The sequence below is a fragment of the Tinamus guttatus genome, unplaced genomic scaffold (genome assembly GCF_059628265.1).
Source record: "Tinamus guttatus ecotype Peru unplaced genomic scaffold, ASM5962826v1 Tinamus_guttatus_pri_ptg000038l, whole genome shotgun sequence".
NCBI classification, from domain to species: Eukaryota; Metazoa; Chordata; class Aves; order Tinamiformes; family Tinamidae; genus Tinamus; species Tinamus guttatus.
Genome location: NW_028288572.1, coordinates 2,237,169 through 2,309,257, shown reverse-complemented (window position 1 = coordinate 2,309,257; position 72,089 = coordinate 2,237,169).

Here is a 72,089-nt window from a genome sequence, read left to right as displayed (position 1 = left end):
AGTACATTTTAGAGAGATGAGCTTTCAAATTCCTTTTGCTCCTACTACAGTCATCTGCTTTTCATCAGGTCAGTGCTCAAAAGGCTGTCTGCATGCATTGGGGTGTCTGTAGATGCTTTCTGACCTTGGTAGCACACCAACCTTCTGGTCAAATGACAGAACTGCATTTTCCTGTGTGAAGTCTGACAAGTGTCAGTGGCATAGATAAAGAGAAGGCACTCATTTAAAATTGATTTTTATGGATCTACTCCTTCCAGGAATAATACTTCACACTCTTTTGATTCACAACACCCATGAAATTAGTGGCATAACAAGTCCATTCTTCAGGGAGGGAAACTTGGATGCTGAATGTTTTTTAAATGCGTTTTGCAATTAACACTGTGGAAAGTGGAAAAAGTAGCTGGGAATCTTAACTTCAAGAGCTCTTCTTTGTCAGATTGTTAATTGTTGACTGGAAATAAAAGAGTGTTTCCATATCTCTCAAGAGCAATACTGGGCCATTGTTGCTGATACTCTGACAACAGACTATACAGAGCACTAAATCAGAAAGGCACCATCTCCTCCCTTCCTGTGCAGGGGCAGGTGTTCATCCTGCTGGAAGAAATAAAAAGGAGGTAAGGCACCATTCAAACCAGCTAAGCTCATAAATCTGCTTTAGCCTGCAAATCTGCCTCATTTCAGTGTGCAATCCTGTTGGTGGTGGAGAGAAGGAGATAGCAGAAGAGAGTAAGTCAGAGATACCAAGACTCTGCTGCGTTTTAATTCAGTGGCTGTGCTGAAGTACAGGAACATTTGATCTAAGTGTCTAAATGAATCAATGTCTTCAGGCTCAAGATCCCTGTTTCTCAAAGGGATTTGAAAGACCATTTAGTTCTTCATCTCGCCCTGAGGCACGATTACCTATATACCTGCCTCATTCCTGCCAGCAGCTTTTCCAATACTGCTTAAAGACCTCCAGTGACGGAGGCCTCTCAACTTTGAGGCAATACAGGTCAATGCTTGACTGGGGATTCATCTCAAAACTTCAGGTGCCTACATTTAGATGTTCATAGTACAGACAAGCCTACATCTGAGAGGGGTGCCTACGCTCCCTTGCAGCCAGGGCGAAACAGTCAATTTTCTCTTAATTAAACCAAAGTAACCACTCTTTCCCCAGCCATTACACCTTTTAGGTTTCTGTTCCTCTCTTCTGTAACTAATCTTTAACTACTGCACATTAGTTGGCCCAAAAGGTGGCACATCATTCCTTATACTTTATCAAAGCTGAAAGATGATAGAATTAATTCTCGTAATTTAGATGAATTTATGTATCTGATACTCAAAACAAAGTTTGCTTTTTTTCATCTGCAAAAAGTCTTGCTGACTTGTACTTAACTTACTATGCTGTTTGACTTCTACGTTCACTTTCTACACATCTGTTGACATTATTTCCCATTTCATAACTATTGATTGTTCTGGTCAATCTTACATCTTGCAGTTGTTTCTACTGACTAGACTCTTTTTTTATTTTCTTTCCAAGACTATTTCACTAATTTTCAAGACTACTTTTAGTTCAAATCCTGTCATCTAGGGTAAATGGCATCATTCTCAGTTTCATCTAATCTTCAGACAACATAAATTCACACTTTTATTTCACTGTTTATGTAGCTAATGAATCTCTTGATCAGATAGAAATACAGAGTTCCTCAAATATACTTGTGTATTTTTAAATTCATAACTATTTCTGGGAATGGTAATCCAATCCAGGCTATAAGGATTTCCTGTGTTCCGTATTTCTCTTCCTTGTTAATTAGAGTTTTCTGAAAGCTTTTATCAAAATCTCTTCAAAATTAAGCTTTCATTCTTTGCTACTAACTTTTACCCTCTTTAGCAGGAGGCCTGTTACTCCTAGAAGAAAATTACACTGGTTTGATGTAATGATGTAATTTGTTCTTGCAGATTGCTATGGGTTTAGTTCTTCAGTTTGAAAAGTAGAGATAATTGCAAAAAAATATACTTTAGGTACAGAGGTCTAGCTGATTAAAAAAAAAAAAAAAAAGCTCTCCTCATTCAGAGCAGAAATCTTATTCTTTTATCACTAGTATTAATGCTCCCAGACACCTGGTAGTCATGACTCTTTTTATGAGGAAATGTAGGAAAGACATTAACTTGAGTATCAGGTCAATATTTTACATGATTTTCCTTATATTATTCAAAGAATGATTTCTGGTTACTCTTGGAGCCTGGAACCTCAGATTGTACTTTGGTCTTTTTAATTATCTGCCTACATGTTCATGTTACTTTAGTTTTTACACTCATAATTTCTATTAATTTGATTTGATTTCTATTTCTTGTTTCTTTTTGTGTCTAAGTTCATGCTTTAACTGCCCTGCTGCTTTATTAAGTTTTCTGTGCTTTGTGTGCATTTGAATAATTTGCTTATTTTATCTTTCTTTGAGAACTGCTGAGTCTCTTTCAGTCATTTTCCTTTTAATTTGCCACTTCTGGAATTTAATCTAGAAGTTATCTAACATTATTAATGATAGATCTTCTCAGTCCACAATACTGAGTCTATTCTATTTTCTTTCTTCCTTTCTTGCTTGCTTGCTTGCTTGCTTTTTCTTGCTTTTTCTCTCTTTCTTGCTTGCTTTCTTGCTTGCTTTCTCTCTTGCTTGCTTGCTTTCTTTCTTTCTTGCTTTCCCCAAACCGTTTTCTATTAAGGCCAGCCATATGTAATTACTTCAAAGCTCTGTTAGGGCAATTAAATTGTAACCCTGATTATTCATTAAGGTTTTCAAATCTCTTTGTTTATCTCCACACTTCTTATATCAGTGTACAAACAGCTAGAGCGTTCAGCTGACTGATTATTTCCTTGTTGTCCTTGATATTATAACTCTCATATGAATATGCTTCATTTTAAATTCATTTTCCATGAGGTAAACTGCTCCCTATCTAAAGTGCTCTAAGAACAAGATCGCAATACGGAGACTTCTTTTTGTGATACCTCACACGCACCTTCTCATGACACATTCTTGCCTGAGTCAAGCCTTTGATGAGGTTTTCTGAAAAGGAGACACACAGGCTTTTTGCATACAGCATCCGGCAGTAATGTGCTACCCCCTAGCATTATTGCCACTCATGTCCATGTTTCTGACAGCCCAACAGTGCATTAAGTTTAAGGGAACTTCTTGTAATGTCTCAGGTTCAGGATCTTATCAAGTTCAAGGTCACACTGGCACACTATAAGCTATTCACCCTATAACGTCTTCTAAGTTAGACGCATAAATTTGGACCGGATGTAGGTGAAGGTTATTTGTCACATTAAAATGTCTGGTTTATTAACACTTACGAAGAATGACCATCACCGACTACAAATAAATAGCATGTTCGTAACTGAAATATTGACCAACTTCTTAAAAACAAATCATGCTTATACTAACAGATTTGGTTGCTCTTTATCAAAACTTATGAAAAATATACAGGTAATATGTGGACTGTTAGCCATAGTTTCTATGGTAGGCCAGTTGCTGGCCATTTCATTCCTTGGCCTGTTGCATATTTCTACCACATTCCTTGACAGAGTTTTTAAAAAGGTCTTATGGTACCTTAATGCAGCAGGAAATAAAAATAAAAAGAATACCTGAATGTATCCTGTAAGATTAATGTGCTGTAGGTGCTCAGAGAGTGGTTCAAATAGCACAAAAAATAAGATAGAGAAATGAGTTGGACCATGAAACAGGAACACGTTCCTGCTCCTTATGCTGCTACAGAAATGCGTATCTGGCATTTTGTGCCATTTGAGATGTTTCAACACATCCCACCTAACCTCCAGCTGTTGCTCCAGAAGATGTCAGATATCTCACAGGCCCAGCTGTTGGTCCATTGTTAATATCTTGGATACCCTAAGGCTTCTCATCCATATTCAACAGCTCAATCAGACACAAAATGTATAGATTACCCTTGTCACTCCTTAAATTCCTTTTGTGTTCTGCAAGCATCATGGAGGCAGTATTGCCTTCATGCCTGAAGAATATCAGTCTAGTCAAAGCGACTAAGCCAAATACGTATATAATTTTTAAAAATCCATAACATTTCTGGAGATCCTCCAGAATAGCATAATCTCAACTACACGCACTCAAAACTACTCAGCTGGTGTGAAGGACTTCAGGCAATCAGTGATAAGAAGAAATCTTCCACTGATGCTTTTGAAAGAAAAGTGTTTCTTTCCCATACTTTCAGTTCTTTCAATGAGAAATGTGACCCCAATCAGGCTACCTTCTTTTATATTGTAAGGGAAAATGGCACTATGTGGTTCATAGTCTAAACAGCAACATTTGCAGTGATCAGATCACGTTCATGTTGTCACTATACTTGAGAGTCGAAAGAGCTTCTGAGAAAAAAAAAAAAGGGATAATTAAATACTAAATGGAACATTCTTAAGAGTGAAAGTCATCAAAAGGCTTAAAATAGATCAATGACATAGCCTGTCTCTGGGAAATTTAGATCAGCTAGCATATTATTCCAAAGAAAATAAAGTAGATTTTGATGGATTTGCTCATTGCACCCAAATCATTATTAAATGCATATAGAATTTCATCACTCTAGTTCTCTACATTTGCAGTAGCTTGTACTGTGATCATGTTATATTTTGACTTCCAGTATATCTACACTACACTAATGTATCTTCCTAAAGGTATCTCTGCCTCTAAAGCATTTAAAGATAAAAAAAAAAAAAGTGAAAAACTATTATATTTGACATTTTTTTCCCAAGATACTACCTTCCCCTATATGTCTGATTTATAGCAGCTGTGTGCCCTGTTTCTTTATTTGAAGTATCAGGCTAAATATAGCTCAATTGTGTATCACTCTGTGAGAGTCCTTCACACTTTACCTGGCCTATAGCCTCACGAGCTTTTGTAGTACTTAATCCTCTGTCTGCCTAACCTGTGAGATCTGAGCCTTGATAGGAGGTCACTCCATAAGTAGAAGACCTCTAAAGAGCATTCGCATGTCAATAGAAACCTTTGCTGCCAGTTTTGGGTAACACTGTCCTTTTCTCCATCATTCGTGAAGAAGTTGATTGTGTGTGGCTCAAGGAATCTTCTTCCTCCACCACCCCTTGAGTTGCTCTGAAGCTTTCAGTAGAATATGTGAACTTTTCAGTGTCAGATCCCATAGTGTAGACCTGTGAGATCTCATGCACTGAGCACAAAATATGTACAAGTGATTTCCTTTTCATGATCCCTTATTATGCTACCAGTAGCTTATAGAGGTAGCAGCGTGGCCTCTTTCCTGTTCCATATGACTGTATCTTTTCTGCTGAGCCACAAAGCCAGATAAAGAGCATGGCACTGAACAACAGCTGGGGAGAAAAGTGCCATCTTGGGATGCCTCAGGTTTGAGGAAAGCTATTAAGTAAGGAGAATTAGTCCCCATGGAGCTTGTCCCTGCATGTGATTTGATATGCCAGACACAGCCAGAACCACACAATAGACCATAGCTTTATCTCACGTTAGGAAATAAGGTATGTGACCGATTTGATTATTAATTTTGCTGTGTCTGTTCAACTCCTTTCTAAGGCACTTTTAATATGCCAATATTGAATCGATGTTATCTGTCCGTAGGCTTCATGTGAGCTGAAACAGAGACCACAGGATACATATTTCATATGGAGCATGACCTGGAAAGGTGACAAAGGAAAAATGTGATGAGGAAATTGTCCTTGGTGTGCAATAAAAGGAGCAGGTAACTCGGGCTTTGTCATTAATGTAAATTAAAAGAGTGCAGGGAAAATTTCTGTGTATTTTTTGGCCGTGTAGCTAGCAGTTTCCCAGAAAGCAATTAGGTACACTGTCAGGACACTGTCAGTCAGGAATTATTATCATTAGAAGGCGTGAATAGCAGTACCTCTTTTTCTGTTAAACAAAATGTATAGAATTTGGTCAAGTGGACGTAAGCCATGCCTGCTGCATTCCCACAGAAGTAAAGAACAGGCCCTAGGCCCATGGGACCTAGGAAATGGGACAAATTATTTTTTTTTAAAAAAATATTATATTTAAATACTAAATATTTTTCAATGCTTGTGCCAAGCAGGGTATGAGAGCAGAAGACAATGTATAACCTTACATGTGGGAATGCTTGAGGGAAAAAGAAGTTGATATTATCAATACAGTAGGGCTGAAGAGAAGAACTGCAGAAAACACTGATCATTGCAGCTGAAAGAGGCAGATTATGTTTTCCAGGATATGAAAATTGACTATATCTAAACAAGGTTAGAGAAAATGGTGAGGAGCAAAAGGAAGAGACATCTGGCTGTAAATATCAAATTGTTATATGGGTGCCAAATAAGACAACTGAAATGTAAAACATTCTAGAACCAGTAAGAGGAAATGATTTTTTTCTCTGACATGAAAAAAGTAGTTTTTGCCTGTGATTCCCTGAAAGGAAAAATGGATAGGATTTCCATGACAAATGGAAGCATTCTTCACTTTCCAAAAGCAATAGTGAAGGCAATGTTATGAGAAGAAGAAGGAGTTGCAATTTGTAAGCAAACCCCATGTCAACAGCCACACAGCTCTAATGACACTTCAGTAGAAATCTTTGTATTGATTCAGGAAGGGTCCACGTGGGCAGGTGTAAGCAAAAATATCCACAGGATGTTCTTGCAGGTGTTTCCTATTTCTCAGTTAAAACTGCAAAAGAAGAATTGCTCAAAGAAGAATATTTTGTGGGTTTAAGAGAGACACGATGAAAAACTTTTGCTTTTCTCATACCTATGGTTCCTAGTTGTAGAGACACCAGTTTCTGGACCAGTGATAAAGAAAATAAATTTCCTAGAGCTGTCAGACTTTAAAACTCTGTGGAAGAGTGTGATAAAAGAAAGTTCTTTGCTGAAAATATGAAATACGTTAACCAGGTACTAAGTAGCACCCATAAGGTAATTCCTAAAATAATCCCAACTACTAAAAACAGGATGAAAGATGTTTTCTTTACCTTTACACCAGCACTAGCAACAGTGATAGCAAAGGGAAGGAAGACTTATTCTTGTGTGAGAATTATTATATGGTTGATATTATATGTGTTTGTTGGGATGTGTTTTATAATGAGAAAGTTACAGTTTAATAACTTTGCCACTTATCTATCAGGCTCAGGATTTCACCTCAGGATTCTGAGGTGAAATTTTCTCAATCCATCTTCTCTCATTTTTCTTGGGGCATTATGTACACATGAGAGGAAGACTTATGGGAAGTAATGAGAGAATGGCAAATACTTTTGACACTCAATATTCACATATTTTAAACAAAAGGACTGAGAGACACTCTTCAGAAGTATTTTCATATGTATATTACCTTGAAGTATTTGACTGCAATGAATGAAAATTTTCTAATGAGGAGTTATTTGATTAAGCAATTCTTGATTAGCCCTATTCACCAGAAATAATGCACAGTACCAAGCAAAAACAAAATTAAGCAGGCAAAGTTTAAAATCAGGTAGCCAGAGTCTTTGAAAGTCTTGCAATTCCAGCACTATTTATTTCAGCATTGCTGTTTCCTGCTACAAGTATTTGTCACCAGAGGAAGACCACACTTTGTAGTTATTAAGATAATTTTGAATTGTCCAGTATATAGCAATTCAAGAGGAGAATAATGCATTTTAGGAGGCTTAAGACTTATTTGAAAACCTGTCAAACTGCCTATATGAAGCATACATTTCGTACTGTTTTGGCCTTTTTTCAGGGGATTAGCTCATCAGCATCTTGACTTTTTCTTCATGGAAGCTATTCAGATCATGACCAAGTGATCCCACAACCACCTTGAGTAGTCCCTTGGACTTTTTTTTTTCTTTCTGTTTCTTTCTGAGCACCATTTAGTTCTATGCTGTATCTAGGTCTTTTGTTGTCAGGCTTTGAACAGTTTCTTTTCCCACTCTTCACCCTACCATGGCTGCCCAGAAGACAAGTGGCACATTTGTTATGTGATAAAAAATCAGCTTTAAATGCCTACAGATGTGAGCCAGCACGTTTCAAGGATACTTGTTCTCAAGAGTTCAGCATGAAGCCAGCCAGCTTGCTTCCCTTCTGATTCTTATTAAAATTTGCTGCACAGAGTGTATTTAATTAGCTGGATGATACCACGAGAGAGTGTTAAAATATACCTGGGCACTCATGGAAATGGATCCAAATGAGCCTCCCCTGTTGGCTTTTTGCTTACCTAGTCCATACACGTATTCCATTCCCGTCAGGCAGGGAACCAGCTAAGAAGCAATCATTGCCATCATGAGCATCCCTCAGCACAAAACCAGCATCAAACACAAGAGCTCACACTTCTTCCTAGTGAAGGTGAACACTGCACGATGAGGGGGGAAAAATCAACTAGACAAAAATCAAATATTGTATGGTTGTGCAGGAAACAATGTGCAATGTGAACAAAGGAGAGTTATCAGGAAGTGTTTAAGGCATCTCTAAAGAAAACATTCTCAGCTCTAAAGCTGTTTGTTAGAAACTTGGGAGAACAAAAGCTTTAAGCTAACCAAAGTCCAAGGTGAAAATATTTCTAACAAGGCCACATTTTGAAAAGTTCTTGATTAGTTTTCATCCAGACAATGTATTTTATAGTCTTTTTAAATTATTATTATCAAGTATTTTACAAGTTTTAATAAATGTGTCCTCCTCATAACAATATCGAAGGTAATCTCCATTTGAAAATCCCACTGAGTCTCTAAATTACTTTTAGAAAGAATGTCTCTATGAGACTAATCTAAGAATATATTGAAAGCAAACAGCAACAGAAGTTAGGGGGAAAAAAAAAGAAAAGAAGGAAAAAAAAGGTAAATAGGTCTCCCAGATGCTTTGAATATAAGTTTAGCTAATGGTAATATCTTTCCTCTTTGGAAATATGTTAGAAGAGAAAGAATCTTCCTCTTACTTGCTGTAGGATGAAATCTGATTTCTCAGTTGCACGCAATGCTAATCCATATACCATTTAAAAAATATATATATATATATATAACAGATGATACAGAAATGGAAAATTATTTTAAAAGTTGTCAAATCCATTTTCCTGCAAATAAATAAGTCCCTCTCTGCAAAGGGAAAACAAGACTATAAAGAATAAACACTTCTAAAGAAAATTTCTGTGACAGGTGAAAGAGCAGCATCTTTATACCAAACAAGCAGCCTCATAATTGTCTCTCTCTCTCTCTCCCTGAGTTCGCAAACTGGCTTTTAAAATCTCAAGCAGAACCCTATCAGGGCAGTAGTAAACTGCACCACCATGTAAGTGCAGTAAACTGCACTTCCACCCAATTAGTCCTGATATATTTCTTCATAAAAGGGGAATTACAACATTCTCACTTTTGGACGTTGGTGGATATTCACTTTGGTGTGGTAGTTGACCCATTTATATTATCTTAGAGTGTCTCAGAAAAACATATCAGCACTATGCATTATTTGTAGACTGCTTTCAGAGTTCTCCTCAAGCGCTGGAACACACCAGAGCTCTCTCCCACGATATTCTTTTACATAGCTTAGTACTTATGTAAATTTATCTTTGTATTCATTTGCAGAGAGGAATTCTTTGGCTAAATCAATCTGTGCGTTGTGCCTACTTCCTAGCCTCACAGGCTCTGTCATATTTTGGATGCAAACCTGCATGCCACCAAGTATGTGTTTTGTCCTTCGGTTTGCCTCAGCATCTACATGTCTTCTAACAAATAACACTCCCTAAGCTGTTCTACTAGCAACAAGGCTGCTTAGGAACCATCTTATGCTTGATATCATTTACAGGATCCTGCTTTCAGAAACACAATTTCCATGCTTGGAGCTTTTCAAAATCAGAGTGGATAAAGCTCTGGAAACCTGGTCTGACCTCATAGTTAACTGTGCTTGGAGCAAGAGGTGGACTGGAGCGCCTCCTGAGGTCTTTTCAAAACGATTTTTTTTTCTATGGTCCTATGAATAAGGAACAATAAACATGGAGGGAGAGGAGATTTGTATTTCCTTTGCTTGCCTCTGCCTTTATTCCATGAGGATAAAGTATTCCTTTCCATCTCACTTTTTTTTTTATTATTATTTTGAGGAATGCTCAATGGAAAAGCTACATTTTTCCCTTGGAGGCTGATGTACATCATAATTTGCTAGTGTCTGCCAAGTGCATATTTTTTGCCATTACCTGCCACAACATAAAACTCACACTGAAAAAAAATAATATAGGATGAGGCAAGACATGAAGATAGATGATGACATAGGAGATAAAGTACTATTTGAAGTGCGGGCTGGAGCTGAGAGGTCTAAGGTGAATTCCTGACTCTACTATAGCCATTAGGCATTGTAGAACTATAGATTCTTTTAAATGTCTCTACATTTCATATATCCAGCTGTAAAGCAGAAACTAAATGCATTTTTCTTAAGTTTAGCACAACTGAGACTTTTCCTACAGGCTGCCTCTTCCAGTTGTTTGATACAGCACGTATCCCGATAAAGTCTGTCCGACTCTTGTCTGGGGCTCTCCAGGTATTCCTACTACCACTCTCATCCAAGGCAGGGGCAGAAAGAAGTGTTTGGCTGATGTTATTAGAGCAGAGTTAATGTGTCCTTATAGCCTTTTGTTGTTATTAGCATATTTCTGATGGAGAACAGTTCAGAAAATCAAAATAGCAATGCAATTAATACTACCTGTAAATTATGTTTTATGATGAGTACAATAGAAAAAAAAGACAAATTAATAGCAGATAGAAGGTGAGATAACCTTTATCAGACTATTTTCTATCATCTAAAAATAACTAGAATCATTGTAAAATGTTCTTTAAAATCATTATAAAATGTCTTTTAAAATTTGGCAGAACCTTTAGTTTCCTATTTAATCAAGTAAGTATTAATGGGATTAACATAAAAGTCTGTTAATCACAGATTAATCAATATCACTAATTAACTATATCACTAAATTATCACTAAAAATCACTTAACTATATTAAAGAATTGTGATATAATGAGATTGCACCTAGAGACAATAAAAATAAAAAAACAAATAGAATAGAATAGAATAGAATAGAATAGAATAGAATAGAATAGAATAGAATAGAATAAAATAGGAACAATGATATTTTCTATTAACAGTTATCTGTGTGTTGTTGTTTTTGCTTTGTGTGTGTGTTTTTTTTTACACCAAGAAGAAGAATATAATTGATCTTCTGTATTCAGACTTGGAAGTGAGTCACAAATCTGTGTGACCTGGATGCAATATCAATTACCTTTAGAATTAGAAAAGTGCACTGACATGAAAAGGGATATTTTAATATAATATCAGACGCTGCATCTTTCTTAGATCTCTTTAGACCCCTTTAGCTATTTTTCTCCTGGCTCTCATTGTCTAAGCAATTCACTTCGTATTATGCATTGGAGCAAGCTACTTTTTCTTCCTCCCTTGATTGCTTCTGTCTCCATGGGCTAAGTCTTCTAGGAATTCCCACTTTTTTTTTTTTTTTTTTCACTAAGAAAGAGTGACCTTAGGCCAGCATTTCAATATAAGTGGAAATCTCTCAGGTTTGTTTGTTTGTTTGTTTGTTTGTTTGTTTGTTTTTTCATGATCTTAGTACAGAAGCCTTCTCTTCCTTTCCTGAAGTTAGCATGCATGTTTTTCCTTCTTAAAGTATTTTTTTCTGGAATCTTTCCTAGTAATTACCTCTTTACCTGATAATCTGTTCCTGTATGGATCCTGTTCATGGATATCAGGAACAGTAACAGAGGACCTAATGAGATTTTATTGGACGTTTGGAACCTCTCTTAAGCTTTTTCAGGGTAAAGTCCTTCCAGAACAGAATTCAGAAATTTAATGTCAGATATCTTTTCTGCACATGTTGGCAAATTAAATTGCAAAGTACTTGTTCGGTCCTTCGTCGATGACCTTACTGGCATGGCATTGAGGAGGCTACTAAGCCATTTGCTTCTTGATTGTGAGATTCCTGCAGTGTTTAATGAACCACATTAAACTTTCCAGGAATTGAGTTTATTTGAAAGATGAGCGCAAGCTGGAAAGGTGAATGTAACTTCTAACTGGGGGCCTGCATACCAGCTCTGGATATTTCCATCTTCCTGGCACAAAGAATTCAGTCTGTGCCTAGATTGCTAGAATATTGTTTACTACATTGTAACAGAGCCAGATTCTGTAGTTAGTACTTAATTAATATGCCTCTGTTATACCCTCATTTGCACTTCACTTAAAATCTCCAGATGCTGGAGATAAGTGAAACCATGAAAACAATTAGAGCTTATTCCTACCAGCACAAGAGTGGCATTTTTCTCATATGGAATATTGCAGAGTTAAAAGCTCTCATCATTCAGGACTTGAAAAATAAGTTTCACTTTTAAAGAGCTTTTATGGGTAATTACAGATAGAAAAAAAAAGGAAAGGGAAAAAAAGGTAGAAGGGGAGATGAAGTGAGTGGGGTAGGATTTAAGACTGTCAAAAGTCTGCCCCAAAAAAGTCAGAAGTTCTTTTGTTTTGTTTTGTTTTATTTTCCTAAACCTCCAAGTGCCAATAAAACATTTTCCATTAAGACTATTAATTCAGCAAAACAAGCCTAACCTTTGAGCTATTCAAAAGAACGCTACTAAGGATTTCTCCTCCACAACCTCCCCCAGCTTCAATCTACTTTGCAATGAAAGAATGAGTTTACCTGGAGAAAAATGAGAGTGTACAGATAAAAAAAAAATGCAACAAGTGTAAAAATATAGCGCTCAATACAAACAGGCACAGGAAAATATGGCAGTGATTCTAGCATAGCAGCTATCTATCTCTTCACTGAGCTTCATGACAAATACAATAATTATCAAGAACAACAAGAAGTGTTAGGTACTTAGCCATTCTCCAGACACCAAGTCTTATTTGAATATAAGTCATTATACAAATAACTTCGCTGAACTTCTGGAAGTAGGCTCTCTCAATGTTAGAATTTTTATTAGGACCGGGAGCATGATTTTGAAGGGAATCCCCAAATCCTGTGCACTTTGAGTGCTTACAAACTGTATTATTTTTGGAGAAAATGAGATGAGAAACTCTGCTCCAGGTTTGAATGAAATGTTCACCAATGCCTAATGGAGTCATAAGGGTCTGAAAGTTTTTCAGATGGCTTCTAAGCACATATATTGTAGAGATATTTAATTTAGAAGACCAATCAAAATTACTCCAAAGTGCTCAGAAGTGCCACTTCTGAACTGCACATGGTGCTAATATAGAAGTCTAATCACTAAATGCTTCCATTCAGTGACTGACTCAAATTACACCAAATTATCTGCCAACACAGCAAATCTTTACATAGCCTAGAAAACCAGTCACAGAGAAGGGCGTAGATCCACAATTTTCCTGCCCAGTTCCTCTAGGCTACATGTAAGTAAGAGCTCATTTTCTTGATAACCCCCTCAAAGGTTCTCAAAGGCTGCTGTTAGGTCATGTCTGAATCTGTATCTTCTCCAGGTTGCAAAAGCCTAGCTCTGTCAACCCAAGATAAATGCTCCAGACTCCAACCATCTTGGTGTCCCTTTCCTGGGCTCGATCAAGTTTATCAGCACTTGAAGGACTAACAAATCTCCAGGGTTCTTCTTTTCTTCTTGCTTCCCTACCCAGATAGATCTCACCTCACACACCTCAAAGACAATTTGGGACAAAGTTCTTCTAATATATCGAGCACAATTATTTTTCTATCCCACAGTCCCTTTCTATCCCTTGCCTCTTTTCTCTTCCCCTATTTAAAGCTATGTGCAAGACCTTTTTCTAACTCAGCCCTCACAAAGGAGACCGAGAAGACTCAAGTCAGTGTGCTAAGTACAGGCATAGTGCCATTTTGAATGTCTTAGAGGATCTTTGCTTTGTTTCCTGCTGCTCTTCCAGAACGGCATTGATGAGCCTTAGATCCCCTGCCATATCACACAGATGACATGGATCTCATGGATAACCTAAGATGTCTCAGAGAGAACAAAATGTCTTTATTTAGACAACTAAATTGAGGCCCAAGAGATCTAACTAACATTGTTTTTTTTTCATTTCAACTCTCTGTTATTTGTCCTATGAGACCACTGAACTGTTGGGTGCTACTGAAATAAAATGAGCTATTACTCCCTTGAGGTAGGATTAAGTAAACCTGGCTCGTTCCCAGAGATCTCTGCTACTTGTTTTCTCACAGCTTGCCAGGGCATCTGTGAGAAGGTATGATCCTTCCATAAAAAGCTTTTTCAGGTAGAAAGAGCAGTTAAAATCCTCAGTTTAACTATTGTAATAATATATCAAACAGACTTCTAATAATAGTTAAAAAGTCACTTCTCTCTATTTATTTATTACTCGTTATTTTAAGGGGCAGAAGGATGACATTTGAAGCTGTAGGACAGTACACGAGTCTCTTCACATTCCTACTAGTTTTTAAGCATTCAGAAGTCAAAGGTTAGTGGGAAAGACTCTAATAGGTAGAATAACCTTTTCTAAACCAAACTGTTTTCGTGACACAAAGAAGAAAAACAGTCCTGAAAGTCCACAGTAATTTGTTATTCAAAAGCAAAATAGCCTTCTGAAAGGCTTTGAGGAGATTTATAAATCTGGTCAAACATCTGTCCATCCCTTCAGATCACCTCTACGCTAGGTCCAACAGGTTGCATGCTGGAGATCGTGCTAAAATACTACAGGTCATTTTGAATATCCTATTCAAAAACAAGAACAGTAGAAGATGACTGAACAGAGTTTTGAGTGAGAGTGTAAAGGGCAACTGCATGATGTAAAAGATTCTTCATATCTACATTAAAAGTGAAAAAATGCATCAGAGGTATATCAGAATTTCTGGTAGCTTCTCAAATAAAGCTGTAAGTTTGATCTGTGCAAGCTTGATCCTCCTCCTACTCTTTTAGAAGTCTTTCTCCGTTGGGGTATTTCTGCGAGAGAGCTAACAAACAGACTTTTTTTTTTTTTTCCAGGAAAACCTATCTTTGTGTTCAATCCAGGATGTCAGGTGATTGACCAAACTACTGAAGGGAACTCTTTACTATCTGCTAACTCACCATTTATTTTTTTCACCTGTTATTTATTCTTGAAATAGATAGACAAACAAAATATTACCAATACAGAAAAACAAATTATTTATTAATTTGTATTTTCATTTTAATGACTTATGCATGCTCTCTTATTGTTTTTATAACTTACACTTACTAGGCAGACAAGACATCATACAGGCAGAATATTTATATATCTGGCAGTTTTGGTTTTCTTTGACATCTGTGAATTATTTGTGATGGAAAAAAAAAGGTATATAGACTAAGTAAAGGGAAATAAATAGAAAAAAAATACACAACTAGGTTTACTTGAAAAAGAAATAACAGCTTTAAAATTGCTCTTTCTGAAGTAGTTGTGTGGTCAAAGAAGTCACAGCCCTTCTGGGACTTACATTAAATCCCAAATAACACAAGCTAATCTCCAATTCAGGACTCCTTTTCAAGTTTATCTGCTTCCAGACCTCTTTTCCCTGATTACTGGTCTCAGGCAGCATTTTCAATTCCAAAGGCTGAATGATGCCCAGGGTAGGGTCCAGTGAGTGAAATCTCCTCCAGGTTATCAATAATTGACCTGCAGCTCCCCATTCCTTGGTGTGATAACACAAATCTCCCAGTGATGACTGCGGCAGGTTACAACCCAGGATCCAATGCAAGGAGTGGAGCTAGCTCCAGGCTGCAGGATCCCTAGTGCTTAAATTTCTGTGTGACAATGACATGAGTCATTTTGTGTGACAACGACATGACAATTGCACCCTGTTTCAAATCAGTATGAAAGAAGAATAGCACTAAACCCTCCCAGCACAGGTAACCAATAGTAGAATAACAGTACTGAATGAGTGCAGCAGGAATTTCTGACTTGTATCCTTCAAAGCAGACCTAGTTCTGCTTGTTAGTGTTGGCAACAGTTTCAGACATCATTTTTGAATCCTAGCAATGAGGTCTGCTGAGAAAGCTGCTGTTGTGTTTATCATTAGTACACAATTGCCTCTACCCTCCTTCACCTTCTGCCCAGGTTTGTACCACAACTTTTCAATATATGCATATTATATATAATTTTTATAAATACATTTATATATATATATAAATGTATATGCTTGTGCAGGTATTTGTGAAAGTGTGTGTATGCATGCACATATACATATACAAATATATGCATGTGTGTGTATATATATATATATATATAATAAATAAATAAATAAAAATAAAAATAATATATATTTTGGTATAAGAAGAAAAAAGACACATCCACTCTGTTCTCCTCTATAAGCCAGTCTGACTCACAAGAGAAATGACTGCAGAGAAAATGTATTGAAATTAGACATTAAAATGATGTTTGCACTTTTGGGATGGGAATTGACATATCTAGAGTTAAGATTCTTTGGAAAAGCTCTAATCTACACAGATACCCAGAAGCTGGGTATCTGGGACTGCTCATTAAAGCCAAGTATATGTGTAAGAGTATATGTATATATGTTTATTTAGTTTTTAAAAATAAATTTTCATTTAACTCCCTGATGCCATCAGATTTCTCCCTTCTGATATGCCCTTTAGCATCTCAAAAAGAATAAATTAATTAGCACTAAAATGTCTCCTGTTGGTAAGGACAGTCCCAGAAGCAGGCCTGAGCTTGATAAACCATCTCTGCTCCTTGATTTCTTGGGGAAAGAAACCAGCTCCTGCATGATGTGAACCTGAACGACTGGCTTTATTACCCGAATTTCCCTATTCTTCATAATCAGTGCTTGAGTACTGCAGGGGTTGTAAGGATGTAAAATCAAGGATCTAGGAGAGCTGCAATTGTGCAGTGTCTGGAACAGCCTCCTGTTTATCTTGCCTCATCATGGTGTGCTGGAGCATTAAGTCAGTGTTGCTCTCTGCAGCCTGATGGCAGAGGCATGTGACACTTCTTCTGTGTCCACTTATGTTAATTGGGATAAATGTGCTCTCACAAGATGCAGCTGGTGTTCAAGGAGGCCTGAAAGAGACATTCTCTGCTTTAGAGAGGCTGATTTTAGATGATTTTGCTTCACTTTCCAGGGGATGGGAATGACAGCTCTGGTTCTGTGTCAGTATCTGTAATTATGTCAGTATTCTTGCCCTCTGAAAACACGTTTTCTGACCCTGTGCTTGAACCACAATGCTCACCACTGCAGCTGTGTAGGTTGTACCAATCACATGCATTGAATTTGCTGCACAGAGGCCATTTCAGATGAGAGTTACGTTGAGGGTAAGCTTCATCAAGACAGATTGTGCCTTTCTCTAAAAAGTAATAGCTTATGCATGGTTTGATCCTTATTCGAATTAAATATTTATCAATGGACTTTAGAGATAGTTTCCTCTAGTGCTAGTGTTGTTTCTTCTTGAGGACAGAATATAGCAATCCATGGATTTCCTACTTGGTATCTGCCTGTCTCCTGCCTTCAGGCCTACAGTTTTCTGATGTTTCTTGGCCCAAAATGCAAGCAGTTCACATTTCTTTGTCAAAAGGAACCTATTTTGGATCTCATGATCAAACTGTCCCTGTTGCTTCCTCCAGTCGTTACAGAGCCTTTATACAGCAATTATCACAGTGCTTTCTGTCATGAATAGCCTTTCAACTAAGCGTGTTGTAAATCCAGTTCATGGAAAATGCCATCATCTGAAATTCATAAATAATTGGGAGGGTGAGGCAGGCAGGAATGGTCTGTCTAGCAGAAGAAGCAAAGAGATTTTTTTCCCTGTAATCTGATTTGGCATAAAAGATACAAGGAGTAGCAAGAAAAAAAAAAAGGCACAATCATTGAATTTCATTCAATGATTAGGTATAGGCTCATACAGCCACTTTTTTCACAGGGGGAAAAAAAGTGAAATAACAATATTTTTTCTGTAGTATTAATATATATCTGGAGTGGCTATATCAAAGCTATATATATGGTTGTGTATTCCCATATATGAAATAGGCTGTGCAGTGATTCACAGTGTGAGAAGATCCCATTAGATCCTTATCATGATTTCAACAGAAGAGTTGTTTTCCCATTTGATTACTTTCTTTTAAATTATATGAAGTCACCACTTATTCTTTACTAGTACACAGAAAATGAAATTCAACAGATGGTGTCACATCAAGCAGGTCCATCTTAGTTGAAACTACTTTAGCTAAAATTGCATTTGGCAGGCACAGTTACATCTGGGAGCATTGGTGGTTTTTTTTTTGTTGTTGTTGTTGGTAATAATGTTCTTTTCTTAAGGCTTCTTTGTAGATCAAATTACTATCTTAGTGTTAACGTATCTTCCATGACAATCTACCAGTGTTGCTGCTGTGCAGTTCTAATAGACAGAGCCTACAGGCTCTCTATATTAAAAAAGAGAGAGAGAGATCTAGATGATCTAGTAAGAGCATTATTTTAAAGGAGAGAATGTATTTCCCAGTACTTTGGATTGTCTAATTTGGCATCTAAGATGGCATGACTGGCATTTAGCCAAATGAAAACTTGGTCATTTACATGTCCAAAGAAAAATCTTCGCAGGTCTGCATAGCCTACGCATAAGTTGTTCCTGAGTAATAGAAAGCAAATTCCTCATGTTTCAGAGGCTCGGTATTGAGTAAGTCTGTGTGCTTTCACATTCTTTAGGAAATCAGCTTGTAAAATGTTGCAGTTTGAAAGCTATAGTGGTGGGCGGGGGAAAGGACACATCAAATCAGTATGGGATTCACAGTCTGTGGACCATACGTCCGATCGCCTTCCTAGGAGCGAATCAACTTCCCAAATAGTGGGATCAACTATAGGTTCGACTCTGGCAGTACCGGATTCACGAAGAGTCCATCAACTGTAGGTCCGATCACTCCCCCAAACAACTAGTCGAGTTCACAAACTGTCTGATTTATTCAAATGCAACATTTACAAAGCAGGTTTCAGATGTCAGTACTGGAAATTCTCTACTACAGCGTGAGCTGTCTCTGATGTACAAATATGCAATCATCACTCACCCCAGAAGATGGGAGGGGGCTCTCAGTCTCGAGTCTCCTCAGGCAGCATCCCAATCTGAGGGGAGGGAAGGGGGATCAGCCCGCCGACTGACCCAAGAGTTTCTTCCCCCCTCCTTTTCATCCTTAGTTCACCTTTTATACTTTTCTTTACATTCAGGTGGAGCTTGAGTGACTAGAGTCAGATTTAATATTGTTATTGATTGGTGAAAAAGTTTCTCGCTTTCATTTAAAGGCACAGTCAATCAAAAATCTAGAGCGCATGCTCAGTGAGGAGTGGTCTTACCTTGGAGGTGGGTAACTTTTGGGATGGAGGTGTGTTTTGACATTATAATGAGCTTATAATGAGCAAAGTTCATCTGAAAGGAGTGATTTGCCGCCTTTGCTGACTCAGCAGCAGACATGTTATCCTATATCTCCCATTAGGTAGCTACTGTGTGGCCTATCAGTGGCTCAGCACAGGGAGTGCAACAGAGTTTGACCGCGCCATCCTCCATTACTGCTCTTTGAAGCTGCGAGGAGGGCAGACTGTGCTGCCTAGGGAATCGTGGAGGAGCCGAGTCCGCGTGTACCAACCATCCTGGAAGTGGCAACTATGTATCACCCCAAGCAAGCTTCTGTAATGCCAAAACTTCTGTTAGGCCCTAGTCTTTCTCTAAGTTGCCCCTTTCAAGCAATTCTTCCACAGAGAGTTTGTATTGAACTTATTGAACTTATGATGAGAACATAGTACAAAATATTTTATTTTAGTTTGAGGTCTATTTGATTTGTTAGTCCTTAGTTTGCTCCTGAGATCCTCTTCACTGGAGGAGTCACTAATGCCAGTGGGGATGTTTCTCAATGCAGACCGCAAAGCCCGCAACATAATGAATCATATTGAGAAGAGAATGCCTGGAAATATGAGATCTAGCTTATCAGGAGCAGGGAAAAGCCAAGGATGAGGAATTAGGAAGATCTTCTTATATATTAAAAAAGGGAAGAGTCTTTTGAATGATGCTTATCAATTGGTGTTGTCAGATAGCTGCCAGATAAAATAAAAAACATAGATGATATCTTTTCTTGAATATAGATAAATCCATTTTTCCCCAATCCATGCCAATGGAAGAATGATCAGTACTGATTCTCTCTTTAAACTCTTGAAATTATAGTCAAAATGGGTATCAGGAGGGTGAACAAAGTTTCTATATTTTTCTGGGTGATTAGAGGGATACAGCGGTGGAGAATGAGGCACTCAGAATGCCCATCTGTCATTTATTCAGGCTCAGTCGAAGCTCAGTAACAAGCAGGATACAGATTCAAATGACATTCTTCAGTGTCCGTGTTCTCCTGACATTCATACAAACTGACAGAGTAAACAAGATCTCCTCTCAACCTATTAGTAAATTCTCTGCTTTATTTTTTTTTCCTCCCCTGAGACTGCAGTCATAGCTGATTCATTAATAGAAATGTGAATGTATTACCCAAATTAAGTCCTTCAGGAGAAGCAGAATTGTTCAGAACTCTCTGATTTTGACTACCTCTTATAGTTCAGTCCCAAGGAAGACCCAGGTTCCTTCACACATATGTGGTAAAACTAAAATTGTACTTAGAGACAGTGCAGGGAATGTTCCTGAGCACTGAAATCAATAATCTGTATTTTGTCTTAGTCTGAGGTCCATTTGATCTGTTAGTCCTCCATCTGCTTTTGCTTTATGGCAAAGTTTGCTTTATGACATAGTCTGGTCTGGATTAGTTACCAGCATCCCAAAGAATTCCCAGCCACAGTTCAGGATTTAGCACATTTTGGATGAAAGAGCACAATTCTGGAAAATAAGACAACCTAGGTAGGCCTGAAAGTTGTATGTCTGTGCACATCTCATTTTAGATCCCTGAGCAGTGCATTGTGCAAAACATAATCACTGCCGTTCTGTGATTAGTTTTCCTCTACTGTTTTTCCAGGCAGAGGAGGCAGCTCTGAATCAAATGAGCCTTCTGAAAAAAAAAAAAAAACACATAAACCAGTTAGCATATGTTTTCTGTCAACATGAATGGACATGAACTGCAGTTGCCCCTGTCTTTATTACTTTTTATTTCTAAATGATGCTATACAACATATTGTGCCTTTCCTTTTTTTACCACACATTCAGCTTTGCAAAGTTTTGTGGAAACTAAAGATATTTCAGCAGAGGAAGAAAAAAACATAGCACTATGTTTAATCAGCCTTCCATGTATATTTTCCGATTCTGTTAAACAAGTGATAGTGTTTTTCTTTAGGCTCTTGAATATTTATTTAAGGAGAATTTGTGTTAACATAAAAGGAAGAACAACTACATATCTGAGCAAGGTTATGGCAATGGATACTGTGAAAGCAGAATTCTTTATCTATCTGAACTAATCTAAATTGGAGGAAAGCTCTAAGTCAAATAACAAAGAATCCTGACATAGCTGTGATACACTTAATTTCTTTTCTCATTAAAGAATGATAGAGTCTCCTTAAGAGATAGTCATTTTATGAGTATCTCAGGGGATCAGATTAATATGGAACTAGTAGTAAAGTGGTGAAATGGACTCAATCAAGACCAAGTGAAATCCCTGCTAGGATTATTAGAAAGATATAAAGAGAAATTACAAAACTCTATTAGTGTAGAGTTCTTTTACACTGAAAAAAAAAAAAAAGAAGAGGAAGAAGAAGAAGAAGAAGAAGAAGAAAGAAGAGGGAACAGAAAAAGTGGGCTTCTTTTCTCCTTTTCAGTTCTTCACTATTTTCCTCAAAGACCTTGGACTCTGGAAGGATTTTTTTTTTATTTAAACAACTCCCGAAAAACTGTTTCTCTATTTACTCTCCTGACTAACATAGCCAAGTCACACAATGCCCTTGTACGAAAGGTTCTTCCCCTGCAAAACAGCATTAATGAAGTTTACCTATCGCTCATGAAGGGTCATGAAGCTCATGAAGACTTAAGTAGGATAATAAGGGGTGTACAGGCCTCACACCAGCTGTCTGACCATGCATAAATTTTACCTTATAGAGCAGCATGAGTCTGTTTGGGTGAAAGGCAGTATGCCAGCTATGATTATATTTGACACTCCGATTAGAAGATAGGACTTTGTCCTCATGAAGGGAAGGAATCTGCTCTTGTGAGAAGGTATCATATTCTCATACTTACTTTGCAGAACAGAACAGTACATTTTTACTGCAATGTAAACTATTGATGGTTATATTAGGAGAGACATACATACTGACAGTTTTATGGCCAGAACTGCAATAGGGTCCTGCTATTTTCTTTTTTATTTTTTCTCATTTTTTTTTTCTATGTCCATCCCCATTTTTACTGTTCTATAATGACAGAGGTTATTTTCCCTCCATCTCAAATTACTTTTGTGCCTCCTATTGTCCTTGGCTCCAGTGCAAGCCAGGGACAATACCACTGTAGAGTAAAATCATAATCAAATCCATAAAAAAACCTCAAGGCAATTCCAGAAAGCAAGACTGAGATGGGAAAGGTCTCATGAACCATCTACTTGTGAGCTGACTAGCAGACCATGGCTTTGCTACCAAATGCAAGTCTCTTGTGTTTCGCAATGCTTTCACCATTTATTTGCCTTTGTGCCCTTTAAATAACCCAGTACTTTCACATTAACTTAATTATTTAAGTGCTCTTCACTCCCATACTGTAACATGTACAGATGCTGTGTGTATAATACATTAAACCTGCATAATTGGCTTACTTTTAAGTGTCACCAGTTGTGTAATGTTCTGTGTTTGCTTTGTATTCATGACACCATGAAGAAATAAAATGCTTTATGTTAGTAAACAAAGGTCTGTTTATTGCTGCTCAGATTAGAAGCAAATTGGGGAAAAAAAGCACACTCTAACTATCAAAAACTATGAACCTAAGAAACAGAAGCATTGATAACTACCGGATCACCTACATCAGCATCATCTTAAATGGCACAAATGTTTTTCTCTTACCACCAAGGGAAAACAGCAGGAGGTTTTTCAAGACTGATTATTTTTCTATATCTATAACCACAAACGTAGTTAGAAAACCACACCTTTGAGGAAGGCTCAACAGGACTGAAACATTAGTGACTGAATTTTTCTTAATTACTTGAGGTCCCAGGTGGCCTGCTGAAAATAAAACCATGCCATAACACTTAAAAGGCAAAAGCCCCAAACCAATAACATCTGAATTGTTTTCTTGATGCTTGTCATTACCATCCAATTACCATAACCAAGAGCTGGGATTAAGTGTGAAGGCTCCAGTTGAGGCCAGAATCAATTGCAAGCCCTTCTGGTAGCCAAGATTCCAGGCGCCAAATATACCCCGCAACTTCACATTTCTTAACGTGAGTTTGTTAAGGCCAAAATGAGCTTCTAAGTCTGGTCATTGCTGTTCATTTCCCCTGGCTAAATTTGCTTTAAAGGCATTTTGATCAGTAAGGGTTGGGTAGCACAAGTATGGCACTGACATTTTTCTTCCACCCTTCAAAGATTAAGTCACTGCCTTCTGCAATGAGAGAGTTACTGCTCCTGCAAAAGGATATTTTAGATCAATGATGATTCAGGGAAACAACCAGTGTCTTCAGAAATGAAAGAAACATGGGTCAAACCACTGTGTTATCAGAACTTGTTGCGAGCAGGAGTTGAAAGAAATCACGGCATTGTCCACATTCTGTATCAAAATTCTGTGCCAAATAAGGGAATTATCAACCTTGTTTACTACATTTTTTTGTTTCCTGTCTACAACTGCAAATTTATAAAGCAGTGAGGGTAAGCCTATGTGGCAAAATGTACCTCTATAGTCTAACTGCTAATAACTGAGATGATAGTTGCCTGGGATCCCAAACTCAGTAGAGAGCTAGCTGAACAGAGCTGGTAAAGTTTTTCTTGTATTTTACCTGCCCTCAGATATCTCAGATACCTCAAACTGGTAGAAAAGATGTATTCTTGAGAAATGGAATCAAATCCTTGCATTGTAATTAAATTTCACCCATGGCAGTTTGAGTTGGAATACAACTTTAGTGAACAGTTTGCTTGAAGAAATAAAAGACAAATATTTAAAAATGAAGTACCTCATTTAATTCAAAACTTGCTAAAAAGGTTTAATTAACCATTTTTAAAAGATGTTAAAATTGGATATTGGAAATCAGTTTAAAAGTTTAAGATTTTACACTGATGTAAGTGAAATTTTATGCATTTTTATTCTGCATTTCTCCAGGAGTAAACACAGAAAAAGTAATGCAAGTGTTTGTTTTTTTATTTGTGGGTACGGTTGATGAGCAATTACACACTTGACTGTTGTTATTATGAATCTAAATTGCTCATCTCACTTAAATTCAACCATCTGGGGCTGCATCTATATTGGTAAATAAAACAGGACCAGGGCATAGGCACAGGATCTGGACCATGCGTATCCTGAAATGATTGTCCTGTGCCAGATAATATTTTCTCAGACAATGGCCAGATGTAGCTGAGAGGATAGCAGGCACCAGAGGTAAGTCCCAATAGGCCATTTGGACAAGAACGCACAAGGTTTGGGTTTTTATGCCCTACGCGGTCATCTGAAAGTGTTGTCTCAGGATATGTACTTTCAAACACCACCATCTGCCATGCCCTGTATGTCTGTAGCATACGCATTTAGCTTGATGGTGTGAAAACACCACTGTGAGAGGTTTCTATACAGTCATCACACTATGTCTGACACTTTGAACTGGGGAAAAAAGGAAAAAAAAAAAAAGCACACAAAATAATGATGTCTCTTTATGATCCCAAAGAGACTCTGCAGGGGATCTGGAGAAAAAAGAGTGCCAAATGCTATGTAGTATAGATATAACTAATTGTGCCAATTGGTCTCACAGCAAGAGAATGATTTCTGGACCTGTTTTATTTAGCAACAAATATAGAACACAGAAGTTGCTCATCTGTCCTCTTAAATAATCACCTAATGAATCATAAAAGAGGCACCTCTAAGAAGTAATCTTTTTCTACATATATCAGCAGTACATCTCAAATCTATCATCCTTTAGAGGTGTCTCTCTTCCACTGACTACAGAGATAGCTGGAATAGTTCTCTTACAATAGAGATCTGACTTTTAGAAGGATAAAGTTAACTAAGTTTCTAGGCATGTCCTCTAGGCATTAGCAATACCATAAAAATTGTGGAATTGTTTCCAGTTTTCATTTTGATAATGAAAGCTTTTTCCCTATGTATATGTTCCTGTTTTTCTCTGCATGAGCTACCTGCCAATTGCCATCATTAGATCACATTACCCTCTAAGCACAAAAGTTAGCAGAAGTCATCTGTGTCATATAAATCCCGAGCCTGCACCATTTTTGTCTTAAGTGGAGCTAGATGCCTGCCCTCTGTGGCATGAATCATACTCAAAGTAGCGTTTTCTATGCCCTTCTCTCCACTTGCATTTAAGAAAGTTAGACATTGTGAAGAATTACCAAAGTAAAACTGAGGACTCAAATCAATTGTTTGCAGAGTATTCCTTGTAACTCAAATGGTGTCTGTGTCTCCATATGTTCCTCACCTGTCTTGGAACATAAAATCTCTTCAAACAATTGTAGAGTAAAGCAACTGCTTTGCAGGCATGGTACTGGGCTGTTACACCTGGCTCATTTTCCTTCTAAACCGTGCCCCCACTATCTTACTATGGGAAATTTCCTTCTTTCTTCTGTAATTTTGTTGACTGCCATGTAATTACTCTGTCAGATAATTTATTACATTGTTTTCTGCTTATTCTTACACATGCTCTAGTTTGCAAGTGTTCATAGGAGCACGACAGCATTTGAATAACACTAAGAAAGCTGTGAGATAAAGAGATTGCAGTCACATCAAAATACTGCATCAAGAGCCTGCACAATAGGTAGTAAAATTAACTTTTTTTTTACTCCACTTTTTGAGTTTGGAAGCATATCCATATTAATGAAATCAGGAGAAATAATCCCATTCATAAGGTTTTATTTATGGGACCACCATGAAAACATCACATTGTTACTACTGTGTGGATAGACTTGACTGCAGCCCTAACTTCATAAACTTCTTTGGCATGATCTACTCAGTTCACAGTCTTAATTATTTTTCACAGCAGAGCGTGTAATAGTCCACATATAGAAAAGTCTATGAGTAGCAATCAGTAAAAAAAAAGAAAGAAAACAGAAATAGCTTCCTACACTGTCAGTATCCCACTTTGTTAGTGTATGTTCTTTCAGTAGATCATTTATGTATGTAATATAGAGAGTATAATAATAATAACTAATATGCCATATACATGTATGTAGATATAAATGTGTATGTATTTATAAAGGGAGAGGTAGAGGAGATGGCAGTCTAATGACAGGTCAGATGGGAGTCTAAATCAGAGGCTTCTCTATATGAGTTTTTATTTTTTAAAAATCCCTCCCTCCAGAGGCTGAGTTGATTCAAAATTTTGCTAGCTTCCACAGTATGATAAATACATGATTTTTTGGGGAAAAAGGTATTTATTGGTGAATGGCATCTTAGCACTGTAGTTTAAAGAAACCACTCAATGGAAGAGTTAGTATTTGTACTTGACTGCATCATTTTAAGTAGCTACTCTGAATCTGGGGAAGAGTATCTAAACTGTTTCAAATTGAAATATTTTAATAGAGATATAATTATCAGAATTGCTTATTGAAAAGTTATTTCTGTTCTGAAACTTGGAGCTGCTTCCTCTTCAACTATAAGCAGCTTTCTTTCCTGCCAATAATTCCCAAGTTTGAGCTAAGCCATTTTGCCATGTCCTGTGTTCATGCAGCAGTCGCCCTGGGGAAAAATGACATTTTTATACAATAACACAGTCAGGGATATGTGGGTGGCAATGACAATGGCAGAACCATGTCTTGAAATAGGAGACAGACTTTGAATTTTAGATGGCTGATGGTGCTTTAAAAATATCCTAAAATATGCAGCTGAATTTATGAATGTATTCATGGTTACTTTATAATAAACTTGTTGCATGCATTTTTATATCCCTAGGTCATTTTAATGTTTGTGCAGTTCTTTGTGAATCCATGCAGTGACAAGGTGGAATGTGCCTGCTTTCCAGCTCCTGAGATTTGGGACGTCTGTATAAACTCTTGAGAATACCTGTTTCTCTCCTGAATTCTATATCCAAACTTACACATAATTACAAAGGCTTTTGCTATGGAAATCGGGACCAGGGACTAGGCTGGAATTTAGTTCACTACCAAAATAGTGAAATAGTGCAAAATTGACTGCTTGGACATTTTAATTGTTGTAATTATTTCTTAATTTATATTTTATTTTCAAACTGTCAAGGCCTTGCCTTCACTACTGAATCCTGGAGCCTTCATGCTATCTAGAAGCAAAGACACGCATACTCTGTCTTTCAGGGAGATTCTTTTTATATTTATTTTTTAAAAGGAAGGATGAAAGAGGGAAGAATGAAGAATAAAAGTAAAACTACAGTGTGAGAGAATTACATGCTTTTCTGTGTGGGAAGCAGAATCAAGAATGTAAGAAAGAAATATGGAAACAAGTTTAAAAAACATCCAACACACACACACACAAAAAAAATTGCTACAAAAATAGCTACATTTGCCACAGAAATTTATAGACTTTTTTTTTTTAATGTTTTTGATGAGTCATAAGACAGAACAAGTCTGTATTATCATCAGAAAAAAAAAGCAAACAGAATCTAGAAGTGCATAAGCAGAAGTGCTATCTTGAGGACATATGACATGAGTCTTCTGCTCTGCATAGTAGTCAAAATTTTGTCTATGTTGAGGGTAACAAAATTTAAAAAAAGAAGCCCGGACAAGTATGAAATAAGAATAAGAGTGATTCAGAATTCAGAATTCACTACTACTAAGAAAATAATTAAGGAAACGAGTGTATTTAATCTAAGGAAATAGGAGAAATCTTCAGTGGATAAAAATGTCTCTGAGAATTAGATAGGAAATAAATTATTTCTCGTCCACAGATAGAAAAAGAAGAAATGGCTAAAATTAGAGGAGGAGAGATTAATGTTGGCCGTTAAGCAAAATATCCTATCAGTGGAACAGGGACACAGGAGACTATTACCTATAGTTGTTACAGGGTTTTTCTATGGTTAGAAACTTCTAATTAAAAGCTGAATGATTTCTATATAGAGTACCGTAGAGGCAGCTGGTGTCTCCTTAGTTACGGAGATGGACAGAAAACTATTTTTTTCTATCATTCCCTCATGTGTCTAAATACTTCTATAAAGAGTCAGCTGTTTCCTACAGCCGAGATAGAGGAAAGAAAAATGTGTAGTGTTAGTCCATTACAATAAAGCTGAATCCTACTAAACAGTAAATAATAACTAAATTTAACTAAATCCATTAATTTTCAACAGTGTGAAGCATTGGAATCAAAATATTAAATACACCTGCTCAGCGAGCTCTTAAACACATATGAAACATCTGAGTTCCTTCAAGTGATTCAGTGCATGTTTGTCCAGGAGACAGAAATTGAAATTATCCACAGAGATGTGGCCATGGCTGACAATAAAAAATTGCCAAAAGACAAAAAAAACCCCTATTTCCTTAGAAAATATTTACACTTACATCTCATTTTGCAGCTCTTTATAGCTCTTCACTGAAACATATTTTGCTTCCCCAATGAATTATACCGAAAGAATAGTAAGATAGAGATGTAAATAGATATGGATTTGATAGGACTCATATTTATGGGGAAGATAGATAGTAACTAAATCACCTCAAAAAGTAAAGAAAACATGATTATGCTAATTATTAAATATTATTGATAAAGACTCAAGATAGTATTACGTAACTATCTTAAAATATAAAGATTCCATTAATTAAAAGATCAAAACTGTTCAGAAATGCTTTTTAAATTATTTGTTTATCAAAAAATCAACAAAAAATAAGGAAAGTAGTTGCTATAAAAGTCTAAAAACCTGTTTAAAATACATAAATAAGATGTTTTAAAGTACACGATTTTACTGATAAGTTATAAATATGTATAAATAAAATGTATTAAATGAATCTAACAGAACAGAGATCTAAAATAAATCTCCTGGATCACTAAAATTACTCTTGATAATAGCACAGACAACCATAACAACTAATCTTAACCACATTCTTTCAGTGCATTTATCAATATCCATTTTAAGATGCAGGAAAGCTTTTTATTTTCACCTGTCCTGCTGGAAAGCTCTATAGGACATCACATCTGTGATAGTTAGAAAACCTCTCATTTCCATTCCAAATTTATTCATTACCAATAATAAAGAATCATCTCACATTTTATCGTTGAGATAATAAATGTCATTTCTCAGTAACAGGATGAAAGTCAGCAGAACAGATTGTGAATCCCTTAAGAAAAGAGTGTAAAAAATGCCCAGACTAAATACAAATGAAATTTACCATCAAGCTATAAAAAAAACCACTGTTTTTTTAAGGATATTCTTATTTTCTTTTCACCTTAAAGGCTAACCTTTATCCGTTTATTTTTTACAGAATGAAATACTTAGTTTGTATGGAAGGGATGTTGTTTTTAACTGTTTCTAAGGAAAAGACATATACTCCTGAGAGGAAGAAATTAAACCATCTTCTTATCCCGGGAATATTTTTTTCTGGTTAGCAATGTATCTGAATATTTATTGCAGATTTTGGGACCAGCTCTTTCCTGTTCTGATAAGCTGCCCATCACATTGCTCATGAGCTGCCTACAGCTACAGCACTAAAGTCTGTGCGAGACGAAAATTAAATTCACAGTGAAAATGTGAGTAGAGCAATTGCGAGTCAGTGTTAAGCCTTCGGTTCCCAAAGGTTTGCATGGGCTCATATCAGTTAAAACCTTGTCCTATAGTTTTTCTGCACATTTTCATCTTTCTGCATAATGTATTTATCATCCTGACTTTTTGGTGTCATATAGCCAATGAAGAGTGACAATTCTCTATAACCCTGGATACATCTTATTGTCCACCTAATAATGATCTGTCTTCTCAAAAGGATTTCAAGTGATTGAGCATTTTCCACAAGGAAATTGGCTGGATCATTCACATAGTTTCATTACTAAGGAAACACTCACGTAATACTGTGGCTCCTGCATTTCCTGCCAGATCTATTTGTTCATGTGGGCAAAACAAAGGCCCAAGACTCAGGAGTCACAGATTTATTCCCTGCCTTGTGTTAGCTTCTTTATCTTTAGAAGAGAGTGAAAAGCATTTTTCCTACATCACCTATGCATTTCTTTAATGTTATCATGAATATTTATGCCAGAATTGTGCTGTATTGTAAAAAAAAAAAAAAAACATGTTTTTCCATTGTTGCTCTAGGAAAACAGACCATGGCAATTAGAATAATGGAAAAACAAAACAATTATGTCCCAAATTAGACAGGAGAGATTTGAGTCTTTAGTTTTAGATTCTCCATTGATGCTGCATAAGGCAATAGCACCGTACCAGGTGCTCTCCATATTATGTCATACTTCTGTTAAGAGCAGCAGCTGCCAGATGAAACTTTATTCAGGTGGTTGAATTTGTAAAACAGTCAGGTAATGAACTACATCTTCATGGTGATTTTAAAACTTTGCAACCTTGAAAATTCCCAGCATACTCAGTTCCTGTGCCAGATTCCTTTACCTTCTCTCATGCTGTTCGGCTCCTGACCCCTTATAACATTTTACTGATTTCAGTGAGATTCCTAAGCAGCAATTATTATTTCATTATCCAAGCAGTGATTTGAAAATCTATTTTTTTACTCCTTCACGGTGCAATACATTGTTCCTTTTTTTGTCTTTGAGGAAGGTTATATATGAGGCAAGAATTTGTTATGAGTGGTTATTATAAGTCTATCCTGTTATGTGAGTAATTACATGTTATATATATATATGAAGAATATCCAATATGAAGAATACCAACCTTTCCTGGTTTCAGAGGCTTTTTTATTTGTCCGTGTTTTTTTAAATGTTCCTTATTTAGGACTTAGAAAAAATAATTAATATACAGGCATTTTTATTTAGATTAGTGACAGACATCGCAGGAAGAAGCAGTATCAGGAACAGCAGGAACAGCCCCATTTCGGCATCCTCAAAGAAAAGCTCCATTCTGACTCCCAAATTCACCCCAAAAATATCTACCGAACAGATGCTGATGGAGCCAGCAGTCTCCAATTTTAACCTGCGCCATTGACAGTGAATGTTGGTGTGAGCAAACAGCCGGACACCTTGAATGAGAGGCTGAGGATAGTCAAACTGGACATCATCCAATACATATGATTCAGATGGATGGAGGTGTGAAGTTCACATCTGCCTTGCGAGTCTTATGCTTGCCAAAATGTCCAGGAACTCATCTTCCTGCTATACCAGAAGCCACTCGAGGACATTATTATAAGTAGATTTAAATAAGCTAGAACTTCTTTCTGCAGGTACTCTTTCAGACATCTATTGTCAGCCTCCAAATTGAAAGAAAATGTCTCAGTTTTTACAGGAAAACTTCAGATTTTGGGGCCACAGAAGCAAATGGAGGGTGGGATAAATAGGGGCACTACCACTTTTTCTATGATTTATTATCGTGGATTATTTCACAAACATATTTTTTCAGATGATATTCTTTAAATATTGATATTTTTGTTTGTTTGATTTTTTTCTCTCCTTTTCTCCAGGCTTTCTCTGCTAGGGCTGATTCTCCCTAGGGAGAGTTGGTAGTTAAACAGTTTTTCTAGTATGAGCTCTGCCAAAACAAGGGACTGAGTATTATTGTATTATTTCTTTCTATGCATTTTTTTAACGCTTTTTGGAAGGAAAATCCACTTCCCCTGGTCAGGGAGAACCCAGAATGATCTCTTGTCACAGCTTTCTTTGGACTCTCGTTTCCCTGTTATTTCACATCGCGTATCACTAGTATATGCGGTGGCCCTTATATAAGGCAAGGTTTCAGGTGTCCTTTCCTCAGAAAACACAAACTAGTGATGGACCAATAATTTCATACAGCTACATACAAAACAACAGCAAACTATCATTGCACTCTATTTTCATCTACTAATGTACATGATATGACTTAATTTCTTTGTTAAGACTATAATGTCTCTTTGAAATAAAACATATATTAAATTTAAAAAATAAAAATAGAATAAACAATCTTGATTTAAAGCTTTCAAGTCAGGGAAATATTCTCTGTCCTGAAATAAACCTTTCAGTGTAAAAGACAGATATTTTGTGTCACTCTAATTTCATCTTTCATCTCATCCACTCATTCATTTTTTTTCGTCTTATGAAAACTCATGTCCTTGCAACCTTCTTGTGGGTGAGAAATAGAGATCAAGACACAGACTGTTTGCCTCTAACTAATTTTTCCTAAACAGCAGTAAAATTTAATAGTTCTTTCTAATCCTCTTTTAATGAGTCTTTCTTTTTTTTTCAAATATGTTTATTAAATCAATTCCATAATGAACTTTTTACTACTTCTCTACTCTTACCTCACAACATAGCCCAAGTTCAAGTCTATCTTCTTTGGTATCATAATGATTTTAAAGCTTTATTCATTTGTCATATTTCTTAAATTATTTCTAAACTTTCTTCATCCCAAAATCTTGTTCCTCAGCTTGTAAATTTGAAAATTATTCTGCAACACAGTGCAGAATTCATCTGTATTCAAAATAATCCACTTTGGTCATACGTATTTGTCAAACATTGTATCATTGACAAATTTTATAAGAAATAAAGTGATGTCAATATCCAATCTGAACAAAACCTCATTAGTAGTAATTAATTTGGAGACTATTGTACAACTGCAATAGCCCTACTTCCCCCATTAGATTTCAGTGCAGGTAATGAGGGCAACACTTGCTTTAACATTAATGGGTTCTTCAGAAGGTCATGAACTAGAAGCATGCAATACTGGAGCCAACTGGAGAGAAGACACCAGCTGGATCTGACTGAGTGCAACAATTTTCTCATTTCCAACTCTACCAGCAATTACCCTGCAATGCATAGAACACAGTTGTAAATACACCCTGGAAAGCATTTATTATATTTTCTTTCAACTGTATTGAATTGAATGAAAATATAAGTATTTTCAAAATGCATTCATGTACAAGAATGTGTTCAGAGTCCCTCTGAGCTTTTTTATTCTCAATTCCTATTGGTTTCTCTGTGTGGCATAATTCGGTCAGGAGAAGCGAAGGAAATATAATTCTTCAGGAAATTTATAGCATGGGTGTTTTCTTACCACAAATGCTGCCTTTGTGCTCAGCTTGGCTTCTCAGAAGTCAATTCGGTTGAAAAAGGAAAATGAATGACCATAGACTCCATCTGGATATCGTCTGCAGGACTCATGTTCTCTGAATTTAATACAAGTAATGGGGGCAAATTTTGTGAGGATTCCTCATTCATGCAATGATGGCAAATCACTGAGAAGTGAAATCCCCTCTCCTTTCCCCAGCCGCCTGCCATTCGTCAGCTAAGCTGTCTCGGCATTTTCTGACATTTCCTGCTTTCTGCTTTAATGTGATTAAACTTGTAATACATTGTCAGTAGGTTTAGCCAATGGCAGGATCACAAAATGCCAGATACATCACTGCTAGCTCTGCTCAAGGTCTCTTAGAATATGCTCCTTTTTGATACAAATTCCTCATGATCTATGGGTGGCAAACCGGATGCCAAGGATTCCAGCAACTTCAGTTAAAGCTGAGAGGTTAATAGTTCATTCAGAGCTTGACGAAAAAGTAAACTTTTCACTTAATATTTGCACTGGTTAAAATGAGGGGCGTATGTTCCCATATTTAATCTTTAGAGACACACCTATGAAGTCAGCAAATGGTTAAGCTCATGAAGTCGATAAATATTTCCAGGAAAAAAAAAATCCTGCTTTGAAGATTTCCTTCTTTAAATAGAATTTAATCATATACACATTTGTGTGCAAGCACATTTCATTCAAATTGATTGACTTGTCATTTAGGGATGGAAGGTGGCATGAGCTTCATCACTGAAGGGAGTTTGACGTGTAGGTTGCTCTCTCCCACGAGTGATTAACAGGCTACACCAAAGTAATGGTGATTTACCCTCTTTCTCCTATGCCTCCACAGTTGGCAGTGGGAAGCTGAGTAGAGTCTCCTGCCCACCTCCTTCAGGCATAGCAAATCACACAGTGCTTGCTGTGTTGTCTTTTCCATGATGTGTTGCCAAGCAAACCAGACACATCTCTGCATTGCTTTCATATTTTGCTTAAGAGACAACATAAGTTTATATTATAACTCCATAGAATCTCGCACAGAAATAGAAAACATGAAGGGAAGAGGACCCCAAACAGCTCTGTGGGACAGGTGGTTATGAGAACCGCCATCTGAAAAGCTGTTCCTAGTGCATGTGGAGGTGGCAAAGGACCTCAGGATTTTAGGCTAAGCATCCTTCCAGCAGAAAAAAAAAAAATGGTTGGTAAACCTGAATTCTGCACCTATTTGGTACAGGAAGGAAATCCATCTCACTGCCATGATAGAAATAATAATTGAATCAAAAAAAAAAAAAGTGTTACTGATATATGTTCATCAATTTCCATTGCTTATAATGAAGAGAAAATGCAAGCTCCTTTGCTAACACTTCATTTCTATCATCCTGCTCTTGCTGCTTGCCAGTTATATCCACCAGTTCTTGTGACATATATCAGAGTGAACTTTCTCTCCCACACCCTGGGGTTTCTCATGGGATAGACAAGGCAGTGTGTCAGAGTGATCTTATATAATGGGTAGTGATTGGTATGAAATTACTTTACCCCACACACTGTTTGCCCATTATGTGTGATTAATCAAGAGCATATGACTGCTGGAAGACATGCCCCTCCTGCCAAAATAATAGTTAATTTAGCTGGAATATAAGCAAACAAAAAAGCAACAACATAGACCCACAGTGCTTATTTGCATAATGATGAGCTGTGTTTAGGAAGACCAAAAATGCATCTGTTAAAAAAAAAAAAAACCTATCATGTTTCTCATAGTTAATCACACATGCTGGCCTGGTGATAATTGAAAATTGATACAAGGTTAATTATTGCATGGCATTTATTTTGTTTCTATTGTCTTCTTTTTATATATAGTCCATCAAGAATGTGGAGCCCCCTTAGTCAATGAAAATCATCCAGCTAGCTTGGAGAATTTATTTATTGCATATGATTATTGATTTTTTTCTTTTAATATATTTGTAGATACATTAGCCAACAGGCTTTTAGGGAGTGGGATGAAAGGAAATAACAAAAAAAAAAAAAGGAAAAAAAGGCAGAGCTTCATTAAGTTTATGCAGCTATTTATGGCACTGATTTCTTTTAAGTGCCAGATGCACTTAACAGCAGCATGTAAAACGGGTTGGGTTGTGCTGAAAGACAGTGACACAAGAAGTGGATATATAAAAATCCACTGAAGGGGCCCTCTTCCAAGAGAGGCTGGGTCCATCACGGCTTCTTCTTGCTTCTGAGCTGAGCTATTTGTCCCAGAAGGCAGCAAGGTGGACAAGGTCTCTGCCAAGTCCTTACCCTTTGTATGTCCTCATCCAGCATACTACTAAAGTCTTGACTGTTGACCAAAGATGAACAAATGATCATGATAGCTCCCCTCCCTTGTCCTGTTCCCTGTCTTTTGCTCCCTTTGTCCATTTGCCGTTGCCCTTGGATCTGTGACTCATTAGACAAGCTGGAAAGAAATTGAACTGAAGAAGGAATGAGTAATAATAGTAATAATAATAATAAAATATGAGCTTTTAAGTTTGTATGAATTATAAATAAATAAGAAACAAGAGAGCTCTGAAGACAAGGCAACAGCCTTGATTATGGGACTCACACTAGAATGTTAATGGTTAATAGGAGAAAATACAAGCCAATATGTAGGTGTGAAAATGATCTGCTCTTCTCTTCCTCCAGTATTTCTGAAAGGCTCCATCATCACTATGTCACAAACCTCCCTCCCCACTCTAGCTTTACATGCTTGCTTTTTTTGCCTACTCTGGCTTGTCTAATATATTCAAATTTCCAAAATGATGCTCTTTCTAATAGTGATGCCTCCCTCTAGCTTATCTTAGACTGTCAAATTTCCTTAAATAAAGTCTGTCTAAGCCTGTTTGCAAAGGAAAAATATACTACAAATAGCTGGGGAAAAATGTCCCATATATAAAAAAATGATCTGGTAAATTGCAGCTATTGAAGAAAATATCCTATGACAACATTAAGATGTCACTGCTTGTTATGATCCTCTCTTCCCAACCAAACCCTTAGCTTAAATTAACAGATCTTCATCACAACATTCTAGATATGGTATAGATGATGAGATCATTTCATGATAAGATCCATAATATAAAGAATAGATGTTGCAAAGCTATACTTATTACATATACAAAAGCATCTGAAATAATCATAAATGTAGATAACAAGGATTATATGCATCAGCTTTCAAATACTTCCCATCTAAAAAAAGAAAGCAAAATCTATCTGCTGTTCATACAGTGATGGTTTTAGAGAACATCTACTTATTTGGTTGAATGAGTGAAAGAACAGAAAAAAAACAAAATTGAAGCTTTCATGCTAAGCTGAAGATGACTTCTTTGTGTACAATTCATTGCATGCTCTCTAATTGCTTGGTCATGCACTATTTTGTAAATTATTTCATACATCAAAACATTTCTGAAAAGACTTTTTTAGACTTTTTTCAAAAGCTGACTTTTTAATATTTGTTTGCTTGGTTTTTTGTTGTTGTTTTTATAATTTTTACATTGAGAAATCAGCAAACGATTCTGGCTTCCTGTGCAAATAAGGCAATAGGAAGAGAAAATATAGGTGAAAGGGAAAGAGAGGAAGAAAAAAAAAGAAAAATATGAAAAGATAGAGATCACAATTTGCTTCTTAATATTTTTTAATGACAAGATTTTATTTTAGCAACCAAATAAAGAACTAAGTTACAATTAATGACTATGTTTTAGCGTGCCCTTTTTCATTCCCTGTGATGTAAATGTGGCTTTCAGGTTACCATTACAAGCCAATGTGATTATGCTCACTGGAAATAGCTGTCACTACTAATGGTATCATACTTCTTTCAGCTGATTTACCTTTCCTGTTCAATATGTTCAAAAAGCATCAACATCCTCTCTGATTATAATTCTATTTCTCTTTCTCAAGCTCCATCATCTTTTTGTTACATGGTTTAGAGGAGGAGTAAAACTGTAGCTGATTGTGAAAACTGAGCGTGGAGATTAACCTACCTCTTGCTCCAGAATCCTATGGAACTTCAGCTCCCTTTGTTGTTTTAGTTTTTTATTTGTGCATTTGTTTGTTTGTTTCTTTTTCCTAGCATCTTTGTATTTTGATTGTTGGTATGTCAGTTTGCAGCAGTAGAAGCTGCTGAAATTTATTCTTTTCTTTTCCAGGTCTGCAGACAAGCTCTTCCTCAACTCTCTGGGCTGTCCAAATGCAAGCTGCTTACAAATTAGAAACTAGTCAGCCATTTTATTGTGCACTAAAAGGCACTTTAGATTAATTTTCATGTGCATGATGACATTGTAAGATAGAGTCAGAACTCCTCTCAGTTAACTTGCTCAAGAAGTATGGACCAACATCTCAGCTCTAAGCACAACAATGAAGTCATGAGTTTACATCAGAGATTTATCTGCACTTACAACTAAATGGCCATATGATGTGTACTTGGCCCCCATATTGGGAGGTATTAGCATCCTTCCTTACCCTGTGGAAAGAGGAAGACGCCTCTAGAGGGAGTTTTGGCCCAGACCTGTTACACTAATTTAGGAATTCCTTCCTAAAGGTAGATGTTAGGAAAGTGTTAGGAATCAATCACAATGCAAAAGAGCTATGGTGAGGCAACAAGCAGCATGCAAAACCAACTGTTAGAGAAATTAAATGCATATTAATGTATTATGTATGCTGAGAGTTATACATACTACAACCAAGCTGGACAGAGAATTCAAATGGGGAAACTGAAAACAAAAATGTGTATTAGGCCACTTTGTATAGCCAAATATGATGGCTATGTTGGATTTATTATCCAATAATTCGATCCTTAAAGCTACTGATAAGTTTTTGTTGACTTGGATAAAATTTCTAGTATAAATTATCATAGTTTAAAAGCACTTCATTTAGCACAATCTTCCTAATATTATAGATGGTAGCACTCATCATTTTCTTTTCCTGGAGCAAGGAAGCTATTGCCAGAAAGGATAATCGTTCTATAACGAACCTTCTTAGAGGTGAATTAATAGGAATCAGTCAGTATTCATAAATGTAATACTCGAGAACTTAAAAGTTGCATTTTACAGCTTTCTAAATGCTAAAGTATCTGTTGTTTAAAGCATAAAATAATATACTCATTTTCTCTTTAGCTAGTAAAAAATGGAAGGAAAACAGTTCTTTGAAACTGGGGGGTAGGACAGGAAAGGCAAAAAACAAAATAACCCTTTTCATGTAAGCAGATCTTTGTCACAGTCATACTTTTGGTGAATATGAATCAGCTCGCAAGTATTTGTTGATGCCCTTATCCCCAGATGTCACATCAGCTCTAAATTGTGTTTGGACACCATATTTGCATCTCTGTCTGTCTAGATGTCAGAATGTCAAAATACTATCAAGTTTTTTATGTTTTTCTTTTGTCAAAAGGTGCTGGCAGCTACAATGAAGAAGTATCTGATCTATAAATACTCCCACATTTCATGAGAGATAACAAACGTTTCCCTTTAGACAAATTGGAAGCAGTAGTCAAATCCTGTTATGCCTCATGAACTCCAGAGATGGAAGGAAGCTATTGCTGAAGGAACATGGGGCTTATCCAGATTGTCCCTAGGGAGCTTAAATGTCTTCCTCTGGCTTCCAGCCTAAAGGAATTGCATTCCTTTATGAGGAGTAAGTAAGACAAAGCTTCTTATTGAGGTTAGAATGTGAAACACATAGTGATTTTCAAAAAGGAATTTCCATTTCATGGAGGTTTGTTTATTCACTTTTTCCTCACATGATGCAATAAACATTTATTTTTATATACATAAGCATATATTTATTTAAATAAGCATATATTTATTTATCGGCCATGCAAATGAAGGAACACCAAGATGAGTTTCATTTCAGTTGAACTGAAGGTGGAAGACAGCGATAACTGCTGCAGTGAAAGTGCAAAAAACCTGCTGCACTAGAATGCAGGATAACTCCTTGAGGTAAAAATGAAACAGGGAATACAAGATTTAAAGCTTTAACTTCATTTGTGTTTTTGTTATCTGTAGACTATATGTAACCTTCTATGATCAGTCTGCCTCTAGTTGTTTCAAAGCTAGTGATGTTGGCCCCATTTCAGTTTAATATGCCACATGCTGACCCAGAAGGTATTTATGTCAGTGTTTTGATAAGTTCAAACTGCCAGACCTATCCTACATATCAAGGATCTGCAAACATTACTATTTAAGATTTGTATATAACCCTGAAATTATCTGATGTATTGTCTAATATAAAAATACCTTGGACTCCATGAAACTCAATGGTTAGTTCCCATACTTTTCCTCTTTCTTTTTTCCTCACCATCTCTCACTGGGGACAAGATTATTTCCTGCTGGCTTCCCCACGCAGTTAATAATCAAAATCCCTTGATAGTTAACATGATACATGTGGCCTCATCAAAAACAAAACCAGGGCTGCAAGTGCCTGTACTAGCATAAGAACAGCTTAAAAATGTTTAAAGATCAAATATGACCCTATGAGAGACAGAAATGAACAATCAGAGACTGAAAAAAGGCAGTGAACACAGTGATGAGACAGCTCAATGGCCGTGTCTCTGTCACCAGCAAGTGGTCTTCTTGTTTAGACCTCTCCATATTACTTGCTCAACTGGAACAAGAATTTCAGTGTTTGGAGGTGCTGGGAAATGTTTTGAACTTCTTAATGTTGACTTAGGGAAGCAATCTGGGACTGAACACTTTTGGGGTCACACTGAAAACAATTTTTGCTCCAAGAGTTCTCTCAGTGATTACCATGGGTTGGAGAAATACATTAACATCAGTAGAACTAACTCAGTTAAACCATTGGGTATTAGTGAATTAAAGAAATGCAATTCATAGCTGATTCTTTACAGCTTTAAATTTAGGAGAAGGTTACAAAGGTTGATATAAGGCAGTAGGGATTTTGAAATGAAGAGTTTGGTGATTAAAAAAAAATCAGAAATCCCTTCTCCATAGTATTAATTTTGCAGAAATTCTTAACAGTTTTGATGATTGCTCTCAGGAGATCTGGTATGAAGCAAAGGAAACTAATTCTAATCACGGGAAATTTATGTTGCTTAATTTTGTCCTTGCTCAGATAGCAGAGGATTGCATGTTGGGGCTTGTGACCCATGTAGGCAAGGCTTTGAAAGTGGAAACTGTGAGGGCAACGAAAGACAATATTATTCTAAGACTTAGGAAAAAAAATGAGGAAAAATAAAAATGGAGCAGAGGAAAACGGTATGAAAGAGGCATGAGAGGTATGCCTCGGTATGAGAGGGCATTGTTTTGAGCAAATCTAGGGAGGCAAACATGAATTAATATTCTTAGTAATATACTGTACAAGCCCTTCCTTAAGAGTCTTTCCACATTACTGTCTAGTCAGTGTAGATATTTCTATTCCTTATTATTATCATTATTATTATTATTTTATTACAAAGCACCAAGAGTTGACAAAGTCCTTGTCTATAGAATATATGATTACATATCAACAATGTCACTATAATTGCTCCTTTGGGGCATTGAACTCCCTTCTCAACTGCTAGTTTTGGGGCTGGAGCAATGTCATTTCAACTTAATGTCACATAAAACATTGTGACAAAATAGTTATTAAAATATTCTGTTATCTTTTTGATAACTATGAAATCATTACACTGGGAATTTAAATTCATTTTCAATATATCCCTTTATGATTTAGTAAAATACTTGGACATCTTAGATGACTTCAGCAAGAAGATAAGCATTCAGTGTGCCAACTACAAAACCATCCCTTTCTAAGTCTGCTCATCATGCCTGAGTTTAGAGTAGGAAAGTACTTAAATCCCTGTTGATTCAATGTCTATTGTGTAATGTGTCCAAAAAGCCTAAATCCAACAGTATCAAACATGCTGAATGAAAAGATATATGATTTTTAACAATATAGAAACTTTTAAATGAAAATTGAAGGCAATGGTTTTGCTCTGGGATTTTTTTTTTTTTTTTGGTCGAGATGGAGAGCTAGGTGGGTAAGGATTTCCAGTTATTTATTTGACATTTTTCTACTTGCATTAAAAAATAAAATGTTCTGAAAAATTCTGATTTCAAGGAACACTTTATCTCCCAGGGATATCTTTATCAAAGTCTTTGATCTCTGCCTTTCATGTTTCTTCAGTAGTTAGCTGGAATATCACAGCTGGAATACTCACACATCTGAGCAAATTCAATTGGATGGGTATTCTGTGAGGATTTTTTCAAGTATATCAGTGTAAATGAGATTAGACTGCACAATTCAAGTGCCTGAACAAGTACCAAATGTTGTTTGCTTCTTAACTGAAGCAGACACTTATTATATGGCACACAGTGTTCATAAAGGCTGAAAATAGCTTCTCAAAGTTGGTATCTGTGGAATATTTTCTTCTATTGTAGTGAAATTGGTGATCAGAAAGACTGATGCACTGACTCTCCTGTACTGTTCAGCTTGGTCTCTGTTAAGGATCTTTGAGCATACTACTTTATAGTATACTATAAATATATTTTTTTTCTCTGTACTTTTATACCAACAACCAAATGTCATAAAAGCCTTGTAGACTTAATTAGACTTTTTTTTTTTCCCCACAAAAACATAGAATCATTGAACTTGGAAGATCTTTAGAGATCATCTGGTTCAAACCCCTAGCTCAAGCAGGGTCAGCTATAACAGGTTGTCCAGAACTATGTTCAGTCTGGTTTTGACTGTCTCCAAGGAACCAAGACTCCACGACCACTCTGGGCAACCTGTTCCAGTGCTCTGTCACGCTCACAGAGAAGAAATGCTTTATGGTCTTCATATACAATTTCCTCTGCTTCAATATGTGGCTCTTCAGAGCAAACGCCTGAGGCATATATTTTTTTTTCTATCAGTTATGTATAAATCAATTAATTTGTTAATATTTTTTTTCTGGAATTTTCCAACAAATGTCAATCAAGATTTCAGTTGTTGGCAAGAAGATTTTCATTTAATTTAGGAAGCAGGAGGCACCAGTCTGTACCATATTGTGGACCAAGAATTTGAGCTGTTAAAACTTTGATTAAATTAGGTTTCTAAGAGGAAAAACTCTCAGAGCAACTTTTTTATTATTATTATTTTTTAAGCACTAAGTCATTAATTGTTTCAGAAATGTATTAGCTATTTTATATATTGAGGAGTAAAACTAATGGAAACTCAGAAGACAAAAAGCTGTTTATGGCAGACATCCCACTTGTAATGGGAGACTGAAATGGTGTGGAGGGTGCCATTCACCTCTATATGATAAGAAGGGACGATACATAACTTTGCAGTGAAATGTTATGGTTCAAGCTGTGAAGCACTCTGGGAAAATGACCGATTTCAGGGACATCTGTTGTGTACCAACTTTCTGAAAAGGAGCCCAGGCGATGAGAGACACAGAGTCTGATCAGTAACAACTGATATGACAGCCACTTTCAGTGTGAATATTAGCCACCAAACTTATATGTTGTGACTTAGCAGTTTAATCGCTAGACTCTTTGTACTCCTCACACTGCCATTTCTGTCAGAGCTGAGAATAATTATCAAAATTTTCAGTGTTTACTTTGCTTGAAACTCTAAAAGCTGGCTTAGCCAAAAACTACAGGATAACTAACCGCTGTAATTAATATTTTAACTAATACAGCATTAGATCTTTTGAAGAAATTAGGTTGGAGTCCTTTTTATGATGTGTTTTTAGAGGAGACAGAAAGACTGTATTTATTAGATTAGATAGCTACATAACATTGTGTTTTCCAGAGCAAGTACTGTAGATTAAGCAAATGTCTTCCTACAACACTTGCAATGGGGGAAAGCAGAGTAGAACAAGTACCCATTTCTTTCACAGGCAGTAACAAAGGTGTGATCACCAATATGATCATCCCAAATGCAATATCTGTTTAAAAGATGATTAGAGATGGGATAGCACCTTAAATTTGGAAATTAGGTGCCTGAGCAGTAGTTAGACACTACTCTTAGACAACCCACATATAAAATATCTGTCTCTGAGTCAGCTTGGCCTGATATAGTCACTATTTTCCTCTCCTCTTGGCAGTAACTGGGTACCAAGTAAATTGTTTCACATAAAAATATATATTTTCGGGTTGTTTTCTTACACATATATACATAACTGCAAGCAGGCACACATATGTCTTGGAGAGAACAATATGCACATGATTAGTACATTTAATTAGTTAATTAGAGGAAGCTTGAAGGAAAGTGCAGATGGTCTTGCAGAAGCATACTGTGGGACAGCCAGTTCTCTGTCTTCTAATTTTTTTTTTTTTTTTTTTTTTGTAGCATGCCTTCTAGATATCATTTTAAAATGACTTGCCAACTCTCTCAAATCACTTTGAGTCACGAGTGTTATCACTGATGCAGCTCCTATTCTATTACACTTGTCAGCAATTGGTGCACCAGTGGTTGGTCTGCTTTCCAATCACATCTTTTTATTTGTCTACAGTTGTGACACGATTTTTCTTTTTTTTTTTCCCCTACAGTTTTCATACCCAGAGATCTTGGGCACAAAGAATTCTAAAAAAATAGTGTAGTAGATGAAATAGAGTAAATGGACAGAGATGTTTCCATTCTGAGTGCACTGCTGATTCTCTGTCTGAAACAAGGGAAATTGAGACAGAGTTGTCTTTGTGTGTGTATGTTGCAATTCAAATGTAAAATTTTAGAAAATGAATTTCTGGATTTAAGCCCAGTCAGTTGAATGACAAAACTTTCTTTTACTGCAAAAGAATGGTAAATTTTCCTATCTTTTTGTTGTCTTCCCTGCCTTTCTCTGTCTTTAAGTCTCTGAGACACAATTCCAGATGCAGCATTGCTGCCAGGTGTCCCATTTTCTGGTATTCTCATTCTTCTGGAAAGACAGATTGCCCAGAATTAAAGTCACCAAATAAGAAATGCAGCAGGAATTCAATTTCTTGAACCAAATCTCCAAAGCATCATGATGTCATGCTCATGATAACTAGGAAAAATGTTTCATGAACTATTATTTTTTCTCAATCTTTCCTCCAAACTGGGCATACTAAGAGCACTTTCACTAGAAATGGAAAATTTAACCTTCAAGAACTGTCTTCAAGACATCAACTCTAGGTAATAATTTACTGATTTCTGGCAAACGTTTTGATTAAGAAGTTTGCTGTTACGGTTATTGCTTTGTGTGTGCATTTTTCTCTATTTATTTTTTTCTTAGAATACAAAATGTAGACACATCCTGGACCTGGAATCTTGGAAGCCATTTACAGAAGATTCTATTATATCTATAGAAATTTTATTCAATTTTCTCCTGAATCACAAATGATCCTAGCCAGGAAATATAATTCCCCTTATTATGCAACCAAACCTGACTGCACATGTTTCTGTGCTGATGCTGCTAAACTGCTGGTGAAGGAGCATCTCCATTTCCGTGATGCACATGCTGCCATAAGCCAACTCTGCATTCATTTTGCTTCCTGCCCCAACTGCAACATACAGTGATTTGCAGAGCGCTACAGGAACAAAAGGTTTGTTGCTACCATGGATCAGGCAGCCAAGTGCAGGGAACCCAGTAGTGAATCTGAGGGAAGTCATCCTGGCTCCAGGTCACAGCCAATCCTCAGATACCTGTGCACTGCAAGAAAAACCTGGATAAAATATGTAAAATTACAAGTAATTTTAAAGCTTTTTCTTTCTTTCTTTTTTATTTTTAATAAGTGATGGTTTTGGGAAGTGAGTCATTTTAAAATGGTCTTTTAACCTTATAAAAGTGAACAGCAAAATTTTATGCACTGGAATATTCCCGTATGCCTGGTGAGTACTCAGCATAAGCACATGGATTTACATCCATAGAAAAATGAGCCAAGTAGACACTGATAATCAGGATAATTATGCCAATAATACACACACCAGAGAACTCTAAAAGCCCAGCTAGCACTGGAACTATCCTGATTCATAATAGGATCCTTTCTGAAGTTTCGTTCTTTTAACAGCTGAGGTATTTTTTAGCTAGTTAAAGGCACCATCACTCTAACAGATGCTGAAGTCATTCCAGTGAGCAGCAAACAGCCTCAAGCCAAACGCCAGCGATGCTGCCATGTGACTGTGCCAGCCTGGTCCTCACTGAGATCAGTTTGTGCCTTTAAATTGTGCCTCTTGCTTCGTATCAGGGAAGGCATGAGGGCATTGAATTTTGCAGGAGGTTTTTCATCTCTGAATTTGGTTTTACTGCCATCTTCCATAGTCTGCAAGGCTCCATCATGAGTTGGATTTGTATCATTGTTGGGTCATGTAAGCGTCAAACTGTACAGAGGCGTCTCCAAATGTAAATTGTATGTTTCTCCTGAAGAGGGTCAAGGGCTCTGGTTCATTCAACAGTAGTTGAATGCTACATCACAGAATCACAGAACCACAGAATGGGTGAGCTTGGAATGGACCTCTAGGGATCGTCTAGTCTAACCACCCTGCTCAAGCAGGGACATCTAGAGCATGTGGCATGGGTCACATCCAGGTGGGTTTTGAAGATCTCTAGAGAAGGAGACTCCACAGCCTCTCTGGGCAGCCTGTGCCAGGGCTCTGTCACCCTCACAGGAAAGAAATTATTTCTTATGTCTTCTCATGTAGATTATCTTTCCATTTTTCCAACAGATGATCATCTCTGTTGGTCGTACATACAAATATTTATATATACATATATATATACATATGTATACTATATATAGCACATTTTTTTAACAGTTGATATTTTCTAAGCAAAAGTAGACAATGGACCCTCACTTGGGTGAGGCCTGAGTTCCATAACCCACTCATGATGCTACAGTCTGTATGAAACTTGGACAGGTTGCTTGGCAGGTGCTTGATGAGCTGCGCTGATCAGTCCTTGCAAACTAAACAGGACTGATAATTTGTAGAATTTACTAGTCTTTGGGAAACTTCCACATATCAGGGAACTTCCTTGGCATGTATTGTTTCAGCAGCTATTTCTCCACACAGACCTATGTGTATCTACAGAATGGATTTGCACCAACTCAAACAGAAAGGGCATTCAAGACAGAGTCATGTTCTATGGCATAAAATGTATATACTTGTTAAATTAATCTAGGATCAGTCTTGCTGTGCTCTTACAAATCTAACAAATCTTTTTTTCTTTTTTTTTTTCTCTCTGTCCTCACTTCAGACTTCACATTTCAGGGAGAGTGCAATGACAAGAGTTAAGAAAATTTATGATAATTTTAAATTCCCTGTAGGCATTTAATCCCTTATAACATGCATTGGGAGAAAAAAGAAAAAAAAAGAAAAAAAAAAAAAAACCCTGCTGTGACACAATAACCAAAGGATGTTCTGTGTTAAATAAAGGACATTAATACATTCTCCTTCCATTTGCTCACCCTTGCAAGACAATATAGAACAGATTTGTTCAGGTGTTTTGGGAACAAGTCCAAATTTTAAAAAGGATATTGACCTTGTCTTAATAAAAGCCTGAAATTTGCAGATACTGTTATACTCAGCCTAAAACTCATAGTATTTCAGCACAGACATTTGCTTAAAAGTCCATCTTTAAATTACAACTAAGAAGTACACTGTGTGTTTTTCTCCCTTGAACACAGGAGTGCATAGACTGGGTCATATTAATTTGATGGTGAGAAATAGTGTGGGTTTACATAACTGTAAGCGCAAAATGATACTTTGATCATTGTGCTGGTTTGTCTACTTTAGAATTGCTCCCTAGTTGCAATGCATTCAATAAATTAAACAAAGACAGCAGTCAACTTACTTGCAGAATGAAAAATCTTAAATAAGGCAGCCTCCTGCATGTTTAGCCTTAGGAATCATCCTGTCTAGGAGAAAGAAGAAAAGCTGCTGAATTACGTTGCAGAGAGGAATACATAGTGACTGCGCATATGCTCATTTCCATGGGCTCAGTGATCAACACTTTCAAGCTGAAAGCCCTTTGTTTTATAAATCATGCATACTGAAAAGCGCAGATTATGGGAAAAAAAATGTCTACAGAAAAAAAAAGGTAAATTAAAATTGAGTTTAATGCTGTTGGTAATCACAGAATTTCCACAGCAGTTTGGAAGAGTAGACCACATGGGATTTCTGGTAGCAATATGCACATTGAAAATAATATTAATACGGATTCTCTATCTTTGTTTGAGTCTTTGTGATTTGTACAGTGTCCTGTGACAGCATCTATCAATATGGAAAAATTTTGCAATGATTGCAACATTGAACCTGGACTTACTTAGGATTTACATGTTAAGTAAGTGAATCATTCAAATGGAGATTTGTATTGCTATCTTAGGGATTTTTTTATATGCAAGTTGAAAAAAAAAAAAAAAACCCTAGACAATTACATTCAAATAAATGAAATTCATTCTTTCCTGCTCATATACCGCCTAAATTTAATTATGCATTTCTATTACATTGTTTTCTATATTCACATTAGGAAGAACTATCCAACTTCCACTAGATAGCATCTATCTATCAATCTACCTTTGTGCCTGACACTTTTCTTCATATCCATAACCTCTATCAAGTTTAGGAACTACAAATATCTATTTTCTTCTATTCTTGGTCAAAATCAGAAACTATATAATAATGAAAGCAAAAATACGGAATGCAGAGTCCAGAATGCAGTACCATATTCAGCTAACATGACTGACAGAGTAAGACATGAAACAAACACACACACACATATATATATATATATTGTTTTTTTGTCATTCTGCTGCTTTAATGGCAAATAACATTATGAACAATTTTAAAAATGAATTAGTTGTCCTCTTTGTGTTTCTTCCATGTTACCCTCTTCCTCCCCTTACATATATATATATTTTTTTATTAGCCTATTTTCCTAAACCTCTGAGCTTAGCTGGATATGAATATTGTAATAGACTATCTAAATACCTTAGAGATACCCTGATTTGGGGATCAGTTCAGAAGATCATGCAACCAGTTTTCTTTATTTTTAATGGAGCCAACAAGCTCCTCGGGTGTGTAAATTACCCTATTCAGTGTAACAGTGATTTACTGCAGACAGTGGCAGATCACCTTCTAAAATTTGTCTATCTTCACTGATTGTAAGGAAACTGAAGCAACCTGTTCATATCCGCACATAGAGACAAACAGACTTCATACTGCATTGTAGCTTCCTAAAATTTTGGCCCAAGTTGAGTGGAGTACATAAATGAGTAAGCTGTGCTGGATCTCCAGGCCTTGTCCAGGCCATAATGTTCTATCATTATATTTTTCCATTAAAAAACATAATGTAGCTACTGTGAGTGACTGCAGTGTGGCAACAAGGTAACCCTTCAAATTTACTGCTATAGATGGCCAACTGGTACACTAAAATTCCTCAATTTGATTCCCCAGTTCAAGGAACAGAGGGTCTGATATGTAGGTGCAACCCTCCTCAAAGAGAGGTCTGCTGCCTTCCTGGGGGCCAGGTTAAGGATGTCACCCAGAAACTTCCCAGCCTCGTTAGACCCACTGGCTGTTATGCATTGCTGGTCCTACATGTGGGAGGAGAAGTGGCAACATGCAGCCTGAGAGCAATCAAAAGGAACTTTAGGGAATTGGGGCAGACGATTAGGAACACAGGCATGCAGGTCATATCCTCTTCCACTCTTCTTAGTGCTGGCAGCAAGATAGAAAGAAATAGGAGGACATGCTCCATTAACACTTGGCTCCGTGCCTGATGTCATCTCCACAACTTTGTTTTTTTCAGTAACAGGAAGTCTTACATACCGGTAGGCATGACAGAATCAAATGGGATCCATCTTTCTCAAAGGTGGAAGACAGCCCAGGGACATGAGCTAGCAGGGCTCATCGAGAGGGCTTTAAACTAGATTGGAGGGAGTAGGGGGGGTGTCATGGGGGAAGCAGGTTATGGGGTAGGCGATAGCCTGTCGTGCCACGTGCAGCTAGAATGAGAGGCACATTGGGTGTCCAACTCAAATGCCTCTATGTAAACACACACAGCATGGGGAATTAACAAGCTGAACTGGAGATGTGTGTGCAATTGCAGGCCCATGATCTCATTGCAATTACTGAGACATGATGGAACAGCTCTCATGATTTTCAGGAAGGACAGGCCAGGAAGGTGAGGTGGCGGAGTTGCTCTTTACGTGAGAGAGCAACTGGAATGCACGGAGCTCAGCGTAAGGGAGGAGGAAGCGTGGTCAAGAGCCTGTGGGTGAGGATTAAAGGGCAAGACAACACGGGTGACACTGCGGTGGGAGTTTACTACAGGCCTCCTGACCAGGGAGAGGAAGTGGATGAGGCCTTCTACAGGCAGCTGCAAGAAGCGTTATGATCCCAGGCTCTGTTCCTTACAGGGAATTTCAACCATCCTGATGTCTGCTGGGATAATCACACAGCTAGGAGCAGACAGTCCAGGAGATTCCTGCAGAGCATTATAGATAACTTCCTGATGCAGGTGGTTGATGAGCCAAAAAGGAGAGGGGCACTGCTAGACCTGATACTAACAAACAGAGATGGTCTAGTGGGAAATGTGAAGGTTGGGAGCAGTCTTGGCTGAAGTGACCATGAGATGTTGGAATTCACGATCCAGCAAGGAGGAAGCTAGTTAAGAAGTAGGATTGCAACTCTGGACTTTAAGAGAGCCAACTGTGACCTCTTCAGGGAGTTCCTTGGAGGAGTCCCCTGGGCAAGGGTCCTAGAAGGAAAGGGGATCCAGGAGAGTTGACTAATATTTAAACACCACTTTCTTCAAGCTCAGGATCGGTGCATTCCTATAAGAAAGAAGTCGAGCAAGGCGGGCAGGAGATCTGTGTGGATGGGCAGGGAGCTGCTGGGTAAAATTAATGAGAAAAAGAGCGCATACAGAATGTGGAAGAAGGGCTAGGCCCCTCGGGAAGAATATAGGAACATTGTCAGAGAATGCAGGGATGCAACAAGGAAGGCCAAGGCCTGTCTGGAGTTAGAGTTAGCGAGAGATGTCAGGGACAACAGGAAGGGCTTCTACAAATACATCAGCAGCAAGAGGAAGGTTAGGGAAAATGTTAATCCCCTGCTGAATGGGGAGGGTGCCTTGGTGGCAGATGATTCAGAGAAGGCAGAGTTACTAAACGTCTTCTTTGCTTCTGTCTTTCCTGCAAAGTCTCGTCCCAATGAGCTACAGAGCCCAGAGTCAAGAGAGAGAACCAGGAGAGAGGAAGACTTTTTGATGGTCGAGAAGGATTAGGTTAGGGATTATTTAGGCAAACTGGACACCTATAAATCTATGGGCCCAGGTGGAATGCACCCAAGAGTGCTGGGGGAATTGGCAGAGGTCATTGCTCAGACGCTCTCCATCATCTTTGAGAGGTCATGGAGAGTGGGGGAGGTGCCTGAGGCCTGGAAGAAAGCCAAAGTCCCTCCAGTCTTCAAAAAAAGCAAGAGGGAGGAGCCAGGAAACTACAGGCCAGTCAGCCTCACCTCCATGCCTTGAAAGGTGATGGAGCAGCTCATCCTAGAGACCATCTGTAGGTATGTGAAGGAAAAGAAGGTGATCAGGAGTAGTCAGCATGGATTCACCAGGGGAAAGTCATGTTTAACGAACCTGATAGCCTTCTACGATGAGGTGACTGGCTGGATGGACAACGGGAGAGCCGTGGATGTTGCCTACATTGATTTCAGCTAGGCTTTCGACACAGTCTCCCATAACATCCTTACAGGAAAGTTCGGGAAGTGTGGACTGGACAAGTGGACAGTGAAGTGGATTGTGGACTGGCTGAATGGCAGAGCCCAGAGGGTGGCGATAAATGGAGCCGAGCCTGGTTGGAGGCCAGTGGCCCCCCACAGGGGTCAGTACTGGGCCCAGTGCTGTTCAGCTTGTTCATCAATAACTTGAATGAGGGCACAGAATGCACCCTCAGCAAGTTTGCAGATGATACCAAGCTGGGAGGAGTGGCTGACACTCCCGAGGGCTGTGCTGCCATCCAGAGGGACCTGGACAGGTTGGAGAGTTGGGCAGAGAGGAACCTCATGAGGTTCAACAAGGACAAGTGCAGGGTCCTGCACCTCAGGAGGAATAATCACAGGTGCCAGTACAGATTAGGGGTTGACCTGCTGGCAAGCAGCTCCACAGAGAGTGATGTGGGAGTCCTGGTTGACAGCAGGTTAACCATGAGTCAGCAGTGTGCCCTCATGGCCAAGAAGGCCAATGGGATCCTAGCTGCATCAAGAGGAGTGTTGCCAGCAGGTCGAGGGAGGGGATCCTGATCCTCCCCCTCTACTCAGCTCTGGGGAAGCTGCACCTTGAGTATTGTGTGCTATTCTGGTCTCCCCAGGACAAGAGGGACATGGAGCTTCTAGAGACGGTGCAGGGTAGAGCCACAAGGATGATTAAGGGACTGGAGCATCTATTTTATGAGGAAAGTCTAAGAGAGCTGGACCTGTTTAGTCTGGAGAAGAGAAGCCTGAGAGGAGATTTGATCAACATCTTCAAGCACGTGAGGGATGATTGTAGAGAAGATGGGGCCAGGCTCTTGCCCGTGGTGGCCGGTGACAGGACAAGAGGTAACAGGTGTAAGTTGAAACATAGGAAGTTTAATCTCTGTATGAGGAGATTTACTTCTTTCCTGTGAGGGTGACAGAGCCCTGGTACAGGCTGCCCAGAGAGGTTGTAGAGTCTCCTCCTCTGGAGATCTTCAAAACCCGCCTGAATGCCACCCTGTGCCATGTGCTCTAGGTATTCCTGCTTGTGCAGGGGGGTTGGACTAGATGTTCTCTAGAGGTCCTTTCCAACCTCAACTGCTCTGTGATTCTGTAAAAAGAGTAAATAAATGTGATAAAAGCTCATGGTGGTTAATTGTTAGGCAATAATTGCCAGTAACTCATTGGAATTCAATGTAATGGGCATACAACATTTTATTAAGTATAGCAAAAAAGTATTTAACCCCTTGGTTATCACCTGTTTTATTCTTTCTTTCCCTCCATTCCTGCAGATAAAGACACTTTTTGGAGGGAGTGTGTAGAAGGAAATAATATAGAAAAAAAATAGTTCTATTGATTTTTATGTATATGGATTGAATTTAGAATAGATGCCATTCTAGTAATCTTCCCTTAACAAAACATGGTACAAATTTACTTCCTCATGTTAATCTCTGCAATACAGATAAAAACCTTATTTAAACACCGAGTGTGTTTGCTAAATGGCTCTTTGCAGAGACCTGAGTGGCTTTGCTTGGAGAGAGCTTTCTGAAAGGTCTGTGAATACAGTATAGTCAGGAAAACCTCCACACATGTGCTTTGGTGAACTGGAATCGAGCAGTGAGTCTAGTCAGGTGGAAGAAATAAATGCATTTACAAGTGACTCAATTGGCTTGGGACTGCCTAAGGAATTCAGAACAGGGGCTTTCCTGTTATTAAAACAGCACTAGTAAAATAGTTCAGAAAAGATTTAGAAAAGGATTTAGAGACTAAAAATGACTTGCAGGTGAATGTTGCATTTGTGTCTTTGGAAGAAGGACCAGAAAGTCTGAGCATCTTAATGCCCTTTCCCCGCAATGCCTATAATTCACTGTACATAGTGGAGTTTTCATTGTGGCAGGTAATCCCTTCTTGGATTCATTTAAGATCCAGAAAATAAATACAATCTTATCTGACTCTCCAGAAGGACTTACTTTTATAAGTGTGCCTGCAGGATTCTTACCTTTGAAAAACAAAATCTAATGTTGCCTTGAGCATGAATCAAAGGCATCTGAGTCTGTTTCCAGAAATGAAGGCCCATTTGGAAGTTATTCCTGTGCTGATTATAATTAAGCCAAGCAGCAGCTGTGAATGATGATTCCTCCCATCTCCATTGGGAAATACAACATATTTTAATATGCAGCTATAGTGTCATGTCCATAAGAAGATTTAAATCCACCTTAGTTTGTCTAGTATATGAAAGATGGGCATCAGCACTGCTTCCTATTTCATTAGCTTTCTTCATTTTTCCCAAGGAATGCTCCTAGGTACCTACTTTGACGAAGGTTCAGTGTTTTGGACAGATCTACTTCTCTTGAAGTCAAAACTCTGCAAAAGATGAGGATTTCAGACATATCATGTTTCCTATTCAAAAGCTCCTTCTCAAAGTCAAGGTTGGATTCTGATTTGAAAGCTCCTAATTTTCATCTTCTGTCAAATGCAGGGGACCTAGATGCCTGTTTATTGTTTTTGATTGGAATTCACCTAAATTTATAAACTAAGTTCAGGAGATGCAAATATCATTAGTGGTTTTATTAAACTCTAACTGGAGAGAAGATTATATTAATCAAGAAGATTTTGCATAAGCATGTTATTGGTTATTCTAAATATGAAACGTTCATATGAATGTGAAAATATCTCCTCTTTGATTGGATCCTGTGCTACAGGAAAATTAAAGAACAAATTCTAATCATTTTCAGCACTTGAATTTGTAAACTGCTTGCTGGTTTCCAATTTCATCTAATTATTCTATCTGTTGCTTACCTTAATTATTTTTATATTAATTTTCTATTTACATCCTTATGTTGTTAGAGTATCAATTTCTTATCACTTTAACAAAATATCATGTTTTCTCCAGATTTACAGACAAAGGCATCAAAACACTGGGGTGACAATGTTGTTTTATTAATATCAAAGGATGGAATGGCCCATCACTTTTAATAGCGTTTGGGAGGTTCGAAACAAAATTATGAAACCATTATTTCTATAAAGCTTATTTCTTATTCTTTTCTTGTTTCTCCACCCCCCCCTCCTTTCTTTTAATCTTCCATCCTTTGCCCTTCCTCTTTTCTTTTCCCTCACCTTTTCTGGTGAAAAATACAATTTGGAATGATAAAACTTGGGTGAAAAAAAAAAAAGGGAGAAGGAACAGAAGATCTGGATATTTTTAAAAAAGTTAGAAAACAAACAAACAAACAACCTCAAATCCTTATATGGTTTGATAACAGCAGAAAACAAACCTCTCTGCAATGAAAAATAATTTACAGGGAATTCAAATGGAAACAAGGAGTCCCTACTACTGAAAACTTATAATGCTTTTCCTTGGATGAAAAAGCAATAACCTTAATTCAAAATTTGTGAGAAGTTTGCTTTGTGCTTATACAGAAAAAATATCACAAATAGAAAACCAATTAGAAATGCTCCTTTAATTAATCAGTGGATTAGCGTACATTTTTCAGCTTAGAATGAATCCCTTTCTTTTTATTTATAAATAGAGAAAACGAGGTAGATGAGTAATTTACTCTAGCTTTTTCTTTATGATAATTACATTCATGTTTCATATTAAACTGATCAGTAATACCACTTTGGTATAATTAATAAGCAATAAGGATATTGTTTGATGTTGCTAGCTGTTTAAGTTTATGCTTTTACACGTCTCCCTTGTTTTTCAGTAACTTAATATATCTATCTAAACACTAAGAAGGCAAAAGGCTTTTGGTTTTACTGTTATCACCAATTGTGTTGTATTTTGACTAATCCATTAAAATACTTCAGATAATTGAAGGAGTTACTTGTAGCTGTGGAAAAGACAAACATAATAAAACAGTAAGCTCTGTTTTTCTATACCTTCTTAAAAGGAAACAGAAATCTAGTGCTGAAAAATAAGGATATTGAAAAATTTCAAAGGCCAAAATTTTTCAGAAGCTCCTTATATATGTCAGTTGACTTTTTTTCCTTTTCTTCTTTAGTTACTTACAAGGGAGTTCTTCCTTCATGTGAGCAATAAAAGTCCTTCAGGTTTTACTAAGGTCAGGTTTTGTGCTTACACACATCTTAGGATGCTTTGGGATTCTGCTCTGTCACAGGCCTGGTGTGTTTGGTTATGAAAAAATAACTTTAAATATGTTGTGGTTTGATGGCGGGGACAAATTTGGTAAGAGATGAATCCCCTTACATTCCAGCCGATCTTCAAAAGTTAGAGGGACTGGAGGTGGCTGGACTCATCTCTTAATAGGGATGCCAAATACTGTGTTAGCTATATGCCGAACTCTGGCTGTATCGGATTCACGAACAGGCTGTCAACCGTAGATCCGATCGCCTTCCTAGGAGCAAAGAGTTCCCAAATACACTATTTGATCAACTGTAAGCTAGACTTCGGCAGTATCAGATTCACCAACAGTCTGCTGACTGATCATCTTCAAAACAAGTGGTCGGGTTCACAAACAGCACAATTTATTCAAATGCAACATTTAGAAAACAGGTTTGGGATGTCAGTTTAGGAAATTCTCTATTACAGTGTGGGGTTCTTAGCTAGTGCCTAGTGTACAAATGCACAATCATCACTCACCCAGAAGACGGGAGAGGGCTCTCCATCTTGAGGGGTCTCCTCAGGCAATGTCCTGACCCAAGAGGAGGAAAGGTGTCCAGCCTGTCAACTCATCCAGAAGTTACGACAGAATCTTCCCTCTCTTCTCTTCCTTCCTCCTTAGTTCCACTTCCTTCCTTCTTACCACCCCATTCTTCCTTCCCTTATATCTCTCCTTAGTTTGCCTTTTATATATATTTTTTCTTTTAGATTTAGGTGGAGCTTGAGTGACTCTGGTCATACTTTCGCTATTCATTGATTTAAAAAAATCTCCTGAGTTAATAAAAAATCTAGAGAGCATGCTCAGTAAGGAGTGATCTTTCCTTGGAAGCAAGTAACTTCTGGGATGGGGTTGTGTATTGGTATTATAATGAGATTAGAAGGAGGAGAAGTTTGAGCAAAGCCTATCGGAAGGGACTGATCTGCCATCATTGTTGGCCGAGCACCAGACCTCACACTATGATGTGGTTTATCAGCCGCATGATACGACCAGATTGCTGCCTCTGCAGGGAGTACAACAGAGTTTGGACGCGGCATCTGTGTCTTCACTCCGCCTCACCCTCCATTCACTCTTCGTCTGCAGGACACATTCATATTATCCCCTTCACAGGGAAGCCAACAAAGTTTGGCCATGGTGTCTCTGTTTTGCTCCAGTCTTCATTTATTCTTATTAGCATGTGCTAGGAGGGAAGATTGTGTTGCCAAAGGAATTGTGGAGAAGTAGATGCCCTTTCTTACAGCTTCAGAGAAGGTGGCCTTACTTCAGGATTGCCTTCAAGTTGGTGGAAATAAACGTTACTGATAGTCTATAGGCAAGACACCAAGCTACTGTAAATTAATACAGTGGTGGCATTAAATAGCTCTATAGTTGTTTAGATGATCAAAGCACCCGAAAGTTATTTTTTCTACTGGCATTCCTTTCAGATATCCCTTGGAAAGTGAGTCTACTTGAAACTGTGAGTTGTTTACTTAATATTCTGATTCATTTTGCTCTTGGGTTGAGAAAGAGAGCTGATATAGAAGCTCTGAAATGGCCCAAGAAGGAATGCATACACAGGTTATGTAGTATATAAATGTGATGAAGTAGAAATGCAAGAAGAAATTGAGCAACAAATCAATAGTCATTTCCCACTGCTGTTTTCAGATGTAAAAACATAACACAGGCAATGAGGGGAGTATATGATTTCTCAATGAATAACAATTTAGGGCAGACACAAATATTTGCTTTTAACAGAAGCAATATTTCTAAGACATTCAGGTATCATGCAAAAAAAAAAATCACTCAGGAGATCTGTAGAAAATACTTGAAAGTTGACTCATCCTTTTATCACACTAGGTGGTCCTTTCTGACTTGCACATCTTGAATTTCTCTCTCTCCCCCTCCTCCTGTGGGAACAACTCTGTGTATGTGATGGTGATTTTTCTGCAGAATTCACATACTTGAGTCCTGTTCTATAGAAGTAGTACTTACACCTCAGGAGGGTTTGCTGATGGTGTGAATCAAAACTAATCAAATGTTCAAAGGTTCAGAGATTTGAAAGAATTTGTGCTAGCTTCCATTCACTTGCTTACACCATCTAAGGACCAGGGTAAACAAACCTTCTTAATAGACCAGCTTTCTTAATAGACCAGCAAGCATAAGGTCAGGAAAAACTTTAAGAAATTCAATATATTGATTTCTAAACTAAAATGCTGAGAAATACTTTTTATCAAAAAAAGCCTTTCTTTTATTTTCTTCACTGTTTTCTTTCTGATATATTTTGAAAGAAATAAGCTAATTTATTTTGCTTTATGAGGAAAAAAAAAAGTTATGGGCATTTATTTTTTTCCCTTTTAGTGAAAATTTCCCACTTGTAGTGACCAGTTCTGTTTAAGTTATTCTAACATTAAGGTGGAGAACGTGGAACTATATTATGCATCAAGTTTAATTCCATCTCAGCTCTTTTCCCTATACAATGAATTAATTCAATTTTACTAATACCAAAAAACTCCTTCTGAGAGCTGGAATAGCAAGAGACAATGCAAACTTTTTGTTACTGCTATTATTTTTTTTCCAGAAAAAGAAGCTTGTGAAGCTTCAAAGGTTAAAACAGAAGAAAGAGCTGATTTGCCCAAAAGCACACATCCACAAGATAAGCAATTTCCACTGCTGTTGGTTTACAAGTAATAGTTTGCACAACACTAATCATCACTATCTAATTCTCATTCCCTAGCTGCTCAGGGTTAGAGATATTCATATCATATATCATGAATAAATATCTCTTGATCTTACATATATTTTGGCTGAACTGCACTCAGACATTAATGTCTGTGGACTATCACCCTTTGCATCATTCACCAGACCTGTTTTGGTTTTCTGCAATAATGTTGCTAGGAGCATAAAGCATCTGAGATTAGACTCTGTTCAGTTATTGTTTTGGAATAATTCCAATGCTGCTATAAGCTGTTGAGAATAAATATCATTAGCCAAAGCGCTCTCATATTCTATTTTTTTTTAAAACTATAATTACTTAAAGTGTTAAAATGTATACGTAAGGTTTAAGAGGGAAAAAAGGACAAGCGAACCTATCTTGTTGACATATTTAAATTGTATAGAGTAGTACATAAATCATAACATTAGTAATGAGAGAAAAACTTTCACTATCTCCTTTACATATGTATGACTAAGGATTCAGTGTTAGAGTGAGATCAACCATTTTCGCGACCCTGAAAATAAATATTACTAAATGCTAAGTTTTGTGAGTATTACATATATTACACAGCTCATATGTACTTTCATACAGAATTCAGTTTTGAGCGTTCGTGATTTTGGGCTAATGATGCAAACCTGTTTACCTGTTAAAATCCCTTCAAAACCTATTTTTTCTCTTGAGACTTCAGTGTAGCACCTCTCACTTGAGACACGGGTCATGGGGCCATGAGTCTGGGTGCTAGCAGCTGGAGAGATAGTAGTGTGCATGCTGTGCAGGTATGCTCATCGGTGTGTGACCACAAATGAATATCAAGCTGGACTAGCCAATGAGTAGGGCAAGAGGTTTTGGAGCCAGGCATCAAAGGGATTGCATGCTTGGGTTGAACATTGAAGAGCACAGAAGGTTTGTAAGTTGTCTGCTGGAGGGACCAGAGGTGAAAAGGTCTGAAAAATAACAAGTCAGTTAAGACCTATATTCTGATCTTACTAAAATCCATATACAGGCAGCCAGTGCCTTGTCAGAGCAGTTATATTTATTCCAAATAATTTAAAGCAGAATTTATTGTGACCTCCCACTTAGTTCCTCATTTCAGCTTGGGTCAACATCCAGTTCATAATGAACCTTTCCTGCTACTGCTACTGATGTTTTCCTGTGCAGCTGTCACTTCAGCTTTCTAATCATAATCCCACAGCAAAGAGTTCCGTTCATGCTCTTGCATTCCTTATCAAAGTCTGTTATATCTATGCTTCCACAAAAGCCTCTCCTTAATTACATAAACTCAGATTTGATTGCACAATGCCCTTTGTTACCAGTTTTGTATAGCAAAAATTAGATAATGGCTGTTGGCCATAATGATGCTGTTCATTTCCATTCTGCAGCACACTTCCAAGCCACCTGTAAAGCTGAGATCTTCTCCAGGGAGATGCCATGGCGTCCTTGAAACAGTTTATATTTAGCTCCTTCATGATGAAACATCCAGATAAAGCATAACTGTGGTGTTCTAACAACCATCTATGTCCCATCCCGATATCCAGCTTCAGTGGAGCTTAACATGACCACAGTGTTTTCTCCAGGGGAGCTGTTTTCCCTTCTCCCCTTTGATTTGTTTTGACCATGGCCAAGTCCCTAAGACACCTTGTGGTCTTTGAAATGAAGAACCAGAGGTCTGTGGCCTCTTCTGCAGCTTTAATCCAAGCCTTAAACTACCTCACCACTAAAGTTGTGTTTTTACCTTTGTCAGAGCGATTGCAGTGTATTTTCATTGTTTCTTCAAACACGTGGCTTTATGCTAGTAGCAGCCTAGACATGGTGGTAGAAAAGTAAAAGCTCAGCTATAAAGTCACCTAAAACTAACAGGGCAGCAAAGTGTTCAAACTGTCATCTGTCACCACAGGTCTCTACAGAACCCCAGACATAACTCTAATGATGAGACTGTAAAGTATGCCGTGTATATATACGTATATATATCTATATATGTATTTATATATATATATATATATATATATATATATTTGTGTGTGTGTGTGAAATCTGCAAGAAGTGAGTTATAAAACTTTGAAAAGGTTTCTATTAGTGGTTATGCTGACTCAGAAGAAGAGAAAGAAAAGGAAAATTACAAACTCCTGCATGATGGCCAAAAGCTCTCTGGTATGTCGTTTTCAAAATGTTACAGTGTACGTTTATGGCTGCAATTCAGTTTAACTCCTGAGGGAAGAAGCAAAAAAAGGTAGAAAAATAGGTACCTTAGGGTCCCTTTTTATTTAGCTAAGAAATCTAGTCTTAAATAAGCGTGACAATTTCAAGCACAGAAAACACCTAAAAGCAAAGGGAGCATATAAAGAGGTCCTTTTGTTGACTGAAGACATAAAAGCAGTGATAAAAGCCTCTGATAGAAGTAGAATTTAAAAACAAAACAACAACAACAAAATAGAAACCTGGTTTATTCTTTAAAAGAGTGGAATGGTGGAATTTATTTCCTAGGTAACAAAGTATGTCTAAACTAACTCTTTAAAGAGATAATTGAGCAATATAAAGAAATCTCCAAGCAATGGACATTTCTTAATGTAACCACTGTTACAATTCATTAGAAATCTTAAGTTTCAGATAACCTTTGAGGAAAAAAAAACACGTATTGTATTATGTTATCATTTCAGGCCTCTGTGTCCAGTACTTTTAATTCTAGTAAAATAAGACATTTTTGACAAAAATGACAAAAATAACAAAAATGAAACCCTAGTATTTCTAGTAAATGTAATGGTACATATCTAGCATTAGCTAGCTAGACTTCCGTAGACCAGATTGCAAGCACACTTTCTTCCCACTTGTGCTTTTCCTTGTCAAGCGGCTTAAGGAAATGTGCTCTACTTCCCTAGGAACAGCAAGTCAAGATTTAGGGTAAATAACTGCATCCAGGGAGTTCCTATACCCAGTGTGCAGTAAAATTATTAATGTATCACATCAAGCTCCATAAAGACTGGAATTCTCCAGGGAGAAATGTTTTCAGTGGACATAAACCATATATATATTTATTTTAGCAAGCAACAGATTGGGAAACGACTACTTGCAATTCTGGGAATGTGCATGCTTATGATGAGGACATAAGAAAAAGGTCAATACCTTTGGTCAATACGCCAAAGGCAGACAAAAAACAGGTTTTTAAATTTGCTATCCTTCCTCCAAGACCAGTCAACAGCTTTTGCTTGGGGAAGAGTATAAACACCAACTATTTTCTGGCACTACCTAACAAGAAGGGATCTGATGGTTAGGCATTCCCTGAACTGAGAGATGGAGATACTACTAAGGGTCTTTCTGCAGAGTTAAGCTATGTAGGAATTTTGTGTGTATGTTTCTTTGTTTGTGAATGCATAGAGGAAGCTCTATAGCTAAACAGAGAAGGAAAATTGATTCTCGAAAGTACTCTCATACTTTTTTTTTTTTTTTTTTTGCGCTGGATAGGTGAAGATGTCAAGTATGAATATGCTCAAGAGAAGATAGGTTTGTAATGTTTAATTCCCATTATTATGAAAATAAGCTACTCTAGGTAGAATTAGAGACATTATTAATCATCCCAGGAATTATTGTTGGGAAACCAGATTTGTTCCTCACCTCAGTCTTCATATCTCAAGGAGCAGACTTGCTATCTGCTCTGTCTGGATCACTTCACATGGACATGTCTGTGTTTCTTGTTGAACCAAAAGGAGATTCTTACTCATTATATATCTGCAAAATTTGAAACGGTTGTGGAAGAAGTGCTTGAAAAGAGGAACTTAGAGAAAGACTAGGGCCTAACAGAAGTTTTGGCATTACAGAAGCTTACTTGGGGTGATACACAGTTGTCACTTCCAGGATGGCTGGTGCGCACGGACTCTGCTCCTCCACGGTTCCCTAGGCAGCACAGTCTGCACTCCTCACAGCTGTGACGGAATCGAGTGAAGACACTGGGACCAAACCTTGTTGTACTCCCTGTGCCATGCCACTGATAAGCAACACAGTGACTATAGTCATACTTAATATTGTAATTGATTGGTGAAAGTTTCTCACTTGCATTTAAAGGCACAGTCCATCAAAGATCTGGAGCACATGCTCAGTGAGAAGTGGGCATACCTCGGGGGTGGGTAACTTTTGGGATGGAGGTGTGTTTTGACATTATAATGAGCTTATACTGAGCAAAGTTCAAGGAAAGTTCATCCGAAAGGAGTGATTTGCCACCCTTGCCGGCTCAGCACTGGACATGTGTATCATATATCTTCAACTGGGCAGCTATTGTGCGGCTTATCGGCTGCCCAGTGCAGGGAGTACAGCAGGGTTTGATCACAGTGTCTTCACTCCACTCTGTCCTCCATTTCTCCTCTTCACAGTTGGCGAGGAGTGCAGATTGTGCTGCCTAGGGAAGCGTGGAGTAGCAGAGTCCGTGCATACCAACCATCCTGGAAGTGGCAACTGTGTATTACCCCAAGCAAGCTTCTGTAATGCCAAAACTTCTGTTAGGCCCAAGTCTTTCTCCAAGTTCCTTCTTTCAAGCGATTCTTCCACAGATTCGCTCTGAGCGAAATGCTCAAGTTTGTGTATTCACCAATAAGGGGATTCCCCCACACTCTGGCTGAAGAGCAGGACAAAGGGAGGGGAGAGAGTGAGTGGAGCTACGAGCGAGTGGGACAAAAGAGCCATCTGCCAAGAGTTGGTGGGCTTTTACAAATAAGGGAAATAAGGGAATTCCCCCACATTCTTCAGCAAGGGGGACAACAGATGGCAGGAGGCAGGAGTTTGGTATAGGCGGGCCGGGAAGGCTGTTAACTTCTGAGTACCTTGGCCAATGGGGAAAAGGAGAGGGTGTCCCTCAGTCGGGAAATTAGGATAAAAGGGGGGTCTGCATCCTCCAGCAATTTGAGAGACCCCACAGGGATATGCCCCGTGGACTCTCCCTTTATTCAAATAAAGTTTTAGGACTCCTCTGTCTCCTTTTTGGACATGCAGTTCTTGACAGCAAGATTTTCCACACAGCTCCTAAGAAAGTGATCGGACCTACGGTTGACAGAATCATGAATCTGATACTGTCGGAGTCGGGCATATAGCTAACATAGTATTTGGTATCTCATTCTCTTTCCTGTGTGCCCCACACCTGGCTTTCAAACTGCAACAATGGGTTAAGGGACTAAAAGATGAAAGCTCTGCAGAAAGAAAATTGTTCATATTTTATTATTTGTCTGTCTTTCACTACAGGAGCATTAGGACACTTTTTTTTTTTTTTTTTTTTTTTTTTTTTTTCATCTCTATTAGACGTTTGAGTTTGATCTTTCACCTGTATCTCAGTATATAATGTCCCTGTTTATTAATTCCCTGTCTTTAAAAGTGGATGTTTCTCCTTTTATCTGAAGGCGAGCTAAGATACTATGATAAGAAAGTACAGATAAGTACTTAAAATAGTAAGACAGATACCATAACTGTTACTTTTGATGATTCAGAACTTGTAGAAATTGAATTCAAACTGTGAAAATTAGACCCAGCATGGATAGTACCGTGAAATGAAAAGTAAACTGAGGCCTTGGTTAAATAGGTTGAGCTTGAAGAAAAGACAGATAGATGGTATATTATGATACAATTTTATATATTCTTTATTTAAAACCAGCATTTTTTAATGAGAAAATATGAGCAAATAATTTTTCTACTATCTAAAGTTAGTCAGAAAATATTTAAGCGTAGGCAATTCAAAGCATAGGCAATAGAAATTTAAAATTTATGTCATGAAGAATTGATATTTCAGCATTTTACTTCTAAACAAGGAGAAAGTAATCTTTTTAAAATTGCTTGTAAAACTGAATTTCCAGGATATTCAGGTTCAGAGAAAAATCACATGAGAATGGAAATTCAACATGTCATTTAAAGTGCTATAGTAATTTCATTTTTTTTTTTAGTTTATTCTAGCATCTGTGTTACTGACAGGCCAGCATGCTTGTGTTTGAAATGCTTTATTTTAATAAATGAGGATGTATGGGTGTTATTCTGCATTAATTGAAACATTATTTATTTCATGCAAAGTATTTCCCTTATGGATTATAATAAAAGTCTGTCACTTTCCTAACTTCAGATGGGATTTGCTATTCACTGTATAATATTGCCAAAACCAGGTATGCCGTATGTTGTTGCTATTACTTGAATGTTGCCTATTGGGACATATCATAAATATCTGACCCCTGCTGATTCCCTAGATAGTGCCATTTTTTAATGTCACGCAACACTGAGCCTCACACTTATCATCTCACAAGCTTCATTTTTGGTTTGGGTTTATTTTGCCTTTTTTCCACCTCTAAGTATTAATTGTGATTTGTCTGGAAGAAGATGAGAGCTATCATTGCACAGTGACATAACCTATGGCCTAAAATAACATGTTTTACCTGGACCTCCCAGATCCAATTTCTTTTAGTGTCTGTCAGTGCAAAGTTTCACTGCCATACAGCCAAGAAGAATAGCAATCTAAAAAGACAAAATAAACTGTTTCAAACAGTAGTAGCAAAACCTTCTTTCAATATTAGATATCAAAACTTGATTAACTGCTATCACAATGTGTTATACATAGCAAAAAAAATCTATAAATTAAAATATAAGACTTTAATTACTAAACTATTTCAGGTAAATGAAGAAACCTATGTGTATAAGAAAGTATAAGAACACAAACAAATTCATTATTTTTTTTTCCATACTTTCCAATTAAAATTGGATTAGACAAAAAAAAGTAGCCATTCTAATTCCTGGTAAGAGGCAAGACAAACAAAAGCAGAACAAATAAAACAGCCTCCCATACAGAATTTTAGAAGTATTATGACTCTTAGGCTATTCAGAAAAACAATATCAGAAGTGACTTCACTAACTCTGCATTAACAAATCTCTTCTTAGAGCCGTCCTGTTTCTATGGGGCTCTATTGCTTGGTTCTTCATTCATTTTTAATCTCTATGAGATCTCATTTACCATCAGCATAGAAAACTCTAGGGCTTCCAAGGAGCCTGTGCACCATCAAGACTAAAGCAGCCCTATCCCAGAAAGCCATGACATTTCAGAAGCAGCTGAATTTCTTGTCTTCCTGATCCATTCTAGAAGACTGTTCCTGAGTTTCACTGGCCTGAGGATTAGTCATTTTGTTCTAATTTCCAGATATGTTGTTTTCAGTTGCTCTTGTGCCAAATTCATATTTCTCAGGCAGCAATCTCTTTTTACTTTCCCTTACACCTGCACTCCTACACATCCTTCATTCTATCATATATTTATAGATAGCAATCACATTCCTTTCTTAGCCTTTGTTTTACTACATTAATCAAACTCAGCCCTTTTCATCTGTTCATGCAACATGGGCTCTTCATCCTCTTGATTACCCAAATAAGCTTTTTTTTTTTTTTTTCTGCACTTCAATTAGCATTTCTTGAAAAAAGCAAAAAGAATACACATATGCTATACCAGGAAGTGTCTTGTCTGAGACAACGCTGACACTAACAGGTTTTTACTTTTGCAGAATATACCTCTAATGATATATCACATTTTCATTTTCTCTTGGCCTAATCGCATTTGTTTACCCTATAGCCCTGTAATTCAGTGTTGTCATTATTAGCACAAGACTTTGTACTGAGTTTTCAGGACTGAGACTTGTCACCTTGCTCTGCCTGAATTTCCCTTGGCCTTATTGTACCTTTTTTAAAAATTTGTTTTTCCTATAAATACCAATGTTCTTCCTTCTGACCAAGTAGCTATGGTTAATATCCTTTACATCAAGGTCTATAGCCCTGATGCGATAGCAGAAGCCTTGAGAAGTTGAAATGCAGGATGTAGTGCAGAGGAGCACAGGCTCTGGTAAGAGATGGGTCACAAGTTTGGCTCTGAAGACTCCCATGGCTACAGATAGCTCATCCATAATCAGTCACAGATGTGCAGACTTGGAGCTAACAAAACTGTTCTTCTGAGGCAGCAAAGGCGACAAAGAAGTATCTAATGTGTAAAAGGCAGCATACATAGTAAATCTGAAGACAAAATGGAGCCGCAGACCAGGGAAAATAAATAAGGGTGTAGAAGTGTAGCAGCAAATATAAAGAAATTATTCCAAGTGAAGTAAGTCCTATATTCCACAGAGAAAAAAGTAGCACCTAAAATTAAATATCAACAAAAAATAACAATAAAAATCCTGACCATAAAAGTTCATAAACCAATTAGCTAAGCAAGGAGACAGTGATGAGAGAAAAAGTGACTTCGAGAAGCAACAGTCCCAATTAAAACAAGTAAACCCAAGAAGAGATTTTAGATCTCCTTGATACTAATCTAATATCTCCTTTCTGTTAACCACACCCCCCCCAAAAAAAAAGGCCTTCTGATTCTAGTCTAAAAAAACCCTCTTTTTCTAAGCCTTATTCACTTTCATGGCATTTTAACACATTATGAAATATCTTACCATTGTTGCTCAGTGGAAATGTATTTTTGTCTTCAATTAATATCTCTAATGGACAGAGATATTTCTGTCTAATGAACTAAATTAGGACCTTAGATATAACTGTCTTTTTTTCTATATAATTAGATTTGATTAGTCTGAAAATGTGAGCTCTCTTTCCTTTATATTTTAGCACATTCCTGTGTTTCTAAGATGCTCACATCTTTTTCTCCTTTATTGTGAAAAGTAACAAAAAAAAATCTTGATCTTGGGTACTTGAAATCTCATTCCAGAAGTCTATGAAGTCAATGGAAGCTTTGAATCAGACCCAGGAGGAATAAATTCATAATCAGTTCTGATTCTGCAAACCTTATTAATATGCCTGAACTATCTCTAAGTTCTTCATTTGGCACACATATTAAACCGGATATTTCTTCAAAATCTTTAGCTTGTAATTTAGTAGCAGGTTAACATTAACTGTAGCACCAGTCCGTATTTGAAAATGCTTACTCTTTCACTGTAATCCTGTGTCTCTAAGAAAATAAGTTCACTGGTGGCTACAGTCCCTGGTGGTCCATGGTCTCCCAGAGCAAGAGATAAGACTCGAGAAGTCTTTGATGAATTAAGTACAAAAATAGGTATCTTTCTTCTTTCCCAAATTACTCATTCATGCCCGATGTTCTTATACTGCTCATCACTCTCCTCTTCTAGGATGCCTTTCTGTCTGTGTTTTACTGGTTATCCTAGTTGTGTGATGGGCCGGTGTTCCTTTGTGTTTATTTATTCTTTCTTCTTCATCTTTTATATTCTCTTACTTGAGTGGCTGTTTGCAGGTTTTCCCATGTATCTTAAGTGTATCTACACAATTCTTTGCTTCACAGTTTGCTGGCCACATTGCTCAAACTTATGTGGAATGCATATGCATTATGTTGTGCAATGACATAACAGTGTTGCGACAAGCCATTATTAGCCACTTCTTGATTAATGAACTTATAAATTATAGTTATCACACATCTCTGCTTTGGCCACAACTATTCATATTGAAGTTCTCATCTTTACATTTGAAAGCTGAAATATCTTTTTTTTTTTTTTTTCCTGACAAAGAACATCATTTTTGGTCACATCTGTGCAAATTGTTGCTGCAAAGATCTTTTTTTTTTTTCCTTTATTATTATTTTTTGGCTCCATTACCCTTTTATGTGTTCCTATCTCCTGATTTTCCTTATGCTGTTGCATCAAACATGAGTTACTTGTTTTCATTCCCTCAGTTGCTCATATCTGCCCTTCACCCACTCTTGTTTGGTATGGAAAGACTAACTTCCCCCTCCAAAATACTCCTACTGAAAAAATCCATTATCCGCTTGATAGATTCTCAAGCAAGTACTTTCTAATTTCTCCCCGCTCTTTCCCCTTGACTAGCCAAAGCTCCCATAGGAGTAGAGATTTATGGACATTTTCATCCTTAAAACCGTAATTATGGTATGATGCCTACAAAAGAGTTTAGTTATGCAACTGGAGTTGCAGCAAGATTATTACTTCTAATTATTGCCTGTTTTATTAACCACTGTCTATTGTCCTTTTCTTTCTTTGTCTATCTCCATCTATGGACTCTGAAATTCAGCTTGAAAATCCCTTAACTTTGAGAATGTCACCTTGCCCTTGTGCTTTATATAATGAAGTTGTGGTCTAAGACTGCTTTCTATTATCTCAATAAAAATAATAGGCAACAGTAACAACTATTTTGCATATCAAGAAGTAGTTACACTGCTATAATGGCATAGAAAAATAAACAGATGAGCTAGTCTTACAAAGTGGTGCATTACTTCAGTTTCTTAGGAAAACAAAAATGAAGTGTTGTGGGTATAACTCAATTTTCATCTGTCAGTAAAGGATGAGCTAGCAGGATGGTAAGGTGCTCTTATCATCCTTCCAGAGCAGCCTGGTAAATTTTATAAATAGATAGTTGTAATGACTACCACGCTCAGACACAGGAAGAGCAAGTTCTTTTTCTCAGGTAAACAGGGAAAGAGATGTAAAAGTGGCAAATCCGGCATTATGTACTATTGGGTAAAATAACTTTTTTGTTAAAAGCCTGTTTTGTGGTGTGTACAGAAAAAGATAGTGAAAAAAAAAAGATGAAAAAGCAGGAAATTAATAGAGGGAGCAGTGAAAGCTTCCTTTCAGATGAGCCAAACTTATTGAATTTTATCAATGAAGCCTCCACAGCTTTCCTTTCTTTGGGTTTCTGTGCTTAGAGCAGGGTTAGCAGGTGGGATGTCCCTCATGGATGAACTCTTGTTCTGAAAGGATGCTGAGAAACAAGAAATTATTTTGAATGCCTGTTTTTCTGTATCTCTTTATTTAGCAGCCCTTATATTCATAGTGGTTTCTGGCTTCCTATATGCATTGTATGCAACAGATTCAATGAGATTACTATTATTCTTAAATTTATGTGCAACAGTGAGAGTCTTCAAGACCAAGAACTGCATTATAAACCTCTCTGTCTTTCTCTGTCTATCCTGGGTTAAATTTTGTTTAAATCTTAATCTGTGTTAGAGGTCTTTTCTGTTCTGTTTTTTTTTTTTTTCCTATAAAATTTGTATTAAGGAGAGTTCACTAGGGTTTTAATGTAAAAGTGACATTGGGATAGATAGAAATGAATCTTATTTGAAAAATCAGTGAAAATAAATAGTTTTATTTCTTAAAATTACCTCCAAATTTCAAGTGGGAAAACATATGATCTAGCAGGTAAGTAATGCAAGAACAACAGAAATGCCTCAGTAATGACACTTGCAAACACAAGTCACACATTTCATGTACCTTGCTTACAAGGAAACATGGAACTGAGCAGTGTGCTTTGTTGCTATAAGATTTATAGTAACAATAAAATAAACATTTAGCAGTGCTCCCTGGGCTGTCATAACCGGATGGAATGAGAGAGCATAGATTAGTGGAGAGAGAGAAATAATTAAAGTACTGTGAAGAGGATACAGGGTTGCAATCTTGACAGCACAGGCCAGAAAGATAAAGCTTTGATGTCTTATTAGTACTTTTCCGGTACTATCCCTTGCCTGCCTAATCTGTCCCAGGGTTTTTATTTATTCATATTTATGTTAAAGCTGATCTTCAGAACCTTCATACTAAAGCTTTGCCTCCAACCAGCTCTGGCTATGCTCCTGGTATTACTGCAAGCCTAGTGTTATCACTAGGGCTGTGCATTTCCATGCAGCTGTCCATGCAGTGTGCAACCCTGTTTTCTAGCTACAGCGACTCTTTTATTTCCCTTCTAGTGAACTCTTCGTTTTACATTAACGTTTTCCATACATTTTACACAATTTAAATTAGGCCAACTGACACTCCAAACACCCCGTATCTTCTAATCAGGGTGAAGCATAAGAAATTATTGCCCATTAGGCACCACAGGTTTCAAATTCAGAAAACAGAATGAAGAAATCTAACCCCATGTCTCACATAGCTATCACAGAGAACTGAACATGATGTTAATTAAATTAAGTAAATTAAACCATGCCAGGGAAGGTTCCCAGGCAGTGGATCTTAACAGACAATATTGCTAAACTTTGAGCAGCCCATTGAATGATTTTGACCTGTATTGATTAGCACACTCCCAAAATGGGTAATTAGATGTGCCTCAGGAGCTGATGAGGATTCATCTTTTTTTTCTGTTTCCTAATTCTGGCCTGGTTGAGTAAATCTTCTCTAGAGATCTCCTTTCTGGAGATTCAAGCATGTTTGAATACTGACTTTAGTGTTTAATTATTTCTATTCCTTTTTTCTCTCCTTAATTTCAATGTGTCTGGCATTAAAGTCCTTCCATTTGTATGAGGAGGTGTAAACTATAGCAGCACCATCAAACTTCAATAGAGAAAAAAAAAGCTCAAATATCTATATTCTGACATTTAGAACTCTTCAGCTCCAGAAGAAAATTGCAACTCCATCAATTAAAACTTGCAAAATTCGTCTGGCTAAAACACTAGAATTTGTACTGCTGGGAAAAATGCTGTACTCTCAAGGAGGGCATGGGGAACACTCTCCAGGATCCATATTACAAGGATATTATTCTGGCACAGAAAATGATTTGTTCTAGTATAGTATTCAAAAGGTAATTTTTCTATTGAATTCAATATACTGTTTTCAAGCAAGGTATAATAATATTAAAGTGTGTTTTTGCTTTTTTTCTCCTCAGCAGTGTTGAAAGGTTTGTTTTGTCACCTATTAGCTCTTGAAAGCAAACCTGTAAAAGAAGAGAACAAACAAAAAAAGAAAACAAAGCCATACAATTCTAGAAATAACATGAAATGAATTATTAGCAAATTGAACCAAGGAGCTTTGACCTCTCAAATTGCTTAGCTGAGGGAGATGCTAGAACTTTGATTTTTCTGTCATTTAACTTCTTTGCTAGATCTGTATCTCTTTTTATTGTTTCTTTGAGCATGCTGATCAGTCGTGTGGGTGACTATATATTGAATGACTTTCTTCATTCAGGCACGAAAGTCGTGCCTGACAAAAAATGCAAAGAGTAGAGCAAATTCAAAAGAACTCTTTTGAAAATTATACTCACTACATCATTTTTTATTTCTCAATAATAGTCAGCAAATTCTTGCACCCAATGCAGTAACATTACCTGCCTATAAATATAGACAGAACAATGGAGATAGAGAGATAGTTAGCTGCACTCAAATGCCTATCTCATTTCACCGCAGTGCAAATAGTGGTTTCATGATACAATATATATCTACATATCAGATTAATGATACAAAAATAATAGTAATACCAGGGAATAATAAACTCAAATCCTCTGTTTAAATTTCGTTGGAGATTTCAAGCTAAATCATTTTTTTTCAGTCATGGGGGTAAGAGCTGGTCTGAATCTGTGGTATTAGGAATGAATTCTAAAATTCGGTTAAAATAATATATATTGATATGCGTCAGTATACGTATATACACTTACATATATATGTACACACACACATATGTATATAGATATGCACGTGCACTGCATTTGTCTGTAGCTGATTTTGAGGCTGCAAGCCCCATAATGAATTGACTACAGCTGTTCTTTGGTGCAAGACCAAATTCACATCTGTAGCTGCGAGGCAGCCAGTCCACTACTGGTCCTGAAGAGCTTCCTAAAACGTGGATAAACAATGATGATATGATTATGGATAGTTATTTAGAAAGCCTGATGATCTCTCTACTCCGTCCACTCCAGATGAGTCTTTCAAGGCCCTTACTCATGACTAAGGACAGCTTAACAACTGGCAGCTGCAAAGATTCTTATATGTATCACTACAGAGATGTCTTAGATGTATATGAAACAGTTGCTGATCCACTCAGTGTCAGTTTACCTTACTATGTGAAGATGTACTTAGTGGTTCAACAGCAGCCACACAAGCAGCTGAGGCATCTCTTCAAAGGTGCACTGAAGAGCAGAACTGGCAGAGGAATGGAAAATTGCTTTTATTGTCCCAAGCCAAATCATCCTTAAAAGTGAGTCATATCCCTTATGGCCCATTTCCATGAACAGTGTTCTTATATTAGTGAGAACAAGGAATATTTGCATCAAAAGTCAATACTTTAACCTTAGACTGTAATTTTTAATTTGTTCTACTATCTTTTAAGGAATCTAGAAATGGTTTATCAATATTAACAGAGTTGTTTCATATTAATTGCATTAAGAATTCTCTCTTTTTTTAAATAATGATGCCTAGAATTTACAGTTTATTTTCATACAGATATATCAGCCTTTGTTTCTGCAGGTTACTATTTCAGACTTTGCATATCAGTGAAGATTGCAGCTAATTCCTCTCTACAGAATTATTGCAAGTTCATAAAACTATTTTTTAAATTTTGTCAGACATTTATTGCTGTTATGTCCAGAGGTAAAAGAAAACTTCATCTTCTTAGATATCACTCTTTAAGAACTGCTAAAAAATACTTTTTTTTTTTTCTTGCGGTGACAGCTAGGTCTATATCCATTTTCTGGTCAACAGCATCTCTCACTGAACACTAGACTGTTAAACAGACTAGCTAGACTTGTCACTTATTT